Below are 65,000 nucleotides of genomic sequence, written 5' to 3'. Positions count from 1 at the left end.
TGATAATAATCTCGTTGATTGAAATGTGGCTTGGATCAGTCAACTCGCGAAACTGTAATATAATAATAAATCGATTAGAATTTTCGGAAACATTACTTCATACGATTCTTTCACACGATGACGGTTAATGTTAATTTTCGATTACCTTATTATTACGTTTCGCGTGTTCTATACTTGTCGTCATGACGAAACATCTGACCGAGACATTGCGCTTCTTGGCTATCTCAATATATCTCTTTCTCGAAGCTGGATCAGGATTGGTATTGTCTATAACTATACTTTTTCCTTGATTCAAGTATTGTTGGACTGCAGCAATGCACTTCTGCCAGCTGCCTAAAGTGTCTCTGTTGACGTATCCGTATTCCTTCAGATAATTCTTTGCAAAATGCGATTTTCCGGAGTCTGGACTGCCGACCATAAGTACCACCTGTTAATGGATATCTATAAGCACGAGGAAAGAGCGGGCCTCTGTTCACATTTGACGTTCACGATGATATTCGTGTTATGCACGATGCTTCTGTCGAAACCGAGGAATCACATGCCGGAAAAATTTTACTTAGGTATTTATCATTAAAAGAATACTTTGTATAATTCTCTTTTATGTTATTTCTCATTAGATCATGGTACGAGAGGAACAAACACATTTTTCCAGCGAGTAGATGGGAACCTTTTGATCCAACGAAAAGTTATGACAAGTATACAGTGTCGGATAAAAATAGGAAGAAAGATAAAATCTGATAAACTTAGATTCAACGAATTGTCCAATTTCGTTTAAAGGATTCAGATTCAAAGGACTGTAAATATTATAACCAGATAAATAACTTTGTTTTATCGTACAATTGATTCATTATACAACAGATTGTAATATATTACAATATATATACATATATATATATGTATATATATTATAATATATATATATATATATATGTATATATATTGTAGCTACATTGTATTTTTAAGGACTGTGATTTTAATTCATTCAGTTATGTGATAATATTTAATTCATTTACTCGATTATGTAGCTCTACTAAATTACAGTCCTTTGAATCTGAATCCTTTAATCGAAATTGGACAATTCGTTGAATCTAAGTTTATCAGATTTTATCTTTCTTCCTATTTTTATCCGACACTGTATACATGTCAAAACTTTTTGTTGGATCAAAAGGTTCCCATCTACTCGCTGGAAAAATGTGTTTGTTCCTCTCGTACCATGATCTAATGAGAAATAACATAAAAGAGAATTATACAAAGTATTCTTTTAATGATAAATACCTAAGTAAAATTTTTCCGGCATGTGATTCCTCGGTTTCGACAGAAGCATCGTGCATAACACGAATATCATCGTGAACGTCAAATGTGAACAGAGGTTCGCTTTTTCCTCGTGCCTAATTGCAATATTACATACATTAAAATAACATGCCAACATTGTGATATTGCTTCATAAGTTTTATTATTTAGTATCTTTACCTTAGTTACAATAAAATCGTAAAACGTATAATGGTGCGGTAATATAAGAAAGATCCTTCTTGACATACATTAACTGATCTGCCATTACTGTTTTAAGCTCGCTGAATTCACGCTTCAGAACTTCTAAACATCTCTGAAGAAGCTGATAGATAGAATTACCTGTATGTGAAAATTTAATTTATGCAGTAGAACATTATTATATATCACGCCAATGTTACTCCAAAAGTGACACTGGAGTATTTTAATAACTTAAAAATTCTCTAAATTACTGAGACATTCACCTTTCTTCATTATAACACTCCGACGATAGCCAGATCCATCCCAATAACTGAATGTGATCTCAATTTCTTCTTCCTTCAACGCGTTCTGCTTTCTAGCCCATTCTTGCCTCAATTCTTCCTTAAGTTTATTTTCCTCCTCCTCCCTTTCCCTATCTGGCAAGAAACTTGTATCTACATCTGGATTTTTCTTAATCTTCTTAATCGCGAGGCCATCAGATTGCTCATTTTCTGACTGCGGGGATTTTTCGGCATTGTCTTTGTCCAGATTAAAAGACAAAGCTTGAATCTGTCTCTTCTGTTTGTTCTTTTCTTTTCCCGCTCTTTTTCACGTTCCTTGTATCAAAGCATGATATGTATGACTAGATGACATTCAGAGCACTGGGGGAAAATCACATAACATTCAGAGCACTGGGCAGAAATCACACACACATATATATATATATATTCACGGCAAACCGCATATATATAACATCGTGTTATTTTTATTACATTTAGGAAAATTATTTCATATTAACTCAATAGACGTTAAACTTGCATACATAGGGAGCTTTCCAGCAAGTGACACAAGCCGACACAAACGTCGTTCTATCTTTCTTTTTTGGCAATGAGTAACAAACACAAAACGATACCTGTGTCGACTTGTGTCGCTTGCTGGAAAGCTCCCATAAGTGAATCTGGCGTTTTATGTAAAATTTTGTAAGAAATCGGTAATCTAACCTATACTACGTTTACGCGAACGTTACTTAATTCTGTAGTAACTTACGAAGAACGATACGATAATTCCTCCGCATAAACGGGAGATTTTATAGTAACTACGATGAGATATCGTTCGTATAAGTTACTACAGAAGTAAATACTCACGTAAACGTAAACTATTATAATTCCTGTCACATGCACTTAGTCGCGTAAAAGAGTCACGGTGCGGTTTCGCTTCGCGTCGTATAATAATAGGATAATTACATGTAAATAAAACAATTACCTTGAACAGAAAAAATATTAACGTCGCGTCGCGTAAAGAGTCACGATCGGTCTCGCTCCGCGCGTATTTGACGTGGGACACTACCGTGTTATAGGTTATTGAATTAATCGTCGCGTCGCGTAATAATAAAGAGTCACACGGTCGGTCTCGCTCCGACACTACCGTATCTCTCGATAGGTTAAGTGAACTGACTGTGACGTGGCAGCACGCTGAACGCACTAACTATCTGCACTGCGCGCAGTACATCTGCACTGCGCGCAGTACAAACACGTATATGAACGCACTATATCTGCACTGCGCGAAAGCGCCGCCAGTGGCGAAAAAGTGAAAGGGACATTTTCTCTGATCACGTGATCAAGATATCGCGGCGTTAGGAGGAGGAGTATCTTAAATAAAATTTTTCACATTTGGACTTTGCGTCGCAATATCTCCGCTCGTAGGGCACGTAGCGGAATATTATAAGAGAAACCCCCCCCTATTTCGACCCCAAGCTGTCGATCAAGCCTACTTAGAACTTGATCCGTTCACTCGTTTATCGAGATCTCAACATCTCGAGTACTCGCAACCCGTCGCGTCGCGTAAAAGAGTCACGGTCGGTCTCGCTCCGCGTGTACTTGGCGCGAGACACTACCGTGTCTCTTGATTTAAGTAAAATCTGTAATATAATTAATATCATGTGTTAATATAACTTGAAAAATAAAGTTAAAAGAACAAATATAAATGTAAAGTATAGTGTCAATTAATTAACATTTCTAATTTGTCAACAAGTAACACATAATGAATGAGTCAATTTAACTTAAAATTTAGAGTAAACTTTCTGGGACATAAAAAATGTTAAAATTACGTTTTATTTTTTACTGTGTATGTATATACATATGCATGTTCCAAATGATATTGAACTAAGAAAGTTATATACATATGTATTGTATAATTTATAACTTTTTTATTTGTTTTAATATCCTCAATTGTATACCATTCAAATAAATTTTAGTAAGGAATAATTTCCTCATATGAAAATTGTACTACAGTTAAACGCATTGTAATAGAAGAACCCCACTATTAAGAAATTAAAAGAAGCATTTTAAAGCTCACAGTTTAATAAGTAGGATAGGTAGTTTAACAAATGGGAAATCCACTCTTTGCCAGAAACGTGGACAGAAATATAAATCTGGAAAATATTAAACTTTCTTACTCGTCAATGTCACTACATAAAAATTATTAAAACACTTGTTTTAATTAAGACATTATTTTACATGCATAAAAGTAAACAACAAATGTCTGAAATATATACCACATCTGTTATTGACATGTTGTCGTAACAAAAAAAGCATTCGAGTCCACATTACTGCTCGATGGAAACCGCGGGAAGGTGGTGGTTTCTTCCATCAGCTGGAAATGTAAAAAAATTGTCAAATAAGTTACTTACGAAATATAACTATTTCACAATTTTCTACATTTCCAATGGATTGAGGGAATAAAAAAAATAAAGAAATAAAGAAACATATTTCATAAAGCTACTGTATGCAAGCGATAAACAAAACGTAAAGTACAATACGTAAATAAAAAGTATAATACATTTTTAAAAATACTTAAGAAACATACAAACACAATAAAAACTACTGTATTTACAGTTGCAATAATGCATGCATTTAAAAATTGTCCTTTGGAAAAGTGTTTCACGCAATGAAAAACGAGATTTTACGCGTCGATCTCTTTTTCGCTGGAAAAGTAACTCGTAGGTAAGGGATGCGAAATAATAACAAAACCCTGAACTATCTATACAATCGGAACGCGAAAACTCTTCACAAACCGTGGAGAATACGTATTCGGGAATTTCTCAGGTTTTCGCCAGACAACCTGTTGTTTTGCGTCATCCATTCTCAGTTTAGTCCTCTAGTGCTACCTCACGCGATACAACGCTCACGTTTCGACACAGACTGTATCTTACACCCGAAAATGTCTCCAGAATATTGTACGGTTTATCAGTACAACTGTGTAGTCCAAAAATTAATATTTTTTTTGATGCAAAATTACATCATCTTTCAACTCAAAACCACGCCTCACAATATAGCAAAACTGTCACCGCTCGTTTAAATTTAATATTAGTTGTATTCAGTTTTAATTAGAACAAAGGCTTTAAGAGTCCACACGTGTTCGTGTATTGACATTAATAATGATATAAAACTCACATTAAACACCTCTGCGTTGTTCACACATTTTTCAATCAGATTTACAGTGTGAGTTCGTGCCTTCTGACTTTCATTTATTGCATTTATGGCGTCGTCAACTGAAAAAATATACAATATCAATTTTTAACACTAAATAAATAAATATACTCTCAAAAATAAATGTAATAACTTACATTCGCTGAAGCCAAGGCTTTACTTTGAGAGTAATCGCTCCACTTTCTTCCACCGCTAAGACAGAAACGGAACTTGGTTCGTTCCGCCGTTTACATCTTCAATACGGAAATGTAAGTTAACGCTGATTCACTCCCACTTATTGTTAATAACCTGTAACAAAGATTTGTGGTCATATATGTATTATTATCTGTTAACACATTTTTTCTTGTATGTTAATAATAATTAATGTTGTAATATATACTTACAATAAGTTTAGCCAAGGCCTTTCTTGAGAAGTAGACATTCGTCTCACTTCTATTTGCACGACTCTGTATCGCCGTCAGTCATGATAATTCTGATCTTAGCAGGTCTTAGGATATAAGTGTATATCATTAATAAATTAAGAAACGCTTTTAATATAATTCATCGTGCCGATGAATTATATTAAAAGATAGCACTACGAATTATTTTAAAGTCCGCCGCTGTTATTGTCAAATGTACATTTCTTTGATCGTATACTTATCCAAATCTTTTACAAAAGTAAAAGGTCTTGGTATATTGATCACCCTAAACCGGAGCTATCTCACCCAATAAATGCTATTTATTGTGGATTGAGAAGAAACTCCGGTGACTTTTCTGTACATTTGACAATAACAGTGGCGGACTTTAAAAGAATTCATAGTGCTATCTTTTAATATAATTCATCGGCACGATAAATTATATTAAAAGCGTTTCTTAATTATTAATGATATACACTTATATCCTAAGACCTGCTAAGATCAGAATTATCATGACTGAAGGCGATACAGTGTCGTGCAAATAGAAGTGAGACGAATGTCTACTTCTCAAGAAAGGGCTTGGCTAAACTTATTGTAAGTATATATTACAACATTAATTATTATTAACATACAAGAAAAAATGTGTTAACAGATAATAATACATATTTGACCACAAATCTTTGTTACAGGTTATTAACAATAAGTGGGAGTGAATCAGCGTTAACTCACATTTCCGTATTGAAGATGTAAACGGCGGAACGAACCAAGTTTCGTTTCTGTCTTAGCGGTGGAAGAAAATGGGGCGATTACTCTCAAAGTAAAGCCTTGGCTTCAGCGAATGTAAGTTATTACATTTATTTTTGAGAGTATATTTATTTATTTAGTGTTAAAAATTGATATTGTATATTTTTTCAGTTGACGACGCCATAAATGCAATAAATGAAAGTCAGGAGGCACGAACTCACACTGTAAATCTGATTGAAAAATGTGTGAACAACGCAGAGGTGTTTAATGTGAGTTTTATATCATTATTAATGTCGATACACGAACACGTGTGGACTCTTAAAGCCTTTGTTCTAATTAAAACTGAATACAACTAATATTAAATTTAAACGAGCGGTGACAGTCTTGCTATATTGTGAGGCGTGGTTTTGAGTTGAAAGATGATGTAATTTTGCATCAAAAAAAATATTAATTTTTGGACTACACAGTTGTACTGATAAACCGTACAATATTCTGGAGAAATTTTCGGGTGTAAGATACAGTCTGTGTCGAAACGTGAGCGTTGTATCGCGTGAGGTAGCACTAGAGGACTAAACTGAGAATGGATGACGCAAAACAACAGGTTGTCTGGCGAAAACCTGAGAAATTCCCGAATACGTATTCTCCACGGTTTGTGAAGAGTTTTCGCGTTCCGATTGTATAGATAGTTCAGGGTTTTGTTATTATTTCGCATCCCTTACCTACGAGTTACTTTTCCAGCGAAAAAGAGATCGACGCGTAAAATCTCGTTTTTCATTGCGTGAAACACTTTTCCAAAGGACAATTTTTAAATGCATGCATTATTGCAACTGTAAATACAGTAGTTTTTATTGTGTTTGTATGTTTCTTAAGTATTTTTAAAAATGTATTATACTTTTTATTTACGTATTGTACTTTACGTTTTGTTTATCGCTTGCATACAGTAGCTTTATGAAATATGTTTCTTTATTTCTTTATTTTTTTATTCCCTCAATCCTTTGGAAATGTAGAAAATTGTGAAATAGTTATATTTCGTAAGTAACATATTTGACAATTTTTTTACATTTCCTCCTGATGGAAGAAACCACCACCTTCCCGCGGTTTCCATCGAGCAGTAATGTGGACTCGAATGCTTTTTTGTTACGACAACATGTCAATAACAGATGTGGTATATATTTCAGACATTTGTTATTTACTTTTATGCATGTATAATAATGTCTTAATTAAAACAAGTGTTTTAATAATTTTTATGTAGTGACATTGACGAGTAAGAAAGTTTAATATTTTCCAGATTTATATTTCTGTCCACGTTTCTGGCAAAGAGTGGATTTCCCATTTGTTAAACTACCTATCTTACTTATTAAACTGTGAGCTTTAAAATGCTTCTTTTAATTTCTCAATAGTGGGGTTCTTCTATTACAATACGTTTAACTGTAGTACAATTTTCATATGAGGAAATTATTCCTTACTAGAATTTATTTGAATGGTAAGGTAAATGTCCCTATGCCCGACACCTATAAGGCCGACCCAACAAAAGAATGGCGTTGTCAAGCGTGACGAAAATAAATTCGATAAAGAGTTTCATACTGGTGGATAGCTTCATCCATGCACTTTCCAAAAATCGTAGACTCAATCCATTCCGTCAAGTATTTTTCTAGATAGAGAAGAATAAAAGCGCACTAGTGCGTGCCCCCTCTACCGACCAGCTGTGCCCAATTCCGACCGGGCATGCCCCCATTACCGACCACCTTTTTTCAAAGCATGCGAGGCGGAGGTTTCAAACGAATAATAAACATAAAAATGAACATAAATCAATGATAAACATAAAAAATACACATAAATCATGAAAATAGGTATTTTATTTTAATTTGATGATATCAAACAATCAATATCAAAGAGATTATCGCTGACTTGAACGATAAAGAGAATTCATAGATGATCAGATATGTAAAGAATATATATTGAAATACGGTTATATAATCGTAACATAATATCTCGAAATGCTTTTCGTTCGTATACTATGCATATTACATTTATTTATAACACACGGTCTCCACAATACAAAGATATAATTAATGTATGCTATTTAATAGATATATCTTAAAAGTAGATGCATTGCAACCGGATGAATGTTACATAGTTATATTATCTAACTTTTTCTTTACTTTGACATCTTTTTTTCTTTAACTGCTCTTGCCTTTTCCTCGCCTTTTCTTCTCGTTCCAAGCGTTTCCTTTCTTTTCCTGACGTTTACGTATACGGTACTGGGGACATGCAGGCGTTTTGCTGTGTCTAACCTCGACCATCGAATAAATAAAAAAAATGATAGTTTTTGACTAATGTTTTTTTCCGAATATGGCAATCAAACTGTAACGAACCATTTAGCGCTCGAATTATTCCTTACAAAAGGATTTTGAACGAAATACGGACTATTTAGGCGACCGACAATTCTTAACCTCACTCTTAAGAATACGCGTGGATGGTGACGTGCGGCAAGAAATGCGAAAAAAAAATATCTAATTATTGTACTTACTCTGCACGTTATAATCCTTTTGTACTGCACGAATTTCCGAATTTTTTCACTCCACTAATCAACGTTTTGATGAATCGGCAGCCTTGTAAATAACGTTTTACGTCAAAGTGGTCGGTAGAGGGAACATGGTCGGCCATAGGGACATTTACCTTATACAATTGAGGATATTAAAACAAATAAAAAAGTTATAAATTATACAATACATATGTATATAACTTTCTTAGTTCAATATCATTTGGAACATGTATATGTAATGTATATACATACACAGTAAAAAATAAAACGTAATTTTAACATTTTTTATGTCCCAGAAAATCTACTCTAAATTTTAAGTTAAATTGACTCATTCATTATGTGTTACTTGTTGACAAATTAGAAATGTTAATTAATTGACACTATACTTTACATTTATATTTGTTCTTTTGACTTTATTTTTCAAGTTATATTGACACGTGATATTAATTATATTACAGATTTTACTTAAATTATGTGTAATAGAAACATTTAATTTTAGTAAATTTAATTATTTTGTATGTCAAAGTTTACGATTATTTGAAAATCTACGTTTAACTTTTGTTTATGTGTTAAAATAACTTTAAGACACGTTGATTTTTTAGAGTAATTGTGTTAAAAGAACTCAAAATAATATTTAATTTCAAAATGACATAACAAAGTGTTAAGTTATCACGTTGACATAAATGTAACACAAAAATGTTAAGAAAAAAATAACATAGCTGTTGTATGTTAACTTTACATTGAAATAATAATCAAATCTTGGTGACACAAGAAAATTTTAACATATGAACCGCTATGTACACACGATTTTTTTCTATGTATATATTAGGTTATTCGACATAAATAAATAATATATAAAATATAGTATTTATATAAATATATTTGTTAACGAAAATACCCCATATGTATATATAGAATTAAATATTTCCAAGATATTAATTAACTTAAAAGTAACAGTTACCGACAAATTCAATTTCTTACCAATATTACACTCGGAAATATTAATCGTAGGCCAAACAAAAAATACGTGTCTTCTTTTTTACGGAATTTTTGTCAAAAAAGAATTGTCAAAATAATAGGGGTATAGGTCAGGGTCAAAGCATGAAAATTTCTGCAAGAATTATCAACATACTTTTTTATTACAATTTTTTTATGTTTATTAATCATTTTTACATCATCTCTACATTATTCCAAAGATCGCTCTTTGGTTATCGTGCACCGGCAACTCAGATTCACGCCGAGATACCGAGAAAGCATTTCCAGCGTAAAAACATCGTCGATCGCGCGAGCTAAGTGAGAGCGACAAGGAGGGATATTCCCCCTCTCGTTCGGCACTGCCGAGCGCTGCCGACACACCGATAGACCGAGCGTCACTCTGTGTGCGTAGTGGAGGGGGAAATTCCTCGCGCATGCGCGAGAAAAAGCAGTCCGAGGAACAACACTGATATGATTCCGGAAATCGACGGAACTTCGCGCAGTCAAGTACAAAAATTCCTAAACGCAAGCACCTATGCGATGAACGAAATTAATCCCACCGACAAGGGAACCTCGCGAAGTGGAAAATTCTGATTTTAATATAACTTTCCACACATGTAGGGGGAGTAAAAAGATGAATTTAGATATTTTTTATAGCTGCCCAAAAACGGTTTTAAGGGGTGAAACCATTGCTCATAGTAGAGCGGTTTTTTGCTTTTCTCGATATATCTCGAAAAATATTTGAGATATCAAAAAATGTTTCTTATAAAAGTTTTACAGTAAAATCTCTTCTATTCGACAACATTAATAATATTTTTTAAAAATAATTTTTTAAACAAAATTTTGATTAAAAATTAAAAAAAATTTTTTTTTGATATTTTATTAATGTGGTTGAATAAAGATGTTTTTACCATAAAACTTTTATTTGAAACATTTTTTGATATCTTGAATACTTTCCGAAATATATCGAGAAAAACAAAAAGCCGCTCTACGTATGAAGGGTGATTTCACCCTTTAGAACCATTTTTTGGCATCAACAAAAAATTTCTAAATTCATCTTTTTACACCCGCCCCTCCTACATGTGTGCAAAGTTTTATAATAAGAACATTTATGTGTATTTAACCGCAACAAATAATTTTTTCAAAAATTTATTTATTTTTGCATCTCTTATTTAAAAAAATATCTGTTGCGTGCGTTATTTAATAAAATTGTAAAATGAAGATAATTTTATCCTGAATGTACTTATAATTCTTTAAACAATATCGTAACAATTTTCGCGCTAACTAAAAATTTCTAAATTTATTCATCTGTGTGTGCGTGCGTGTGTGTGTTTTATAAAATATTAGTTTTAGATCTCGCGATAGTAGATCTCGCGAGGCTCGCTCCAACGCGCGACGCTCGGCGACCAGACTTGATGGTGGGGCGAGCGCGCAGCGGTTCTTATGCCCGGTCTTCGTGCCCGAACGTCCGGACCCTATTGATGATATTCCCCATAAGACCATACGTGTTGACAGCGTTCCCTAGAATGTATAAGAATATTTATTACAAATATTAGTAATAAATATTATAATTATCTAGATAACAATATCTTTTACTTACGAACAATTCTTATATTTCATAGTATTTACAATCATGATATTCCTCAAAGAAATGATGGATACAAAAATATTTTTTGCACCAGGAACAACGTATTATGGCAGGTGCATCACATATGGAACAGCGTGGTATTTCTTGTATATCTTTTCCAGAGAAACAAAAATCTACTGGATTTTCAAACTGTGGTGGCCGTACGTCGATATAGCCACTTTTGAACCAAGCGTATTTAAAAAGATTATGGAATCGTGGAGGGGACAGCTGTATATGCGTTAAGGATTGTAATTTAATGATATTATTTTTTAAATGTAAATTGATATCATAATTTAACAATGTAACGCGATCACTAAATGTCCTCACAAAGTTCTTCCATACTCTAAACCCATAAACATCAAGAGGTTGAATCATTGCTGTGGTTTTTTTTGGTATTGTTAAAATCCGTACATCTTTATCTTTAGATGGCATAAACTCTTGTAAGTTCGCAGGACAATGTCCGCTCCAAGAGTCTAGTAATAACACACTGAAACTTCCAGTTGCGGGTAAAAAAACATTTGTGAACCAAGATTGAAAGTGTTGTGTAGTCAGTTTGCCTGATTTCGATGCTGCGATGAAAATATTTGCAGGCCTGAACAAAGTCGCTTCTACGCGTGGTCCAAAACTTCCACTGGCCTCTTTCAATACCAAATAAAGAGGTGATTGTAATTGTCCACTTGCAGAAATTGTAGGCATAATGGTGTAGCTGTGTGTCATTGCTGATAGTGATTGAACTACACTTTCGACTGTTTTAACACCTTGTGTCGTTAACGTTCTGCCTGAATGTACTTCCAAATTAAATCCACTTTCGTCTGCATTATATGTATTTTGTACATCAAAAACATCTATAAATGATTTTACAGAGCCTATGAAATCTTGGCACGCAATTTGTAATTGTTCTTGATTTTTCTTGGATGAATGGTTTACAAATTTTGTTATTTTCCTTGACACTATTGCGTGTTTTCTTTTAAAATTTAATATTCATGTTGCTCCTGCTTTAAAATGAGGAAGATTAATTTTCTCTTTTGCTTCCAGCGCCCATCGTCGCAGATCTATATCATGCATAATACTGTTTTTGTCGTTAGCGTCTTTGAATTTGTTCAAGACGTATTCAGAAATGTATAATAGTTTTTCTCTATGAGTACCACCTCTTTGTAGGGAGAGTTCCCATTTATACAGCTGCGGCAAGGACTTTACCTTTCTAATGCCCGATTTCTTCACACCTCCTAACAGCTATCTTCCAGATAAAGATATCCGTTAGATAACTTAAAATTAGTTTTCTTCATTGAAACCTCTGGTTACGTATCTAACGAATAGCTATTCTTTGAATGCTATACTTCCGGTCAATACGCAACACTTTCGACACAAAAGGTACTAGAATGTTACTATAAATTACACCGTATTGTCCGCGAATATACCGTTCTGTCAGCGAATAAGCGAGGTGAGGTTATAATTGTGTGTTTTGCGATTAATGCCCGGTTTCTTACGTTACGGTCTCTTGAAGAAAACAATTATCAAATGGCTCAAATGGAGAAAAGAGGAGCAAATTTTACAAAGACTGAGGTCGATTTGTTAATCGACATTACATTAAAATATAAACATATAGTCGAAAATAAAAGAACCGATGCAACAACGTGGAAAGATAAAAACGAAGCTTGGGAAAAAATTTGCAACGAATTTAATGCTGTTTCGGGAAATTTTCCTCGCTCCACAAAAACAATTCGTGCAAAATATGATACGGTAAAAAAAAATATCCGCAAAAAATGCTCGTTGCTCAAAAGCGAACAAACGAAAACTGGTGGTGGTCAGTGCCCAGTGCCTTTGACTCCCTGTGAGGAAAAAATATTATCATTGACACCAAACACCATGGTGGGTCTCCAGTCCAGATTTGATAAAGACTCACAGTATGCAGGTAATTACCACACTCTATAATAGCAGAAAAATGAAATAAGAAAAACATTTTCATATAACATATCACGTTATCAGTATCTCATTTTCTTTCAGAGCCAGGTCAAAGTGGTTCAACACAGTGGACGACACAACAGGATGCAGAAGAAGGTGGTTAATAATCTGTAATGCTATTAAATGTTTAATTGTAAGTGGTCAGATTTTTTTCGTAACAATATTACATTTTCTTTTAGAATCAGAACCTAATATCGCGGATGCAGATATTTTGTTTGTAGACGACGAAAATGATGGTTAGTTATTGAAAGTATTAACATTGATCTGGAAAACAATATGAATTTTATTTTAACACTTTATAAAGATATTTTTCAGTTTTTGAAAAGAACAAAAAATGTTGGCAAAGAAAATGTGGGAGTACCTAAAGCGCCATTAATAAGTTCAGGTAAAGATTTTGTTTTAATTTTGCATCATTTAAATATTAAGGTTCCTGACCCGTTCCAACATCTTGTGAGATCGTAACGTCAGTGGCGAGAAGTGACACGTTGAGAATTCTTGCATGCAATTTTCAAATAAAAAAATTTTTGCATAAAATAACACCACATTACTTCAGCATACTTCAAAAATACTCGGAGCATTATTCCTTTCCCTTCAAAGTTAATAAACCATAAAGCCATAAAATGAATATAATACAAATGCAGGTTTATGCGCGTGGCTAGGCTTGTATTACATTCATTTTACGGCTGTTTATTAACTGTCAAGGAAAGAGAATAGTGCTCGGAATATTTTTAAAGTATGCTGAAGTGATCTAAAGTGTTATTTTATGCAAATATTTTTTTATTTGAAAATAGCATTCAAGAATTCTCAGCCTGTCATTTTTCGCCTTTGACAATCTCACAAGATGTTAGAAAGAGTCCTTAAGAACCCCTTTCTTAAGGAATATTAAGAAAAGTATTAAACGTAATGTGTTTTTGTAGAAAAATCGGCGAATACCGAAAAACCCCACATGGAAAAGAAAATCGATGCTGTGGATTCTGTTCGCGAGATTAATAAACGAAAAGGTATAAAATATCACAGAATATCAAAAGAAATAATTTACAACCATAATTAATCATTGTAGGAACTGATGCTAAGTTTATTTTTAAAAACAAACGGACCAAGCCGTTTACTGAAAATCCTCAAATTACGGAACAGAACTTGCAGTTGAGAAACGAACTCTTGGTGTTACAAAAAAAATTATTAGTGCAAGAAATAGAAGATAAGTCAAAAATTACGAAACTGACAATCGAAAATTTAAAGTTGGATGCGCAGATTAAGAGACAAACACTACATAAATTCAACACAAAATCCGAAATTGACGAGAATGACGAGAATGACGAGAATGACGAGGTTATTGATGATGATTAGTAAGTATATTTCCATGATAATTTGTACAATATACAATTCGTGTAGTATAATAGATTTGTTAACATGATACTCTTTATTTGCAGTAATTAATAATGGACCATATGGCACCACTTGGAATAACCGTTAGGCAGGTTCTAGTTGCGTAATCTACAAAATAAGAGTGATACATTTCTGTAAAGTGCCAAAGAAGTTATGTGATATTCCGTAGAATAGATTATATATAAAGAAAAGATTATATATAAAGAAGCTTTGTAAGATATTACATAACAAAGATCAGATACAAAAAAGTTATTTTTAGTTTAAAACATGAATATTTTTAGTTTAAAACATGAATATTTTATACTTTCGTTAAATTTAGCATTAAATTTACCTTGAAAAATACTCATCAAAAAGTTATTTTTAGTTTAAAACATAAATATTTTTAGTTTAAAACATGAATATTTTATACTTTCGTTAAAAACATTAAATTTACCTTGAAAAATACTCATCGATGAGTGCTTGTCTGACATTATTATCTCCCACTTGAACTTCTCGTTGATTCCAGTTGCCATTTCCAATTTCCTCGTCAGGTAAATCTACATATGCAGGAGGTTCTTCTTCGTTTTTATTTCTGGCTATGTTGTGTAGAACTGCTGTAGCTACGATGATGTCTTGCACAGTCCTTATTTTAACTCTCATACCTAAACTTAAAACTGGAAATCGACGCTTCCAAACTCCAAATACCCGTTCAACAATATTCCTCGTTCGTATGTGAGCACTGTTGTAACTATTTTCTGCTGCAGTAGTTGGATGCAAAAGAGGAGTAAGAAGATATTTCTTGATTGGATATCCACTATCTCCAAGTAATATTCCCGGACGAAACTCGCCTTCTTCTAATCTTCGGCGTAGTCGACTGTGTTGAAAGATTGTAGCATCATGAACAGAACCCGGCCACCTAGCCACAACGTCAATAATTCTCATATTGTGATCGCAAACAACTTGGGTATTAAGAGAAAAGAATCCTTTTCGATTTCTAAACTCTTCTGCGTGTTCACCTCCTAAAAATATTTCTTATGAATGTCATTGCTTAAAAGGAGTAAATAAGAATTCAAAATTATTTTGTGAACTTAATGTAAGTACAGTAAATACAGTATTCTCAGTTTACATAGTTTATATATTTTGTTACAGTTCATAATTTATATTTCATAGTTTTATAAACTCACCGGGAGATTGTATTCTAATATGGGTTCCATCGATGCATCCAATTACCCTTGGAAATTTGTACATATCATAAAATGCCTGTTGCGTTGTACGAATTTCCACATTAGATTGAGGCATATTGATCATTGTTGCTGATAACGAAGCTATGGCCATGGATACTTTTGCGATGACTCGGGAAGCTGTACTAATGCTTACTCCACTAAAATCACCGCAGGCACGCAGAAAATTGCCCGTGGCATAAAATCTCAACGTTAACAACAACTGATTGATCGGTGTCAATGATCTTGACCTATAATTACATTAAAAAAATTTCAATCAACAACTACTCGTTAAGTAATAATACATCATTATCTCATAAATTAACTTTATTATTCGAACAGAATCATACTTGTTCCGGAGTATTATCAGTCGGTCTTCAATTGCATGCAACAATTCAAGTACTGTATCCTTTTTCAAACGAAATCGATCGAAAAATTCTTTGTCATCCCACACTTGAAAATTGTTCGGTTTATTTCTTATTACATAGGGTCTTCTTTCGACAAATTCATCATTATCATCAATATCATCATCAGATTCAAAAATAAGATCCACGAGCAAATCCATTATTATATGTTTGTCTTTTCACAAGCGTTCTCAAAACAGCAACTGTTTAGGTTACAACTGTAACTTTTTAGGTTACAATATCTGCCAGAAATTAATATCTGCCAGATATCCGCTACTTCGGGTAGAGGATAACTTTATCCGTCGGATACCAACTTTACAGAGGTGAAGAAAACCGATTCTGGGAGATATCTGTTGGATAAAGTTATCTAGAACTTATCTAGAGGTGAAGAAATCGGGCATAAACCGATGTTGGACTGATGATAAACTGTAACGTCCCTTTTTTCCACTTTTCCAGAATTCAACAGCTTTTCGTTTATAGTTATTATTTACAACTTCGTATTCTTCCACTGTACAACTATCTTCTCCCTCATCTTCATCAAGTTCTTCTACTTCTTCTATTTCGTCAGCTGCGACAAATTCTGCATCGTGTAAGTCCCAATAATTCTCAAATTCTAATGTAGTGTCGGTCTGCATAGCAAATGATATGTCATCCATTGAATTTTTTATAATATTCTTTATAGTATCATGCAATTCAATTTCTTTATCATTTGTAGGTGTTTGTGGAATATTTGAAATTTGGAATGAAACCATTAACATATTGAGAACATTCGCAGGATTTACACGTAACATTTTGGTTTGTTAAGCTAAAAATATGCACTTTTTCTGAATTAAAATTTTTGACAATCTTTTACACTTGTATGAATTGTTAAACTCGTGGGCACTTATACTAAAACTATGCGCAATATTTCCGACTTATATAGAGCCTTATCATCTTATTTATATCTTCTTTATATCAGAATCTTCCGAGTATGGAAAATTACTGCAAAATATTCTCACGTATAACGTGTGTGATTACATATTACATTGCGACACTAGACGTAAATGAGCGATATGCACGTGTACATTGCACGTTGTACAATATACACATTGCAATATGATCATATTGTTTATATATTACACGTACATCATATTGCATATTTTCACGTAAATGAACGATATACACGTGGTATAATATAATCGCTTCTGTTAGGTATCACAGTATATTGTATTAGGTGCATATCGCTCATTTATGTCTAATCGCAATGCAGATTAGTCACGTACGTTGTACGTGAAGATAATCACGTACGTTGTACGTGAAGATAGTCACATACGTTGTACGTAAAGATATTTTGCAGTAATTTTTCATATTTAAAATTGTTACAATATTGTTTAAAGAATTATAAGTACATTCAGGATAAAATTATCTTCATTTTACAATTTTATTAAATAACGCACGCAACAGATATTTTTTTAAATAAGAGATGTAAAAATAAATAAATTTTTAAAAAAATTTATTCGTTGCGGTTAAATACACATAAATGTTCTTATTATAAAACTTTGCACACATGTAGGAGGGGCGGGGGTAAAAAGATGAATTTAGAAATTTTTTGTTGATGCCAAAAAATGGTTCTAAAGGGTGAAATCACCCTTTATATGTAGAGCGGCTTTTTGTTTTTCTCGATATATTTTGGAAAGTATTTAAGATATCAAAAAATGTTTCAAATAAAAGTTTTATGGTAAAAACATCTTTATTCAACCACATTAATAAAATATCAAAAAAAAAATTTTTTTTTAATTTTTAATCAAAATTTTGTTTAAAAAATTATTTTAAAAAAATATTATTAATGTTGTCGAATAGAAGAGATTTTACTGTAAAACTTTTATAAGAAACATTTTTTGATATCTCAAATATTTTTCGAGATATATCGAGAAAAGCAAAAAACCGCTCTACTATGAGCAATGGTTTCACCCCTTAAAACCGTTTTTGGGCAGCTATAAAAAATATCTAAATTCATCTTTTTACTCCCCCTACATGTGTGGAAAGTTATATTAAAATCAGAATTTTCCACTTCGCGAGGTTCCCTTGTGAGAAAAAATCGTTGTTAAAAGCTATACTTTGCACGAAATTAACGGGAAAGGCAATGTACGATTTCCAAACGCGAGACATACACTCTTTTGCTCAATTGAAGCAGGAAATAGAAATGTGCTATTTAGCAAAGCGAAGCACCACGCACATTCAGAGAGAATTTAATATGCTTCAGCAAAAGCAAGGCGAAAGCGCGAGAGAATACGGACTCCATGTAGACAAATTATCAATGGAACTCTATCAGTCTATGATCGAAGGCCGTGGACATTCCTCGGATAAAAAAAAAAGCGATATTAGATACGATACAGTAACTAGCGCTAGAAAATTTTCAGTTAGGACTCCGAGAAGACATTCAAACTATCGTGCGATCACGAAATTACGCTAACCTCACAGCGGCAATTTTGGGCGCCACGTCCGAGGAGAAATTGAAAGGACCTCCTCAGCGCTCGACATATAATACCGACCGAAGCAAAAACGGTCAAGAGCAAACCCGACAAGCTCGAAGCGTCGGAGTTAAATGCCATAAATGCGGAAAGCTCGGACAAGAATGCCGCACTAGCCAATACGCCGATAGATATTCTCTCCCGAGAGCAGAAAAACCCAGCGGAATAAATACCGTTGAGAAATATTGCTCCCACTGCAAGAAAGCAGGACACAAAAAGGAATACTGCTGGTCACTGAACGGACGATCCGAAAAGGAACGGACTCGCCAATCTAAATATAATGCACGGGACAAGAAAACGATAAATGCGACAGAAAAGAGTCGAGGAAATAAGACCCTGGAGCCGGATGATGAAACGTCATATAGCGACAGCAGCAGCAGCAGCAGCCGCAGCAGCAGTAGCGACCAACAAGAGAAACCGAGAAAGCATAAGACGCGACGCGCGCTCGAGTACCGAGTAGCTCAAGTGACAGGTAAAGCGGATAAGAATTCTAATCTAGACCTCGTCACTCTTCCGATGCGAGAAGCAACTAAGGGAAAACTGAATTTTTTGCTTGATTCCGGAGCCGCCATTGCAGCCGCTCACTTCGGGTAAGCAGCCGAGAGCGGGTGACACTCTGCGGGAAACGTGTAAGAAGGCGGAGGTAACGACCGAGCCGACATCCGGCATACGAGAGTCCAGGCAACGGCATGGGCGCACAAACTCGCGTATCCTATTATGTCCCGTTTAGGAAAAAACGACGCATGCGCGACGGCGAACGCATCAGGTGCAAAATGAGATCAAATCTCCCGGCGAGCACAAAAGAGAGACTCGTCGTGAGGAGTAGGCGTCAAATCCAGGCAACCATTCGGATTATCCATTTGCGCATTGCCCATATGGCTATTTCTTCTCTGATTAGCATCTAAGTTTAGCGTCGTGCCCATATGGCTGTGTTTTATTTGTAGGGATAGCCGATAAGGCATGAATAGATTAAGTTATGATCAATAGGTCGCTGACCATATAACGGACGTTTATTTTCTTTATTTTATGTCGGTTTACTATCGCAATAAGGTGTATTTTGGCGCACAAGAGATCAGCGCGGTTATTCGTGCGCATATTAAGTGAACCGCGACAATCTCCAGGAATAAAGGTTCGGAGGAGCACTAGCCGGACCTGGGATACGCGACTGCAAGGTCGGCGTCGTCGGCGGAACACCAGTTTCAAAAGGGGACCTCTTCCCCAGGAACAGAGGTCTAAATTGCCGTCGAGGGGACCTGGTAAGCACGCCCATAAGGTCGGCGTCGTCGGCAGGCCGCTAGTTCGTGTGCGGAACATCCGCCACAGGAACGGAGACCCAGGGACACATTAAGAGGACCTGGTAGACGCGATTATAGGGTCGGCGTCGTCGGCAGCCCACGGGTACGGTTTATTGTATGTAAGACATTGGCCACAGGAACGAAGACCCAAAACCATCTCCGGAGGACCTGCTAATAGCGTCCAGAGGGTTGGCGTCAACGGCCGCCAGTGAGTGATGCACCCGGACATCTTCCACAGGGAATTGACCCGGATTCGTCATCGGGGGCATCTCCAACGAGGTGCGCACGGGTCGGCGTCAACGGCCGACAACAACGAGTGCACCCGGACATCTTCCACGGGGAAGCGACCCGGAATCGTCATCGGGGGCATCTCCAGGGAGGTGCGCACGGGTCGGCGTCGACGGCAAACGAAGTCGGCAGACCGACGATACCTGATGCAGCGGCGCCAGCGTAGGAAAGTTCCTACGTCGCAATAAGCGCGGAAATTTCCACCGGGAAGTTCGACAACATCCCCACGCGGGGACGGCGTGATCAAGTGCGCAGTTAGGAACATTCGGGGATGAAAATCGCGTAGTGGGGGAACGTGCGCCATGGTGGGGTGCCAAAGTGAAAGCGGCAGCTCGAGGCAGTCTCTCGAGTATCGGCTTAGCGAACGGACGTGTCTCAAAGTAGTTCCGCGTAACGCGAAGATAGAGTACGACGATAGCGGTAGTAGATACTTAACAATCGGGAACTTCCGCGTGATTGCGCGTTAAACGCTCGCTCGACAATAGCGAGAGGTACAAAGTTATCAATTAACAATAATATCCGGTGTGAACGGATAGAACGGCGACGACCATAAGTGCGTGTCGAGCATACTACCATCGCGGACATTGAGTCTCGCGACTACGAGATATTGTACGAACGGCGTTGTCTGTTATATTTAAACAACCGAGATCAACAAATTCAGCGATTGTTAATCCACAAAGCGCGATCCACACCGAAGCGTGGCGACACCGTGGTGAAACCACTTTATGTAATTGTGAAGCGATTTGTAGAATAGAAACGGCGATCTGGAATTAAAGAATAGTAATTCTGAAACAAAGTCTCAAGATTAATTATAAAATTATCCGTACTTACCTTCCACTTACCTTGTCCGTCGGCGATGATCCATCGTGGTCCAGCGGCGATCCGGTATGCGGTGAAGCGAGGATCCGGGGAAGTCCAGCAGCAGCGATGATCCATCCGGGGCAGGAGCTGAAACAAAAGAAGAGTATTAGTACACTAATAATATTAATTAACGAGACATCTGGTGACCTGGTATGCGATTAGGCGAAGATCCGGGGAAACAGAGCAGCGGTAATGATCCATCCTGGGACGTCATTCTGAAATAAATAAAATTATATTAGCGCCCGGTTAATTATCGGGGCGATAAGCGAAATTACCTTCTCGGTAAGTAGAGTTCAAACCGAGTGGCGACCGTTAGATGGGAAGATAGCCGCGCCAATCGGGCTCAACTCGTACCGTCCGGTCACACCATCACCTTCATCAAGGTAGGAAAATTAAAAGATAAGACTAAAATAAGAGAAAAGAAAATAGCGCTAACCGGCGTAACTAGACATCAAATATACACCCTCGGAAAAATACGAGCATCAATACTAATAGGTAAGGAAACACTACGGCATACCATGTACGTAGTACGAGACGATTTCCCGATGGCCTACGAAGGCATTCTGGGAATCGATTTTCTGAAAAAACATCAAGCCGTTCCCAATCACGCCGAAAATCGATTAAAAATCGTTTAAACTACAGCCGTATCAAAAGTTTACTTTACCGCCGCGCAGCGAAACAATAATATCCGCGATAACCAACACGAATAAAGTAGGTATCGTAAGGGGTGAAGAAATAATTCCGGGAGTATTTATCGGTAACTGTATGGTAAAACCGATAGACTTTATCTATCCAATAAGCATAGTAAACGTTATTGAAAAGCCTGTCAAAATTATCACACCGCATGTAACTCTAGAAGAGGTACCGGTAACTGACACGGCCGACATACTCACGTTACAGCCGACAGAAGAGCGCGAATCCATCACGGAGAGACGCGAAAAATTACGTCGTAAATTAAGAATGGATCATTTAAATAACGAGGAAAGAAACACGTTGGAACAAATATGCGATAATTTTTGCGATGTATTCCATTTAGAGAACGATAAGTTGACGTGCACCCTGGCGGTGAAACATGAGATCCCGACGCGAGCAGATAGCGCGCCGGTGAACGTCCGACCTTATCGTTTGCCAGAGAAGTATAAGGAGGAAATAAATCGGCAAATTAACAAGATGCTAGAGGATGGAATTATCCGCCCTAGTACGAGTCCGTGGAACTCCCCAATATTAGTGGTACCTAAAAAACCTGATGCTTCAGGAAAAATAAAATTTCGAATCGTTATAGATTTCCGCAAGCTCAACTACCTTACAATAGGAGATTCATTTCCGTTGCCAAACATTGCAGAAATACATGATAAATTAGGAAAGGCCAAATATTTTACAACATTAGATCTCGCGTCCGGTTACCATCAGATACCGATGCATGAGAAAGATAAAAAGAAGACAACATTTTCCACACCCAATGGACACTACGAATTTAACCGAATGCCTTTCGGACTAAAGAACGCGCCAAAAACTTTTCAGCGAGCAATAACAATAGCACTAATGGGATTAGAAGGTATCAAATGTCTCGTTTATCTCGACGATATTGTAATATACGGAGCAACCTTGGCCGAACACAACAGGCGTCTAATTGAAGTACTACAGCAATTACGAAAATATCGTTTCAAACTTCAACCCGATAAGTGCGAATTCTTGCACAAAGAAGTAATATATTTTGGGCAAATTATTTCAGAAAACGGAATACTACCAGACCCTGCCAACATACAAGCAGTGATAAGGTGTAAAACGCCTAAACGAGCAAAAGATGTACAGACTTTTCTTGGATTTGCTGGATACTATCGGAAATTTATCGAAAATTTTTCTAAAATCGCAAAACCTCTAACAAAACTATTGAGAAAGGGGGAAAAATTGATTTGGACAACCGAACAACAAATGGCGTTCGAAACATTAAAGGAAAAACAAACTACGGCACCCATATTAAATTACCCAGATTTTAGTCAGGAGTTCTTAGTAACTACAGACGCATCCGACTATGCAATTGGAGCCGTGTTATCACAAGGAACAGTAGGACAGGACAGACCGACAGCATACGCCAGTAGAGTATTAAATAAGGCGGAGCAAAATTATAATACGACAGAAAAAGAATTATTAGCCATCGTATGGGCCGTAAAACATTTCAGACCTTATGTGTATGGAACGAAATTTAAAATAATTACTGATCATAGACCATTAATATGGTTATTTAACGTAAAAGACCCCGGCTCGAGATTAATTAGATGGAGACTTAAGCTAGAAGAGCACGATTACGAGATCATCCACAAGGCAGGCAAAATGAAATTTAGTAAAGCAATTCCCGTAGAAAATCAAGAAGCAGCTACAGTCGCGAAAGCTTTTGTTATTAAAATCGTGTTAGAACACGGAATACCGGAGAAAGTACTCACGGATCAGGGTACAAATTTTACTAGCAAAATGTTCAAAAACGTGTGTAAATTATTAAAAATTGAAAAAATACAAACGACAGCTTATCACCCAGAAAGTAACGGAGCATTGGAGCGGTCGCACCGCACATTAGCCGAATATTTAAGAAACTACATAAATGAAGATCAAACGAATTGGTATGAATGGCTGCCCTATTCGATGTTTACATATTATGGGCGTTACTACTTTTATTTATGCGGTTATCTACCTTATTCTAACTTATCCGTTATTGCGTGAGTAGGAGTTAGCCCAAGAATCGTGAATCGCAAGGAGGTTAGAAATGGAGGCGACACAATTTATAGATCTGGTATAAACAGAGTATATTTACATTATTTACATATGGTAAAGTGTCAGTGTAGTTTAGAAACGACGATATTTCACGCGAAAGTCACCTCGCTGCTTGGTTTGTGTGGCGACGTCTCTCGTTGGCTTCCTCGGACTCGTCTGGGTGGCCACAGCAACAGGGACTCGTGCTTTGGGCTTTAAGTCCTCAGGATCCATAGAAGGAGCTACGTCGGGTGTTCGCTTCCTTTTCTTGATAGCTGACCTGATAGCTGGACGAATCCGGGGACGTTTAGGCGACGGAGTGCGAGGCTGCTCGCTTGGAGTGTCCGAACGCTGTGATTGGCTGAAAGGCGACTCGCGCCGTATAAGCGTCCAAGCGCTGTGATTGGCTTGGCGTCTCGCGCCTTGTAAGCGGCTAGCGCGCTGTTGGCTGGTAGGCGACTCGCGCCGTGTAAGCGGCTAGCGCTGTGTTGGCTGATTAGGCGGCTCGCGCCGTGTAAGCGGCTAGCGCTGTGATTGGTCGACGGGCGACTCGCGCCGTGTAAGCGTCTAGCGCTGTGATTGGTCGACGGGCGACTCGCGCCGGGTAAGCGACCGAGCGCGGTTCTAGGCGACTCGCGCCGGGTAAACGACCAAGCGCTGTTTTAGGCGACTCGCGCCGGGTAAGCGACCAAGCGCTTGTCTAGGCGATTAACGCCGTTTGAGTCTTCTGAGCGTCTAGGCGCTTCGACTCGAGGCGACTGGCGCCTAAGAATATCCGCCTCGGTCCCGTAGGGGGTCTCTCTTTATACCCGTCGGTGCGGAATCTTGAACTCGCGAAAATGCGCGGGCGATGCGACGCCTAGCGGCGTTGCCGCGAACTGCCGGTATTACAGGCGCCGCGCGGGCGTGTACTAATGGTGGCGCATGCCGCCACACATATAATACAACCCCCCACACCACGACAGGGTTTACACCGTTCGAATTAGTTTACGGTCTTCAAGAGCCATATTACCGACAGCTTTAACGAAACCTCCAAAACTTACATATACCTACGATAATTACGCACAAGAACTTCGAGAAAGAATACGCGCAACGAACGAAATAGCTAGAGAACACACCAAGCAAGAAAAGATTAAGGCGAAGCAACAGTATGATAAAAAAATGAATATAGAAACATTTAAAGCAGGAGATCAAGTACTATTATATGACGAAATGGTTCGACGAGGAAGATCAAAGAAGCTAGAATCGCAGTGGATAGGACCGTACACAGTAACGGAAAAAATTAATGACGTAAATTACACAATTAAAAAAGGACGAAAAACGTTACGCGTACACGCAAACAGACTAAAGACCTTTATTGAAAATTAAAAAGATACATAGAAAAAGCATAAGCGAGAGCAAGAATACCTAAAAGTACCCACCGAAAGCAAATAATAGCATTATAACAAACTAGCAAGAGTAATACTCGAAATCTCACGTTAATTACGACAGGGAGCACCGTGCCTTTGACCTACTGCTCGTGGTCCCTCAGCCTGTCGTCGCGCTATAGCGTCCAACAGCACGAGACGTCCAACGCGACGAACCGGAGCGTCCATGATAATTGGGGGCCCGGGTGGACCCGGCCGCCGAAGGGCCCTTTCGGCTTCACGTATGCTCCGTCCGCGCCGGTAGAGAAAATTGACAAATGCCTTGACAGCCCCCGGAACACCTGGATAGTTCGCTCGAGATGATATACCCAAGTACGTGCGAGGCTTCCTCGCCAAATTTTATCTCCAAATCAGGCAACCTTGATTGGCTGGGCATAACGAAATCACGACACCAAGACTAGTCACAAATTAAAGTGTACTCTGCTCAGAGATCAGAAGCAGACTAAATAAAACTCGCCAGAGAAATTATAAGAGAGCGATTTGCCGACATCCGTTGTCAGCAAAAGTTAAGATAAGTATTCCTATTACAGGATAATGATGCTCATCCTCTGTCAGCACCCCGCAACAGGAGCGCCGCCCATACCACCGTACGAGGTAACGCAATTTATCAACGAACCAGGTATCTATTTCGAGAGAATCGGACACCTGCAGCAAACGAAGGCAACGTGGAAATTAGCAATACGCACAGACGTAACCGCATTAAAAGTCAGACATCAACAGCTTCAAAGATATCTAGGGCATACCGAAGAACTTTGCAGTTATGCCACTGGAGACATCAAAAATACATGTCAGATTGCTCTCCGAACCACTAAGAGAGAAAACGATAGAATGACACGCGCCCTAGAACATCTACAAACGATGTACAAATCACCCGTCATTAAACGAGGCGTAATCGATGCCATCGTCCAGATAAGTAAAACTTTATTTGGTACCATGGATGCTGAGGATGCAAAAATAATAAACAAACAAATACAAATACTGAATAATCAGCAACAAACGCTACAGCACGCAGCGAAGAACCAGCTGAAGATCATCAACTCCACATTAGGCCACATGGAAATTTAGAACAAACGCTTTCATATAACGAAAATTTACTGGCTAACGTTACAAGGAAACTGCAAGACCAATTCATACACCGAGAGGAAATAGATGAACAAATACTATTAATAACCGCTATCCTAGCTAACCTCACGACAGACATAAACGATATTACAGACTATTTAACATATGCAAAAAATAACATTTTACTTACACGCGTACTTCCAATAGAGAATATAATCGTAGAATTAAAAGAAGCAACCGCACACTTAACCAGAGGATTAAACTTTCCATTTAAAATTCAGACAGAAAACTGGAACACTATTCAAAAATACGTAGACGTAAGCGCGTACTACGACAATTCAAACGTATATACTATCCTCGCGTTTCCAATAGTAGCCTACCCGATATACGAAATTATAAAAATCACACCCGTACCAATACACAACGACCATAATGTATTCACATTACTAGAACCTTCACACACACTATTAGGAATAAACCGAGAAAATCATAATTATATAATATTAAAAGAAAGCGACTTAAATAAATGTACGCGAGAAACTACTAAAGTTATATGCGAGCAAAATTTCCCTGTGTATTTTATAACTGCGAATGCACCAAGCAAAGTGCAACTTTTTGTAAAAGCGCCTAGATACATAGAAAACCGTAGACAACGTCACATTCTTTCAAATGTAACATTCTGGATAACATTAGCCGAACCTCAAACATGGTTATATATTCCACTCCAAAAATATCAGAAATAATAACACAGGCACACAAAAAAAAAGTGTCTTGGCCGAGACACTACACTAGTGTATTCCCATGTACTTTTTCCCGCTGAATCCGAATCCGAAGTCAGAATTGTCAGATTGGCTAAAATTTATGAGATAACCACAATAAAACAATTTTTTTTTGCCTTTAATTCGTGTTTTTGAGCATTTTTTTGTGGTTATCTCATAAATTTTAGCCAATCTGTCTTCGGATTCGGATTCAGCGGGAAAAAGTACATGGGAATACACTAGTGTGGTGTCTCGGCCAAGACACTACACTAGTGTATTCCCATGTACTTTTTCCCGCTGAATCCGAATCCGAAGTCAGAATTGTCAGATTGGCTAAAATTTATGAGATAACCACAAAAAAAACAATTTTTTTTCCCTTTAATTCGTGTTTTTGAGCATTTTTTTGTGGTTATCTCATAAATTTTAGCCAATCTGACAATTCTGACTTCGGATTCGGATTCAGCGGGAAAAAGTACATGGGAATACACTAGTGTAGTGTCTCGGCCAAGACACTTTTTTTTTGTGTGCCTGTGTAATTCAATGTAATGAACTTCCAGAAAATAAAATTAAAATTGAAAAAACCGGAAAAATAACATTGCGCGATAATTGTAAATTAACTACACCAGATATATTCTTAGAAACAAAAAACCGAATTTATACTAAATATGTACAAATGTATTTACCGGAATTCAATGTAACAAATACCATAGAGAAAAGTATAACTTTAGACAACAAATTAGATTCCGAAAAAGAAATAAAGTTAGAACCAGTAATCAGAAATCCGTCAGAATTAATAAAATTAAGTTTAAGTCTAGATGAAATTAAAAAGGAAGTGGAAAATAACTAGCCAAGCGTTTTTACAAATAAGAATATTGTATATCTGATAGGTTCCGCGACCGTAATTGTAACCGTAGTAAGCATTATAGTTGTAATCATTTATATAATAAAGAAAAAAAGAAACCACTAAGAATTTAAAGGGTGAAAACAATAACGTACATATTAGCATATAAGAAAATTAGATTGTAACCTCTCAAGGAAAAGACAAACACACAAATAAATAACAAAAAACTTCGTGTACTCAGTTTTTCTTTTTCCGCGGGGGAAGGGATGTTGTGAGCGCACAACGTATTAAGGAGTAATTAATGTACTTGGCAACACCGAGTTGCCTCCTAACTAAATCCGACCCTAGCGACAAAAGTAAAATCTAACATCCGCCTAAAAAACTGACGATTGCATCGGACGATCGATCATCCGATGCAATCCGACACGGGAACCAGGAGCTCCGTTCAACTTCTGGACAACCAAAAACGCTGACGCGAAGATCAGCGCAAGGCACTGACCGCGTAAGGTTAGCGCTACCTCGGGAGCGCCCGAGTTAGCAACGGCACGCGACTCGGACATGATAAATACCGCCGAATCTACGATCGGGCGGGCAGTCGCTAGTTAACACCAACGCGTATACGTGCGTCTCACACTGTCGCAATAACTATCACACTAATTATAAATCGCTAAACGCTTTCAGTTACGCGAATATCGGGATTTAAATAAATAGGACTATTGTTAAATTGTACAAGGGAAATATATTTTACTTACACTTGTTCTACACATTGTGACGAGCTTTACTCTCTGACCCGAAATCCCCGAATTTTGTGCCGGCCCCGAGCACAACTCCCGGTTACGGCACAACAATATATAAAATGAGATACTAGCCGTCTAGGGAAAACATTGAAGAACAATATCGTGCAATTACAACTACGATAGAAGTCTAGAAAAAAGTGTTATGCTTTTAACTTTTAAGAATTAAAAAAATTAAAAAAATCAGTTTCCAGAAAATCGGTAACGAAAAACTACACACTCTATAGCACTTTCCGGAAAATTCTACCCCTATTTTATATACTTGTGGTAAAAATTCGGTCCAATAGTTTTTAAGTTAAAAACGCACAAACATACACCATCCGTAAGGATTTTATGGTATTTATATAGAATAGCTACTGCACCTCAAAAATTAATAAAAATAGGCTCATTCGACGAATTTTGGCACGAAACGAAAGAATCTGGCGGAAAAATGCAGCGGTCTGCCCTGCGAAGCAAGATATTTAGCGTTAAAGTTGACGATTCTTAGGTTAGAAATCCTGCCATACCGACGTGATGTAGCGATCATGAACATGCCCCGCGGCCACACGCGCATACTCTGTCAGCTCTGTGGCCACAAGCGCAGCGACGTTCAAATTATTATTTACAACCTCCAAATGTATTCAGTCGAGCAAATATATAATAATCCGTGGCTCTTGGTACAAGATGTTGTTGGCGATGCGAAAACATGGCCCAAATTTATTCAGAAGATGTTTTGGGAGAAAAATTTTAAAGATCATAATAGAATGATCATTGTAAATTTTGCAATTTTAAATCACGTTTCGGAAGATTTTTTGCACGATATCCTAAGTTTTACATTGAGAAACGCATACACACAGGAGAGGAAACGTAATATTAAGGATAGATTCCGTTATTTAAATCACGAGGTAACTTAATTTTAATTGATAATTATATGATCAAATAAGTATTATTGTTTTTTATACTTTGTAGGAATTCGGGCAAATTCGTCGCAGCAATGTATACAGCTACAGCGTTTATGAGAAAAAAATGTTGGATTTAAATTTCAACCCAATGCATAAATAATAAAAATTAATTTATTTAAACGTCTAATATATATATATATATATAACATGTGTTAATAGAATATATTAATTGAAATATGAAATTGACTGACTTCACAACGGGATACATCAAACATTAATTGTGAGAAATGCGGATGTTGCAACACAGTTTTTTATTATTGTTCCGATGTCGAAATGTGTCTCCAAATGTTAATTAATCTGCTTGCCCGGCCTCGACAGTAGACAATGGAGGATACATCTGAGCGATGACGTCGAAGAAGATTTCTATTCTCTCAGCCCTAGGATGAGCGTGTTTGAATAAAAATTCAAACAAATATCCCTCGACATGGTACGATCGAGTCCCGTATTTTGGAATATGTGCTCGAACTTCTCTCCAAACACGTTCAATGTGCTGAGTATGGGCGCCTGTAAATTAAGAAGTATTTATTTTAACATATAGGTACTTGTAACTATCACATGTTTTGTCGTTACTTACCAGTATCTGGATCGACGAAGTTGTACGTGTGATTGACTGTCAGATGTTGGAAGCCCTCATTGTTAAGACAATTATAGGACTTTCAACAATCTGAAACAATCGTTGTTCCTGGCAGAATCCACTCCTTAATGCATGCCAGGAGCGTTTGTTCCGTACGATCCTCTACTGGCACAATAAAAATTTTCTTCGACTCTCGCTCGTATCCTCCAAATATCCAAGTGCCTTTCAAAAGGCGACCACGATTGTATTTACGATGGCCAATTTTTGCCTCGTCGATTTCAACGGTGCGTCCTGGACCTCCAAGTTTCTCACTGCACTTATCAGCCCAGTACGCACAGACCTGTAAATATAAAAAAATAATAATAATATATGTAGATATTTAAAATTAGTGCATAAAATTAAAGTATATTACCTCGCGACAAAAACTGAACCAGTCGACAACCGTGTTAGGAGAAACACCAAGTTCTTCCTCGAGATCTTCTTGTCGAGGAGGGCGTAGCATTAGGAAACTCGCTATAATCTTACAAATTGTAGCGAGTTCCAAATTGCTGTTTCCGAACCAAGTGCCTACTTTAGCACTTTTAAAAAAATTACAGCATTTGGAGACACGTTTCTTTTTTGAAGAAGTTGCTGCAGCATATCTTCTTTGACATCGGAACAATAATGTCTCTTTATTAATCGTTAATTCTACACCGCAATTCCCACAATTAATTTTTGATGGCAACACACCGTGTTGAATTAAAAAATCCACTAATTTTTCATGACTTGCCATTAACTGTATAAATTCGAAAAACAGCATTTTTTCTAGATTATTTTTATTACGATATTATTTTGCGTACGGGTGCATACGACCCATATTAGACATATTGTATTGGCGCGCTTCATTTGTTTAAAATTTCGCGATTGTGTTGCTACATTTCGTCGGTATGACAGAGATTTCATAACTTGTCAAGTCGACAAACATGTACTTTTCATATACCAACTATTCTCTGCTTTAACAAATTATTTCTGCTACAGATATTAAGCGTTGAAGTTAATGAAACAGAAATAATTTGTTAAAGCAGAGAATAGTTGGTATATGAAAAGCACATATTTATATAGAAAATCACAACTTCTATAAAGCAGGACATACACACGTGTATGTGTGTGCCCTGGTTTAACAAAAATCACAACTTCTATAAAGCAGGACATACACAACGTGTGTGTGTGTGCCCTGCTTTATTAACGAAAATCACAACTTCTATAAAGCAGGACATACACAACGTGTGTGTGTGCTCTGCTTTATTAACGAAAATCACAACTTCTATAAAGCAGGACATACACACGTGTGTGTGTGTGCCCTGCTTTAACGAAAATCATTAAACAGTTAAATACTTTTAAAGCGCGTTACTAATCTACATAGGTTAGTTGACGCGCTTTAAACACTTAAATACTTTTAAAGCGTCACTAATCTATACGCCGAAAGAATATCATTTCGAATTATGTTACACTTCTGACTTACCAATCAAACAGTTGTCACGTGATCTGCTGCATGCGCGTGCAGCCACTGAGCATGCGCATATGGCTGTAGGGCATGTTCGTAGTCGCTACATGTCGTCGGTATGACAGGAATCATAACCTGATTTCTGTCAACTTTAACGTTTAATATCTCGCGTCGCGGGGCAGACCGCCGCATTTTTCTGCCAGATTCTTTTGTTTCGTGCCAAAATGCGTCGAATGAGCCTATTTTTATTAATTTTTGAGGTGCAGTAGCTATTCTATATAAATACCGATTTTATATATTAGTATACAATAGATAGACCGAATTTGTATTAAAACCATATAAAATAGGGGTAGAATTTTCCGGGGAGTGCTATAGAGTGTATAGTTTTTCGTTATATATTTTCTGGAAACTGATTTTTTTAATTTTTTTAATTTCACCACCCGTAAGAATTAAAAAAATCGTTTTCCAGAAAATAGATAACGAAAAACTACACACTCTATAGCACTTTCCGGAAAATTCTACCCCTATTTTATATACTTGTGGTAAAAATTCGGTCCAATAGTTTTTAAGTTAAAAACCCACAAACATACACCACCCGTAAGGATTTTATATAATAGTATAGAGTATAGATAGATAGTATAGAAAAGCACACATGCAGGTTGATAGAATAAGCAGTATTGCGTGTAGCGAGAGATGGCACAGCAATCGGACAAGGACAGATACCTATAGTTAGACAAGGACAGATATAGACATATAACATAGAAAACAGGACTAGAAATGTTGACATTATCGACATCGAGGAAGTTCGGCTTCGCTATAGGATCCCCTTAACCATGATTGGTTCAGAAGCAACAGTTTGTTAATTCAAGTTCAATTTTGATTTAATAACGATATATTTATTTAATTTACTCTGAAGCATGTATTTCCACCAATAAGGTTCATTCAATAAGTTTTCAAGCCTTTTCTATAGATTAATCATTAAACAGTAAGGATTTATAAGTTTCGCGATGGCGACAGCCAATAGGAGCGTTTTGCGATATTCCTGGTCAAAGAACGAAATCTCAGCCAATAAGAAGCAAGTTCCTTATAAAAGAATGAAATTGAGTTAAAATACGTTTAGACCAGCGCGAATTATTATTTTAACATGTTTTCCATCTAGAAATGTAATTCAGCGTTTGATTTTGTAATTGCGATTAGATTAAGAGCATTTTATAATTTATACTTACCTTACGATACTTACCTGCACGGTGATTGGCCGGGCGATCCCACGATGATCCGGTTACCTGAAAGAAAAGAGAAAGATTAGTAAATTAATTAAAAATAGATTAATACTTACCTGTTGAGTCGTGGGATATCAAATGACTATTTTGTAGTCACTCGGAATAATTCCGAGTGATATTAATTATTTCTACGCGAAGTCGCAGATTTTCAGCGACGACGTCATTGGTTCACGCACGAGGAGTTCGAGTGATAGCCAGATTGACGTCGTCCAATGGGTTATCAGCAAATTAATTCTTTGCTGCTGAGTCCTTACATCGACTCAGCGTGATGTGATTGGAGATTCAAAGTCGGGATCGTGTCGCTGATCACCGAGCGATGCGATTGGTCAAGGGACTTAGACTCTAATGCTAGGTCTACAATGCGAGTCGCAAAGTCGTGAGTCACAAGAATTGACCAATCACAATCGAGTTTGAGGAGAATAATCGACTGTGATTGGTCAATTCTTGCGACTCACGACTTTGCGACTCCCATTGTAGAACCAGCATAAGTCTTAGAGTATAAGGAGCGAGCTTTGAGTGCGTTCGGGGAGCTCGCTATCGCGCTATGAACGTGTACGGTTTTTTTGTTAAGATCCAGTATCTTCACGGTGTCCATGTCCATGTCCGAGCAGTTAGAACGTTTAGCTGCCGTGTTCGAGTCTTTGAATAATTCGTGTCAAACAAGTATATGTGTAACAATATTTCCTTAAACTTCAGATATGAGAAAGATAATTGTTCGCAAGACCAATAGCATTATTATCCATTACATGATCAATTAAATTTAAGTTAAATTATTTTTTTTATAATTATTCATTGATTACAAACACAAAAACAGAGGTCATTGTATAATAGAAGTTACAGATGCAAATTCTATGTAGCCAGAAAGTAAATGATATTCACCTTCTACACAATGAGGAATTTAATGATCTTATAACTTTATGATATGGAGGCGTAAAAATCAGAATGGTGTAGTCAAATTTTTTAAAATATTTTCTCGTGTGCATAGATGCAATTTATATATTGTACAGATTGCATCTATGCACACGAGAAAATATTTAAAAAAATTTGACTTACACCACTCTGGTTTTTACCTCTCCATATATATTAACATCTGCGCAAGAAATAAAAGAGGACTAAAAGTTGTGATGCACATCTTTACATATTTTCATCTTCATCTGCTTGTCTCTTGACTGACGTTCTATTCGGTTTACCTTCCAGATTAGAGGAATGTCCAGAAGGAAAGCTGGTGGAGGGATCCATCCTGTCTAGTAGCATTCCCAAGAACAGAGCAGAAGCTCAGACAAAAAGGTACCCACGACACCACGCATGCAGTCAGCAGCTATTCAAAAGATCTTCACTAAAGTTTTAAAGGATAACCTTATAGTTAGCTATACCGGAGTATATCCCATCGCAGCTTGTCCCTCTATATAGCAAAACTTTTAAGAAAGGACTAAGAAGAAATTTTGTGAGCACGAACAATGGGGGACATGGATGAAAAGAACCTTGATCTAGCTAATATTGACCCACCACAGAGTGCAATTTGGAATGGGATTGCAACAATATTAATAGAACTTGTCGATTTAACTTCATCATCAGAAAGTGAAGATGAACTGAAACATGTTATGCACCTAATTGAAAAGAGGGAGAAGTTGCCAAGGTTGAAAAACTATGTGGAGAATGTTGTGCCTGCTTATAATAATCAACAATTCAAGTCACATTTTAAGTGGGTTGAAAGTTGTGATGTGCACATCATATATTTTCTATCGTGTGAGTTATATGCACCTGAAATATCTAACTTTAGCTGTTTTTTTACATGCATTTATGCATTTACTTACTAAAAAGGTTCATTTGTGCTTCTTGTGTTTTATGGCATAGAATATCTAGAGAGGTACATTCGAGTTTATACTTGCTATTATCGCCCCGAGATTGAAGAGAACACATGCGGGACTGTCTATGATTTCTCCTGAGAAGCAATTTCTTCTTGCAATATGGCGTATGGCAACTCCTGATTCCTACAGGTGAGTGTTGCTTGTGAGTGAAATTGATATTCTTGGGTGTCATAACTGTAGTAGTTCTTGCTTATGATCGCCAACTGGTCTTTTTTTCAGGTCTATATATATGAGAAGCAGGGGCGTCATTACGTTTTTTCGCGAGCCCTGGTCAGCCTGGTGAGGGGGAGGGGGAAGGGGAGGAGGGGCAGATTGAATGTAAACTAATTAAGTAAAAGGTAAAATTGAACAAACAATAAATAAAAATAATTATAATTTATTTCTTATAAATCATTGCAAATGTTTGCATTCTTACGTTATGCCTGCTAATAAAAACATCTAATAATGTATCAATATCTAAATCATCAATTACATCACGGTATATATTGATAATACTACAATCATTTAATCTTTTCTGGAGCATTGTAGAACGCAAGTAACTTTTTAATCGTCGGAGAGTTGAAAAAGAACGCTCATTTGTGCAGGAGGAACCGGGTATCGTCAACAATAGTTTAACTAATTTTGTGTAGGGGAGACCGGGGCAAATCGTGACATTTTTTGGTTTTTAATTTTTTCTGAGATAAGTATTTGAGATAAAAATACGTTTTAGCCGGTTTTTTCATCGTGCAACCTTCTAGTTTTAAAAAAATATTTATTTGTGTCTTTTCATCACATTACTTTTAAAGTAGAACACGAAATGCCTCACTCTGTCTTGTGTCACGAATTGCCCCAATACCGGGGTAAATCGTGACAAGGCACGGGGCAATTCGTGACAATTCTTCTTTCAACGGGTTTCAATATCCGAATTCGTCCTATTTTCATGATTTATATCAAAACGTACACTTACTCACTCAAAAAAGGTTTTTATTAATCAAATTGTACATTAAATGGAATAGGAAGGGCAAAAAATCGTTAGGCTTTGCTTTCGTCGTCTTCCGAACTGCGAGTAACGACCTTTCTCGGGCGTCCACGTCCTCTGCAAGCTGGCTGTTTCTTGGGGGGCTTAATCCTTATATTCTTTTTTTTATTTTGTACTCTTTCGTCATTTTCGTCAACAAGTGCATCGAGTTCATTAGCGTCAGTCAAAATTGCATTTCTCTTTCGTTTTCGTCCTCTTATCGTGACTTTCCTTTCGCCCGCTTTTGGAAACGATCGAAGGGATTGAAGGACCTGAGCGAGGGGGATGTCATCGTCGCTTTCATTTGTGTTTGAGGCCCTTGACACATCATTTTCAGTTGAGGTACCTGGCTGTGGTTGGTCATCTGCATTCCATGCTCGATCAGTGACTTGACCGGGTAAAAAATCGATTTCACCAAAAACGTCAGGATTGAAAGGAAAGATTCCTGCTGCTTTGAATCCGGCCCTGATGTTTGTACTTGTTGTGGCTAAAGGCAAAGAATCGGTGACGATCGAAGGGATGTCATATACCGTCATCGTTTTCCCAGGATTGTTCACGCAATGTGTCACGAATTACCCCAGGCGGTCATGTCACGAAATGCCCCAGCGTCACTTTTTATCTTTCGTGGTCCGAAAAACCCAGACAAGAAATAAATGCATGCAACCTGCGTTACACATGTGTGTGTAAATGCCAGGTGAACAAGTAAAACTTACCGTTTCAAATCTGGAAGCAATTGCTTCGTATTGAATACAAAATATCCGTAGATTCAAAAATTTACTTTTACACGAGGTAAACACTTTTTCCGCCACTGACAACGAAACATAGTAGATACGCACACCGAATTTTGTTGTAATATAGAGGACCATTAGACCCATCTGTGGTCTGTAATACAGGTTTCTACCAACAAATGCATAAAAGTTATCCGCGCGGGAAATTTTTCGTATTGTCACGAATTGCCCCGGTCTCCCCTACTCTGAAAAAATACCACGAACTTCTGGTTTCTCCTGCAGATACATTATTATGTGTTTTAGTTGAAAGCTTGTTATCTCAACAGGTTCTGATACTACTTCTTTTCTCATTTTCGACATTTTTTTATTCGACTTTTGGTTTTTTTAATTCTTTAATCTTTCTCAAATTGTTAAATTTTCTTTTGAACGATTCATCTTTATTTATGCAGCGTAAAAATAATTCACGTTCATTTAAAAGTCTTCCGCCATCTAATTCTACGTTTTTCGCATCAGTATTATAGAACTGTATAATTTCCTGAACATTTATATCGCCAGTACCTGTAACGAAGTTTTCAAAATTATTTAACAATTTCATTGTTTCATTTTCAAACCTACTATTCAACGACATCAAAGCCTAATCAATAATTTCGTAATAAGTTTTTTTTGTAATAATCCTGTGCACTTGAAAATATGTGACTTTGGCTACCAGAATCTATGCGTTTTGGAACGTTTCGTAGACGCTTTAAGACAGGCTCTTCTATACCATGGACCTTAGCAGCTTGTGTCGTTTCACTCCAAATCTTATTAAATTTTTTCTCATCTCTCATTTGTTGAATATTATCTTTTACAAAGTGAACACTTGCGTGAGATTCGTTAACGCACAGCTCTTTTTTCTGAAGTTCAGCATTTAAAATTTCGATTTGTTCAAAAACTTCAATTATGACTGTTAATATAAAATAAAATTCAAATGAGAGCAATCTTCGCAAAAATCCCTGAGCTTTGGATGATATAGAAGAATCAAGTTCTCGGTCGGTAGACTTAGTATCAAAATAATTTATAGTAGTTACGTAATTTTCGAAAATTGATTTCAAAGATTTGATTCGTACAGTCCACCTAAAATATTAAAAAAAATTGAATCAGTTAAGCAAAATTTAAGAAATAAAATTGGTACTAATGCAGAGTATCTGTTTAAATTGTGTTAGAAATACACGAACACGTACCTCGTTGGACAAAATGCAGATAGAAGAGGAGTATCTTCAGCTTTAATCTCTTTGAATTCAGCAAAATTTGATAATTATATCGCCAGTAAGTGAAGAAATTCGCTTGGGTATACTTAATTCGACCCAACTGGCCAACTTTATTCAAAAAAACGCTACGTTTCGACCTCGGGTTTAGGTCCTTTTCAAGCGTCACATATACAAAATTGTTAATTAGTTAGGCATAATGCCTGCTACACCACATCTAAAAACTAATAAATAAAACATTACGACATGTAACATGTATAGTCAACAATTAATTAATATAAATTGAGCGCTTACACAATTTTTTCGTTGAGAGTTACAATGTATAAAAGGACGTTGACGAGCCATATTCGGTCGTTCAATCGTCAAATAAACTTGTCATCTTTAACTGATAAATCTTCGTTAACGATTCGCATGCAGATAGAGACTTGCTCCAATCTTGTAATGTCTGAAGTTTCATATATCATCAACGAATAATATTTAGCTGACATTATTTCATCTAAATTTTTTTTTCTGATTTCATCTGCAAATAAACTAATAATTTCGTTCACAATAGTGTTATGCAGCCATTTATGGCCATCTCGGTTCATCCAAGACTTCAGTTCTGGAATATCTTCACATCGTAGCATTAAAAATTGTTGTAAATTAGAGTTTTTATCTTCATGCCCTCGCAAAGCCAGTCCTTGCTTTGCTAAAAGCATTATAGTTGTAAATATTTTATGAAGAGCAACACGATTGTCTATCATTTTTTTTTGTTTTCTTCTTGATAAGTGTTCTAATACATTTGGTTTTTTAGTTTCTAATGTTAATATTACATCGCTTTTATGTAGTTCACTAGACTGATGACTGCTGAAAGTTGAAGTAGCGTTTTGCCACTTATGAAAACCGTCTTCTACAAAAGCTTTCTTAGAAACATTACAATTTCTGGAGGTAGGAAGAGGCAATTTGTTTCTTACAGCTTCGCAACAGATAAAACAAAAAATGGAACGTTTTGTCTCGTCATAAACTATCCAAGTATAATCTTTCTTCCAATTTGCAAATGATTTAGCGCTAACTGTAAAATAAAAAAGTACATGTATTAAATGTGCTACATTCCGAAAATATAAATACCTTTGAATTTAAACATATTGTATGTAAATATAGTATCAAACATATGTATATATTTACGAAATAAGCGGATCTATTTTTCATAATATAATAATATAAAAGTATAGGTTAGTTCTGCTTCTGAATTTTCTTGATTCGGGTTAGATAATAACTTACAGAAGGCATTCTTTGTTGTTAGTTTTGTAAGTTGAGGTCGTTGAAGATCGCTATTTAAGCTATTTTCTTGACTAGATGCACCTGTTTTCTCCGACACTTTTAGAGCTCGACTAGAAGATGTATTGTCTTGAATAGGTTCAGGTATAATAGCTTGCGACTGGCATTCTGGTACCCTCGAGTTCGAAGGGTCTTTCGGGGCTTTCCCCTTTATAACGTATTTGTCCATTGTATCATAGCTCGCTTACTCAATACTCACACATAGACACGCTCATAGACATGCACATAGACACGCTCATGATGTATTCTTACATCATGGATACGCTCGCGGCTCGAGTCGTGCAGTGATCTGCACACGCACGCGCAGACCGGCCGCAGCTATAATTTCAACGGCGCGAATTTGAAAAAACTTTTTGTAAATAAAATTAAAAACATTTTTTTTCCGGGAAAAATTATTTTACTTGTAAATTCGAGACATGGAATTCCATGCTTAGACTACAGTGAGGCCTGGTTTTGACCATGGCCACCAGGGCGGTAATGACGCGCCTGAGAGAAGTTTGACGTCAGTCGAGCTACTGCTCTCACTACCACACGAAGAGTGATAAAGACTCTGTATAATTTGGCACCAGCTGTTATCAAATGGCCATCAGGCAACAATGTCAACGAAGTTTCGACTGGATTCAAAGTTAGTAGTGGTTTCCCGAAAGTTATTGGTGCTATAGACGGTACTCATATAAACATTCCAGCTCCTCGTGTTCAACCAGCATCATATGTGAATCGTAAAGGACACTATTCCATTCAACTGCAGGTATGTCATATTTATTCGGACATGCAAGTATGACAGCTCATTGCGCGTGCTTATACTAATGTAAGTTCTATCTGTACCAATGTAATACATTGTTTCTGATTTTTAGGCAGTGTGTAACCATAAAGCACATTTTATCCATTGCTTTGCAGGATATCCAGGGTCTGTGCATGAGAAATTTCCTAATGACTGTCACATCCTCGGAGACGCTGCATATAAACTACACCAAAATGTCATTGTTCCTTGTAGTGACAATGGACATCTTACTCCTAGACAGAAAAACTTCAACTTCTGTCATTCCTCAGCCAGAATAGCAATTGAAAGGGCTTTTGGACTCATAAAGACAAGATTCCGGAGTATAAGGACTGTTCTTGCAATGGATAGAACTGATTTAATCCCAATGTTTATAATCGCATGTTGTGTGATGCACAATATTTGCCTATCAAGAGGGGATGAGATGGACCTTGAAGCAATTGATGAGGCAGGAGACAATTTTGTTCAAGATGCTGCACCACCTGAACGGACAGGTATTACTAAAAGGGACTTAATTTGTGAGACACTTCCTATGCGGAATATTTAGTGCACATAGCTTTTTTTGTTTTCCTAAGACATGTATTCCAATTCTCGTTATCTTCTATCTAAATATTTGTAATAATTAATGCCTTTTTGAGGGTTTTAATTAATAGCATGATTTAATTGTCGAGATATTCTTACTGTATAGCGTTTTATGTCAGATGTAAAGGGATTAGTTAAGAGATAACATTGTATGTTTGAAAGTTGTTTCACGTCATTGTCTATAATTTACACAACATATAATATTGTATTTTTACACACTGTATATAAATAAAGTTTTGAGCTTCAATACGTGTATTTTTATTGCGTCTTGCTTATCAACGTCTCAATAAAATTTTTTTATTACAATACTTATAATGACAAAATGTTTAATCACAACTGTTATATATTATGTATATAACACTTATCTTTGGAAACAAATATAACTTAAATACTGATTATAAATACTAATTTTGAGTATCATTACAGTATCACAAAAATGACTCCTGAGCAGTATCATCACAGAAATAAGTTTTTCACAGTATCATCACAGAAATTACTCCTGCGCAGATCATCACAGGAATAACAGGAATAGCATGGTTTCATCTTACTTAGACTGTAACAAAAAATCAAATTTATTATATAAAATCTAACTTTAGAAGTCTGAAAATAGGAATTAAAGGTTAATAAAACTTATAATCATGAGAATATTACTTGTAATTTATCAACGAGCTTATCTAAAGCATTTAAAACTTTAGTCCGCTGATCCAGTGCTGCTGATAGCGCTTAATTTTGTTTTCTTCTGCTATCCTTCGACTTTCCAGAATGGCTTCTCCAATGCTCTTTCTCCTGCGTGAACTTAAAGAGCCAGAATCAACAGAGATGTCATACTTGTCAAGTGAAGATATGTCACTATTCTCACTATCTATGTAAACTGAACTGGAGGAGGCCAAAGCAACTGGATTCATGAAAGGTTTATCTCCTAACAGAGATTCCATCAACTCAGTGTACAGCCAGGATCGGGGATTATTTCCTGATTTAGAATTGTGACCTGTGATGGATTTGAATGTCCTCTTCATTCCATTAAATTTGCTTTGGCACTGTGGGCCAGTGACATCGTGTCCATGGCGACATAGAGCACTACTGATCGACTCCCACACTCGCTTTTGTGACATTTTGCCTATAAAATCAAATAAAATCTGTAAGAAAGCTATAATGAGGATCATGTACTGATCATTGTAATGAATAACATATCATTCTTACCTGATACGACATCTTCCTCTCGCTTCCGATATTCCTCAATGAGGAGAAGAACGGCTTGATGTGACCATTTAAAGATTGAATCTTGTTCCAATACAGGAGTTTCCAATACAGTAGTCTCCAATATAGGAGTCTCTAATACAAAAGTTTCGGTATCAAAAGTTGATTCCGTTGACACTATGGAGCTTGATAAATCTGGCTCTCCTTGGCACTTCTTTAACGAAGCCAAAAGTTTAGAAGCAAAAACTTTATCTGAAAAGTACAAAGAAACAAGGAGTATTAATAAAAGAATGGAAACGTAACGTATTTATCAAGAAGCTGATATTACTGCACTAGCATCATTCATTTGGCGCGCAACATAACCTCCCATTACTTACTGATTTGTACTTTGCGCGCATCCGTGCGTGAGAGACACGTCGTATATTTCTCACCGCCTTCAGAATCTTCTATGGTTACTAGCACATACCCAGTAAGAAGGCTAATGTCAATTCGATGTCAAAACGACGTCAATATCCTCGATATCATGTCAACGGGTGCTTTACATCTAACAGAGATCGAAATTGTCGACTTTTCGATATATAATGGAAATGATAAATTATAAGTAGAGGATAGTTTATTTCTCTCTAAAATCAAACAAATGCTTTTTTAATCTTGTAATTTTCGATTTTTGTTTAAAGTCAAAATAAGGTCGAAATATTGAAATTTTCGACTTTTCGCGTCATCGATAAAGAAGTTAATCGACAACAGCGCCATCATTGTATCATGTTACGTCATCCGACCGGCGATTGTCGAGCCGCTCGACTCGAGCGCTATATCGCACGCGCTGTCTTGGGTCATTTTGCCTAATGACGAGAACATTTCACGTGCGATTCGAAGAGAATTTCCTGTAATTCTGTACAGACTTTTTTGTTCGTTTGACTCGTCTATAATTATATTTGTGTTTGTGTGCACTTCTATGACGGAAGTTATAATAGAGAAGACAAAATAATACAAGATTTTGCATTAATTGGCCATCATGGACCATACGGAACGTCCTGTAAGTATACTCGATCATAATATGAGAAAGATGTTGCCTTTTTCTAATAACTCAATCTAAAGGAAAGTATAATCGCGTAGATCACTTTTGTATATTTAGCAGACAAATTCAATATTTCTTATTTTTTATTATTGCAATCTCGTTTGGGCAAATTCTATTCTTACAGGTTAGGAAATAATAGTTTATTTATAAATAATGAAAATTAATAATTGAGTATATAATTATTTTTTAAATTATAAAAATATATATTCCTAAATTTAATCAAACGATTCCCAAACAATTGCAATAATAGAAAGTAAGAAATATTGTTGTGCCGCCGCCTTGAATTGGAGATCAGGGCCGGCACCTAGTTCTTTGGATCCGCCGATTAGAGGGAGAGAGGACACTGGCGATATTTAGTTAGCAGTCACGTTTAATAAAAGATAGTTTTATTAATACACTTGTGGATATTCACTACCCTGACTTGCGGGTTACAATTAACGTTTCGTTGACTCGCGGTACGCGCTCTGTTCTTAGATTGCCCGCCGTTCCTTGGAAGGGCGGGCTTTTTATCACCTCGGTATTTGCTGACCTAGCAGTCAGCGGATTTTGACTTCGCGACGGCCTAACGGGTAGGTGATGTCCGACCTGCCCATATTTGGTCATTCCCGAGGCTTGTGCAGGTCTTCGCGTCAGCGGTCTTCGTCGCTAGGGTCATATTTCCGATAGGAGGAAACTCGGAGTTGCCAAGTGCATTACTTAATCTCTAATACGTTGTGCGCTCACAATAATATTAAATTTGCTAAGTATACAGAGATTGCGTAGATTATTTTTTCACTATGAACAATCACAGAGTGAATGAAAAATAGATTTTAGAGCAGCATTGAAATGGTAAGTTAGTAAATTAGATTAGGATAATGCTAAAATATGAATGAGAATATATGGAAATATATATGTTGCAGTGCGTAAACAGATTAAACATTACACATGCTTGAAATCATTTGCTGACAGTAAATCTTTCTGATAAAAATATTTCCATGGTATTATTATCCCTTAGGCTCTTTATTGAAATTTAAAAAACATTAACTTTTAATTGGTTTTATATATTCCTTACATTTTATTCTTTTTAACATCACTGGCAATTTTAGTTCAATATATATATCTATGCATTTTTGGTCTGGTTAGTTGTGTAATGACTTTTCCTCCTATTTACTATAATTAAAACAAAACATTTTTTACTTCACGATCCTTTGTATATAATGGACTAACTTTTTTTTAGATTGATCAGAAAGCGTTGAAGCGTAAGCTCAACCGACAGCTTCAAAAAACTGAAGCTCGTAAAATTAAATTAGAGAATTATTTACGAATACTCAACCAGCCATATCCTTATAATAGTAATAACAGCATGTCTTCAGATGATTCTGTAGGTGGCTGTAACTTTGAGCAAATGTTTATAGAGGAAACAGAGCAAGAAGTTGGAGATAATAATGATCCAGTAAATATAATTAATGTTAGTGAGGAAGAAGGCAATGAATTTCAGCAGAATAATAGTAATAAAGATGAAGATAGAAGTGATGATGATGAGGAGGAGGAGGAGGAGGAGGAGGAGGAGGAGAAGGAGAAGGAGGAGGAGGAAGAGGAGGAGGAAGAGGAAGAGGAGGAGGAGGAGGAGGACGACGACGACGACGACGACGACGACAATGACGACGACAATGACGACGACGACGACGACAATGACGACGACGACGACGACGACGACGACGACGACGACGACGACGACGACGACGACGACGATGACAACGACGACGACGACGATGACGACGACGACGACGACGATGACGACAACGACGACGACGACGTCATTGCATTTGCTAATAATCATGAAAGAGGTTTATATATTCGCGAAACAATTCGACAGTGGGCTTTAGAAGGAGAAGGTTTATCGATGATAAAATTAGATGCTCTCCTAGCTCGACTTCATCCTATTTTTCCTGAGGTACCACTTAGTTATAAGACTCTCCTGTCAACTCCAAAACATTTAGATGTGATTGAGTTTGAAGATAATACCCAAATGTGGTATAAAAGTATCCAAGCTAATTTAGATAGTATGAATCTTCGAGAATATTTACAAAAATTTAATAAAATAACCATCGATGTCAATGTAGATGGGCTACCTCTCTCAAAGAGCTCCAAGCAAAAATTTTGGCCAATTTTAGGCAAACTAGTTGGTAGCAAAAATGAGCCATTTATTATTGCAGTACATCATGGCAACAGTAATCCTGAGCCTGATGAATATCTCATGGATTTTGTTTTAGAAATTCAAGATCTGTCAGAAAATGGGTACACTTATGATGGCCAACTATATTAATTTGTTTTGAGGCATTACATTTGCGATGCTCCTGCTAGGGCCATGATGAAAGGTATCGTTGAACATGGTGGATATTACGCTTGTGAGAAATGTACTGTGGTTGGTGAATGGATTCAGAATAGGATGGTATATTTGGAGTTAGATCAGGTTTTGAGAACTGATGAATCATTCATGAATAGAGAACAGCCCTCTCATCATCGAGCTGAATCTCTTCTTGAAATCATTCCAACAGGTATGGTCACTCAGTTTCGATTGGATGTGCTTCATCTTGTTCATTTTGGAGTGTTTAAAAGATTATTGCTTGCATGGATGAAATGGAATGGTTTTTGGAAGCTACATCACACGGCAGTAGATGCAATCACATGTGCCTTGAAAACCATTGAAAGTTCATGTCCCTCAGATTTTAACAGATTATAAGGCTACAGAATTTCGTAGAATTCTTTTGTATGATGGAATTGTTATTTTCAAAGATAATGTACTTAACAATGTATACAAACATTTTCTTCTTTTGCACTGTGGCTTGTATATTCTTAGCAGCCCTGTTCTAGTGCAGACCTATGTCGCTTATGCAGACGAACTGCTTAAACTATTTATCACGCATTCTGCAGTTATATTTGGTGACAAATTTGTCGTCTATAATGTTCATTCTCTGTGCCATTTAGTGCAGGAGTGTACTGCACATGGGAATGTGGAATCCTTTAGCGCATATCCCTTTGAGAACAAACTAAAATCGATTAAATCAATTTTGCAATCTGGCTATAAACCATTGCATCAAGTAGCATACAGAGATCATGAAAGAAACCACAACGTTGAGATTGTTTTAGAGGATAATAATTATATTCAGCTTAGCATGAAGCACTTTTTGCTTGAAGATAATGTTCAAGGCTCACAGTTTAGATGTGTCTCTGTTAATGGTGTTGTGCTGAAAATCAACAAAAGGGATTCTTGTTTTAGAACCAAAACAGGCGAAGTTGTATGTCTGCAAAATATCATTTTGCAAGATAGACAAGTAATTTTAGTGGGATTTTTGTTTCAAAATCATGCTGATGTATATGAATATCCTCTACGTTCTTCAATCCTGGGTATTGTTAAAGTATCAAACTTGGAAAAGCGAAGAGTTTTCTTTCGTCTTGAACAAGTTGAGGCTAAATGCTGGCTTATACCAGATAGAAATTCATATGTATGTGTGCCTTTGCTTCACACAATGCCAATGTTTCTATGATCTTTATTTCCAACAACGCTCGGTTTCCATCATTATCTAGCTAAATATGTAATTATTTATATATTAATATAATAGCTAAACTTTGCTTATTTCTTTATATTCAAGTCACAGTAGTGGTGGTGGCGAATTATATTGTTGAACTCCTTATTATGTTGTTGTAAATCATGTTTTTGATAATATTTTATTTATTTTTCCAGTTTGTCGTGTTTAAGTTTCTAAATCAAGAAGATTCTGATAATGAATTCTATGATGTTGGCTTGGCTCAATGGTTGGAGACCGAAATTGATGCAAACATGAAAACTAAAATAAAATGGCCTAGCGACTCTAAAGTAGCTGGGGATTTTGTCCGTAAAGAGAAGCCAGTCCATGTATCCCGGTCATTATCAGATGTTCTGGTGAAGAGATTTTATGGTAAGCTTTTATTTTTTAAAATTCTCATGTCATAATAAAGCTGATTTATAGCATATTCGATTTGTCGACTCTACCCGACTCTGAGTCGAGTCAGAGTCCAACTTGGGTCCATTCCGCCATGATAATTTAATTACAAATTGAACATGCGACTCGAGTCGACTCAGAGTCGGGTAGAGTCGTCAAATCGAATACGCTATTATTGTGGAATTAAAACACTTGTGGGAGGCTTTATTAAGCTACTTAGAATTGCCTAAGAAGAGTATTATTTAATTTACTATATATTTCAATAATATTTCTTTTTGAACGAATGAATGAATAACTTCTAATGTTATGCGTAGTATGGTTTTCCTTGAGCATGTTGTTAATCATAACTTGTTTTTTGTGGCCCATGTATTTGTCCAGAATTATATATTATTCACATTGTTTCCATGTATTTACATTTTTATTTTCAGATACGTACGTTAATGCAGGCATGCAAACAATTTCTTTGCGACTCCAATTATGAAACTTCTAAGGAGATGGGACGGGGACACAGAATTAAGAGAAAATCTAATCGCCTTGACAGCTCTTCAGAAGAAGAACAAAATCAAGCAAATGTGAAATGCGGCAGTAATTCTAAAATTTCCTCTCTGCCTTGTTTAAAACTAAGCGGCAATACTCCAAGGTCTTCAAAACATGAGAATTTTAAAAGAAATGCTTCACCTAGAATTGAAATTGTTGACTCTAAAAAAGCCAAGACAGCAAAAAATATTCTTCAGCACGTAAGGAAGAGTAATGGTTCATCTCGATCATCTGTCCAAAATAAATTTCTGGAGACATTAAAGAACAAATCTGGCGGTGAAGTCCGAATAGTTGTTGAGCCAGAAACATTGAAAGAATCCAGTAAAATGAAACAGAAGACAATTCATTCCACATTATTGACGGAAGCATTACAAAAAGAGACACTGAAAGAAAATCGTAAAAAGAAATCAAAAAAAGCAACCCAAACATTTGTGTCTCATTCTGACACTATTGATGAAACTCTGTCTTCCACATCTTCCAATAAAGAGGGAAGGAATGATGCAAATTCACCAACTTTATTTACTGATACTGCAAAGTACATTTCTCGGAAAAATAATTGTAATATGGAGGAAATACCGAAATCTGATTTGTGTTCTCCATCTGCTACTACTGCGAATCTTTCTGACAGTTTTTGTGATTCCGTATCAAATTTATCACATGACGAAAATACCGAAATTCATGATATTGTAGAAGAAAATGTATCAGAAGACAATAATATATCTCATCAGATTTCAAATAGAGCAATGGAGAGTCGTAAGTCTAAATTTTCATTTTAAAGATTATGTTGTTGATGTTGTTAAATGACTATGGTCTAATTTTCAATGATTTCTAAAGCAATGCCATTTTTGTTTAAAAGAATTTGATGTTAAAAGTCAAGTGAGTCTGTCCTCCCTCAAAAAAGAGGTGAGAGAGGTTAGCAGTAAACTAGATATTGTAATTATGAATCAGGAACGACTCAATCGATTTATAATGCCTACTGAGAAAGTAGTAAAGAGACCAAGCACACTTCCTTCTCTTCCCATAAAGACCGAGGGAAAATTGGCAAAAATGGAGCAGTTTCTGTCTGAAGAAAACAATCTGTCTGCCACTGTAAGTATGCATATTTACAATGTTTAAAATAAAATAATATGGCGATAATTGTAGAGACTTGTTAAAAATAAAAATAAATAAATTAGAAAAATGGCATTTGCAAGCTAGCGTAAAACTTTGAACGCGTAGTTTTATTTTAATTATAATATAATGCATTAAAATTTCAACGCAAAGTAAATAACTTGAATATTTTAAGCTTTTTTGGGTCTTTCTTAACATAATAAATAAATAAAATCTTTGGAATTTAATTTAATTAATTTTTTTAGAGTTTAATAATACTTTTCATTGTATACATTTGTCAAAAACTCTTGACTTATTAAATCTTTTTTATTTTTGCAAATTTATATATTCTAATACAATAATCTTTAATTCGACTAAAACTAGCAATTTTATTAAATTAAGTAGGGGAGAATGGGGGAATTGCAGTCAGTAAGAATTATTTCTTATTTTCTAAAAAAGAAATGTCTTTAGAACTAAAATGGAATAGTTGACGGATACTTAATCAATCATTCTTCGAAAGTAGAAGCATAAAAGTCAAGTAAGCTAATAAATAATTAAACCTGCATTGATTATAAAAATCTCTGAATTGACCGCAATTGTCCGACGTGTGGGGTAATTACGGTCGCCTCTTGGATAACCGCGGTCAGCGGAATTCCAGCTTTTACTGCCCCGATAGCTGCTCTGAGCTCGTCTGAGGACCATTTTCCTCTTTCGGTTTTTCTTGGTCTACAACGAGGCATCTTAAATTGAAAATATAATTACAATTAATGATTAACAGAAAAATTGAAATTTTAACCTAAAATTCCGGGTTACGCTGTCACTCGACGTTTGCAGGCATGTGCTCGATGGTTAACAAGTGCGCCACGACTGCAATTTCCCCGTGCGAACGACTACCGTTACCCCAAAAACCGAGTGAATTTGTTATATTAATAATAATATATTTATACGATGCCATCGTTTTAATATGGGCGAAATGGAAGCTAAAGAACCAAAAAAGTCATAAATAACGGTTAGATGTAATTTTAACTACTAAAAATTTCGCAAAACCCTTATTAAATGTACATCAATTCTTATAAGAAAAAGGGCGTAAAATAAGAATCACCAGATTTTTATTAATTTATGTTGGTTTAATAGGCACGGCATAATAAATTACTCGATAATCATGTATGTAAACGGATAGAGACAAAAAAAGTTTGATATAACTGTTGGATTATGTAAAATACAGGTGACCGGCATTGCCTGATGACTGTAATTCCCCCATTCTCCCCTACACGACGTTTCGACCATTATTTTTTGGTCCTTATCAAGTGAGTCTATATAAACAAAAAAAAAGAGAAAAAAGACAATATAAATTAAATATTACATGGATAACTAAAGTAGAGGATAAAAAAATATATAATTTTTTGAACATACTTGCATATACGTTGTGAGAAATTAGGGATTCGTCACATTTTTAAAAAACCGTGAGAGTAAAACAATCTAGTCGACGTGTAGGCAGAGAGAGAACGTCTTGTCAAGTAAACGGTTAAAACACTTATACGACCTTTATTATTGTTTATATTAGTGAATATTATGTTTATGCGATATCTCGCCTTTGCCTTCATGTTTGTGTTTCGCGGTCTTGTTAGCGGCGCTGCTGGTACGTAGCGTGTAGGGACCCTAGTAGCGTGTGATGGCGTGTGATGAGTGGTGGCGTGGCGAGCGTATGCATTGGCGCGCAGCGCGGAAGTAGTCAGTATTGAGAAAGCGCCAGTACCGTACGCAAGCAAGCAAGCGAGCTCTGTACCAAAGGCAATAAAGTAATGCTGCGTACGGAGAATCATCCTAAAGAGTATCCTACTATTCAAGTCCCAATACACCACAGTAAACTACGAAAATAGACATGGTCCTTCGAGCCGGATCCCAGACATAAAACTGGGAATGGAAAGCACAGCAGGTTAACGGATACTAGCGAGAAGAAAGGGACGAGAAACAAAGGATTTTACGAAGTCGTAAGAGCCTATCTACAATAACCGAGAGAAATCAGCAGCAGTGTAACTGCAATTAGCGACTTGTCGCTGAGATAACGAAGCGGACGAGTTAATGCAAAGACGAAGACGAGGACGAGCCCATTATCAACGACGAGAACGAGTTCACAACGAGGACGAGTCCATTCTTCAAAGACGCAAACGAGGGCATCTATCTTGTCAACGAAGTGAACAAAGCCATTACGAGGAAGAGTCCATCGTGCACAACAGCACGAACGCAAGCCTACAGCGGAAGAGGAGGTTAGGTTGTGACCGGAACAACGAATGGAACTGTTAAAATTGTAAAATATAGCCACTTACTACTTGGGCTGAATATACGGTCGCCACTGTATTTTCTGGATAGAATACAGAAACCTTGCGTTACTGCGTTGCCCCGTCCTTCCTTCTCGGCAATATGGCTGTCGATTCACGTTGCGGGCGCGTTCAAGGCCGTCGGCCACGCCCTTGTTAAGCAAACGTATTTACGAGGATAGGATATTCACTGGGGTCGCGTAATAAAGCTTTTTGTTTATTATAAACAAATAATAGTTTATTCTAAAACTAGATTGTACAGCAATCTCTTCTAACGCACGTGTTCGCTCGATCGCGTGATGCTACGTCGAGTTTTTATCGAAACGCCGTTATTTCGGTTAAAGCGGATCTTAACGATCAATATAAGCGCAATAGGATATCCCGTATCACGCACTCACTGCTTCTAATTAATATTCAATCACGCTACTGACGCTAGCGGATAACGGGATAAGACCGCCTTTGTTCGATTTGTATGACGAAACCGTTGTACGTGTTATCGTCTCGAAACTTCGCGACGGACTCTCCGGGAGGAACGGGTCGAGTTCTCCCACCTTAGACTCACGCATGCGCTGAGTCCTCATTTTAGGCGCGCAGCCTTCGCACTCGCGGAACGCACCTTCGGGTGTAGATGGTACGATTCCATCTGCACTTCGCTTGCCGAGTCGTTGTTGGGACTCGGCACCTTTTCGTGAGATGCTACACTAAAGTGCAACGGCGCGACTTGGCTTTCGCACCCGCGTGAACCAAACGCGTCGCTGCACGCAAACTTCGCGCAAGCGAACTCAAAGTCACTCGATTATTATCGAGTGACTCCCAACGTCACAATCAGACGAATCCAATGTAAACCAGGTAAGTATTAATTTCTCTTTTCTTTCAGGTACCCAGGATCGCTATGGAATCGTCTCATCTAATCACCGGAGTCGGTGTAATAAAGGTAAGTATCAAAAGGTAAGTATAACGCGGCTTAAAATTACCGCACGCATAATCGCATAATAATGAAAGTTTAAATTGACAGGGAATAATGTTTAAATATCAAATTAATGAATATAATGTCAAATTGGCTCAATGCCGTCTAAAGTGTAGAAAGTACATAAAAGTGTAAAAAAGTGTAACTGAATATAATGAAAATCACTGCTATTTGCAATGTTAAATAAATCTTTGCCTGGAACAACTCCATTTGGCTCGTTTCTCTTCCTCGAGAAGTAACTGTAAATAATATGTTAGAAATTCAATGAATTTAATGTATCTGCACTCAGAGTGCTAAAAAGTGTATCAAAAGTGTAACTGCCGTCGTTGGCTCATCTCGCACGCTTATCCTAAGACGTCGAGTGTAAAAAGTGTAAAAGTGTAGCACCTTTCGGTGACTCGGTCTCGCACGCTGAAATCTAACATGCAGGTGTAGAAAGTGTAATAGGTGTAATTGAGAAGTGTAGAGCCTTCGCTGGCCCGTCTCGCACGCTGAATCTAGAAACAGGTGTAGAAAGTGTTGAAAGTGTATTTTAAAGTGTAGAGCCTTCGCTGGCTCGTCTCGCACGCTGAATCTCAGAAACAGGTGTAGAAAGTGTAGTAGGTGTAATAAAAAAGTGTAAATCTTCAAAAATGCTTTAAAATGTAGCAAATGCTTGTAATTGATTAAATGTTGCCCCATGGGGTCGTTTCCGTAATAAATCTTTTAGGTATCTCGAATAAAGTGTGTATTGAATTATATATGTGCACCTCGTGCATCTCGTCGGCTGAAGGCCTTAATATTATTGTTTAAACGTTTGAAATGTTATTAGAACTTTATAAAATTGTTGACTCTATCAAACTGGAATTTCTTCCATGCGCAGATCGTCTCTGCTCTCTCTAACGGCTTATGGCCTGGGAAGTGTAATTAGTGTAGCGGGGTGTAATTTTTAAACGTTGCTTGAAAAATAAAATAAATATATGTTAATTCAGGAATATGTCCTGCTCGCTGTTGGTATATAAAGTGTAACTTAATTATGGTGTTTAATAAGACCGTCACTCGCGGATCGGTCGTGGATCTATCTCCGCTCCTAAAATTATTATGTAAAGTGTAAATATCGCGTAGAGTGTAAGTATGATATCCGTGTTAGGGAAACTTGTGAACAGTGGGAAAATATTATTAATGAAACAATTATGTATTCTTTAAACTTCATGGTAAGCAATGTGGTTCTGACTCTACTTTATAAGAATATACCAGTAACAGTATACTAACTACTGCTATGGCAAAAAGAATAAAAATGAATGTGAGTATAATTATTTTGAATTTATCTGAATCCATCTGAATGAATGTTATCTTTAATATTATGTATCTTATGTGTTCGTCCTATTGACGATTATATGGGATTGGAGGAATGTTTATGGGTAAGTATTTTGTATTTGTTTATGTGTAAATGTCTTTTCTTTATTATTAATATATTTCGTCGGCTCGCTGCCGTATCTTTATCTCTAAAATCTTAATTATATTTTCTTTAATAAAACCATATAGTATAAAACTCACGCGTGAAAAATAAAATTGACTCGAATAACTTTTTCGTTGATTCGCACAGGTACATTTGTAAAAGGGGATCTTTCGTTCTACAGCTGGGTGTAGCTGCCCTCGGTCATCGGTTCTGTCCCCTCTGGTTGCGGCTCCTGCCGTACCTCCTCCTCTGCTGCGAATAACTGGCTCCCCGGCGACGCTGTTTCCGCGATACGGTTGATGCCCCTCGCCATGAGCCTCTCCACCTCCTCGTCGGCAAGTTCCACGAATTGTGGAGACTCGCATACGTCTTTTTCGTCCGTCGGGTTCCTCTGAGTCAGGCTTATGTTACCTTCGTCGTCCCGGTGCACCTCTGTCGTCTGCACCTCCTGCCCCTTCTGCACCTCGTCCTTGCTCTGCCGCACCCTGGGTTCCCCTTTGCCGTGGGACATGTCGGGTGTGTCGGCGATGACGTCCCGGCTCTTTACCGAAACGAAGGGTTTATCCTTCGATTTCAAGGTTGTGTTGCGGCGCGCACAAGTCACACGATAAGACACTTAGAGGTTACGAACAGTATAAGGTTAAGGTATCGAAGTGTATTCATAAGTTTATAAGTTACATTCAAAAGGAAAGGCATCAGAATGGCGCAAAACGTTAATTTAATGAAAATTAAGCCAAAAAAAAAGGATAGCAAAGGCTGGTTTCACGCGAGTAGAAAATTTCTTAAAGGGAATAGAACCCGACGAAGTTGAAGTTGAAGAAGTAAGATTGCGATTAAATAAATTAGAGGATTTGTGAAAATCATTAGAAGAGAGTTTAATGGAATTAGTAATTTACGACGATGAAGTAACAGATGAGCAAGTTGATCAAGAACTAATTAGTCACGAAGAAAAATACATTAATTTGAAGTTGTTAGGAGAAAGAATAATCGATCAACGCGTTAGACCAGCCCCTGCTGCAAATAATATAGGACAAGCATTAGTAGCTCCCGGGGGCGCGGTAGTGCACGCGAACGAAAGTCACGGTAGATTACCCAAGATCGACTTGCCATCCTTTTCCGGAGCATACGAGGATTGGAACCCATTTTATAATACATTTAATTCGCTAATACACTCGAATACTTCTCTAAACGATATTCAAAAGTTTCATTATTTGAAATCTTCTCTAAAGGGTGAGGCCGCTGAAATGATAGCTTCACATGAAATTTCAGAGGTTCACTATAATGATGCTTGGACTAGATTAAAGGAAAGGTATGACAACGAGCGTCTAGCGGTACAAAATCATATTAAGGCGATTTTTGAATTACCCACGTTAAGGAAAGAAAATAGTGTAACTCTGAGAAGTATATTAGACGGTACGTTGAAACACACTAGAGCGTTAGCAGCACTACGGCGTCCCACAAATCACTGGGACGATTTATTAATACACATAATAACTAGTAAGTTAGACTTTATAACGATTAAAGAATGGGAAACTACTGTGGGGGCACGAGAGTTGCCTACGTTTAATCAACTAATCGATTTTCTTACTCAAAGATGCCAAATGCTGGAAGCGGTAGCTAGAAGGAGCTTATCCACCTCAGCGAATAATAACTCACGTCCAACGGGTCCTGGAAAGGTGACAGCGTCTCACGCGGCACTAACGAGCGTTAAGTGCATGCACTGTAAGGGTGACCATCAAATTTACCAGTGTAAATCTAAGAACTTTCCGTCGCGGAACGGTTAAACAAGGTAAAGTCTATGAAGTTATGTTTAAACTGTTTGAAGGGCAAACATATAGCAAGAGATTGTTCATCTAGTGGTTGTAAAAAATGTTCGAAAAGGCATAGTACTTTGTTGCATGAGGATCGCGAATCGTCAAAGGAAAATAAGAGGAAACAAACAGTCAAACTGTAGTTCAAGAAAATAATCCAAATAAAGCAGTTAATACTATATGTACATTTTCTCAATCAAAGGAAATTGTAAATCCTAATCAGGTGCTATTGTCTACGGCCCTAGTCAGAGTAATGGACAACAAGGGTCATTATATTATGGGAAGGGCGTTACTGGACAACGGCTCACAATCTAATTTTGTCACCGATGAGTTTGTTAGAAAATTAAACTTGAAAGCAGTCGATGATCAAATAGAAATTAAGGGCATCAATCAGCACATTTCCCGTGCTATGAAATCAATAGACTTGAAGATAACTTCTCGTTTTGGTACGTTCGGAATGGACTTATCGTGCATAGTTCTTCCAAAGATCACTCAAAAATTGCCGACAATGTTAGTAGATACGGCTAGTTTAGAGTTACCTCAAAACATTAGGTTAGCTGACCCCCAGTTTAATGTACCAAGCAACATCGATTTACTAATAGGGGCTGAAAGTTTTTGGGACTTAATCTCTGTTGGTCAAATAAGGTTAGGAAAACAAAAGCCGATATTACAGAAATCTCTATTAGGTTGGCTCGTATCGGGACCGATTGGCGGTTCTAAGTCAAAGAAAATAAAACAAACAAGTTGCAATTTGAGCATAATGGAAGAGTTAAGCAACACAATGAATAGATTTTGGGAAATAGAAGGCTATCAAGTAACAAAAAACATGGATCCCGAAGAAGAATATTGTGAAAAACACTTTAAAGAGACTCATAGCCGCCAATCGGATGGTAGATTTGTTGTTAAATTACCGGTTAAGGAGGAAATACTGAAATTGTTAACCGGTTCAAGAGAGGTAGCTTTAAAAAGATTCCTAGCGCTAAAACGAAAGTTTGCTAAAAATCCTGAGTTTAAGACTGAATACGTAAAATTTATGCAGCAATATTTTCAACTAGGACACATGAGGCGAGTAACTGCGCATAATGGCGATAAATTGCGAGTTTTCCTTCCACATCACGCGGTAATAAAGGAAAGTAACACGACTACGAAAATTAGAGTAGTATTTAATCATCCTGTCAGTACTCACAAGGAAAATCATTGAATGATGCTTTATATAAAGGTCCGGTGATTCAAAAAGACTTGTTTACAATAATTTTACGTTTTCGCTGTCACGTATACGTTTTGTGCGCTGACATCGCAAAGATGTACAGACAAATATTAGTAGACGAAGAGCAAGTTTCATTACAGAGCATTCTTTGGCGACCAGATTCGGAGTCAGAAATAGAAGAAGTCGAACTACTCACAATAACTTACGGAACAAAGCCCGCCTCATTCTTAGCGACTGAATGTTTAGAAGAGCTAGCTGAAGCTGAAAAGATAAATTATCCCGAAGCCGCGGAAGTAATTGAAAATGATACCTACATGGATGACATACTAAGTGCGCAACTAAGTTTCCGGGTTTTTTGATCAATAAAAAATGGAAAATTTCAAGAGAAATACAAAAAATGGTTTATTCAAAGTATCGTCCCTCGCTAGCTATACATTTTCGCCATCTCTCTGGCAATACATGAATACCGCGACAATAAAACGACGCGTCTTTGGACCGAAACCATTCATCCAACCAATTTTGCACTTCTTCGAAATTGGTCAAGTGTAGCCCAGCCAAGCCATGCGCCATCGACCGGAACAAGTGATAATCGGAAGGCGCCAGGTCTGGCGAATACGGCGGGTGCGGTAGCAGATCCCATTTCAGCGTTTTGATGGTGTCCTGGACGATGGAACTGCGATGGCACGGAGCGTTGTCGTGCTGCAATATCACTCGTTCGTGTCTCGTGTCCCATTCTGGCCATTTTTCGAGCAATGTATGGTTTAAATTGATCAGTTGTTGTCGGTAGCGATGCCCATTGACAGTTTCGCCCGGTTTCAGCAGCTCATAGTACACGATTCCTTTCTGGTCCCACCAAACGCAGAGCATTGTCTTCTTTCCAAAACGATTTGGCCGTGCCGTCGATGTTGATTCTTCACCAGGTGAAAGCCACGATTTTTTGCGTTTGGGACTCTCTAAATATATCCACTTCTCATCGCCAGTAACAATTCGATGAAGAAAACTCTTTCTTTCATGCTGCAAAAGCAAAATTTCGGAAGTGGCTCTTCGATTTTCCATCTGTCTCTCAGTCAACTCATGCGGCACCCATTTTCCTTCCTTTTTAATTTTTCCCATGGCATGTAAACGTTTGGAAATACCTTGGTGAGTCATGTTTAATGCCTCCGCAAGTTGATCTTGTGTTTGCGTATCATCTTCATCCAATAACGCTTGCAGATCGGCGTCCTCAATTGTTTTTGGTCTTCCGGAGCGCTCCTTGTCCTCAGTGTCGAAATCGCCACTTCTGAAGCGTTTAAACCAATCTTCACAGGTAGTTTTCGATGGTGCATGTTCGCCGTAGGCCTCCTCAAGCAAACGACGTGCTTCAGCTGCATTTTTTTTTCAAGTTAAAGCAGAAAAGCAAAGCTTCCCGCAAATGCTGTTTATTTGGCACAAAACTCGACATCTCCGTTGTTAGAAAAAATATTTTTGCGTTGCGATATGTGTTTATATAACGACTGGTTATTGTTAACAGATGTCCAAGCTATAACTTCAGACAACTTCAGACATGTAAGTCGAGTACATGTGTATTGGTGCCATCTATGTGTGAAAACCGGAAACTTAGTTGCGCACCTAGTAGTATTCAGGGCTAAAACTAAAGCTAAAGTTATGAAACTTAAGAAAGACTTAACAGAAGTATTGGCAAAAGGAGGTTTTCAATTGCACAAATGGAACACTAACATAGCAACGTCTGACAAAGATATGTACGATCAGAGTGAGGCCGTAGACATTAGTAAAGAAGCAGAGTCTAAATTGTTAGGAATATTGTGGAATCCGAGCAGAGATACCTTTCATTATAAGGTATCCTTGAGCGATTGCGAGACTCGTGTAACAAAGAGAGCCGTTTTATCGCAAATCTGCAGATTATTTGATCCTTTGGGTCTAGTAGGGCCGGTTATAACGTCAGCAAAAATATTGATGCAAGAGCTGTGGAGTTTGGGTATAGAGTGGGACGAATCTGTCTCTATGCATATTCATCGAGCATGGGATCAAATAAAATCACAATTGCGTTTACTTAACAAGTTAAAAATACCTAGATTGGTAGTTTCAGGAGATGACGATTCTTAAATACAAATTCACGGTTTTTGTGACGCCAGTGAAAAGGCATACGGTGCCTGCGTATATTTGCGAGAACAAGATAGTCAGGGTAAAATATCAGTTTATTTGTTTTGTTCGAAGTCACGCGTAGCACCCATGAAAATGCTAACCTTGCCACGATTAGAGTTGAGTGGTGCAATGCTACTGGTAGATTTGATGGACAAAGCTAGTTTAAGAATAAAAGTGCAAAAACAATGTTACTGGACCGATTCAGAGATAGTACTCGCTTGGATAAGGTCTTCCTCTAGAAAGTGGCAAGTATTTGTTGCAAATAGGATTAGCGCGATTCATGATAAATCTTCACCTTCCGAATGGCGACATGTAGGGTCCAAAGACAACCCTGCGGATTTAATATCTAGAAGCACGACTCCCCAACAATTGATACAAACTAATATTTGGTGGGAGGGACCACATTGGTTAAATGAAACTAGGGAGTCATGGCCAAGGGAAGCTGAGGAGTTATCACCAAATGATATACCTGAAAGGCGAAAACAAGTTGTAATAGCGGCGGCTGTGAAGCAAGAAGCGATAATAAATTATAATAGGTTTTCTTCGTTAAACAAGTTACTGCGAGTAATTGCCTATGTATTAAGGTTTATTCATAATGCAAGAAGCGAAAAAGAAAAGCGTGAAATAAGGACAATAGTTGTAGCGGAAATCGACAATGCGAAATTAGCGATAATTAAGTTAGTGCAAAGGGAGGAGTTCAAAGATGACCTAAAGGCATTGAGGAACAACAATAAGGTACCCCGAGGATCAAGATTGATGGCACTTCATCCGTACCTGGATGACAGTGGTATATTACGAGTAGGAGGGAGATTGAAACACGCGGTACTATCCGAAGAGTTTAAGCATCCTATCTTACTACCAGCATCACATTACTTTACCAAATTGATAATTGTACATCACCACGAGAAGCTCTTCCACGCAGGTGTTCAAACCACGTTAAACTCCATCAGAGAAGAATTCTGGCCAATATTTGCAAAGAGTAGGGTAAAGAAGATTATACGGAATTGTGTGAAATGCTGCAAGGCTATTCCTAGGCCTAGTTGGCAATTAATGGGAGAGTTGCCTTCAGTTCGAGTCACCATCAGCAGACCGTTTGAGAACTCTGGGGTGGACTATTGCGGACCTTTCTACGTTCGGGATCGAGTCCGTCGAAACAGTAAGAAATACAAGTCTTACGTGGCTATATTTATCTGCATGGCTACGAAGGCGGTGCATATCGAATTGGTGGAAGATTTAACTACCGAATCCTTTTTGGCTGCATTAAAAAGGTTTATCGCTCGAAGAGGTAAAGTGAAGAACATGTACTCGGATAATGGAAGAAACTTCGTAGGCGCAGACCGGGTACTACAACAACTACTCGAAGATAAAGATTTCAAAGAATCTGTACAAGATTTTGCCACAAACGAGCGAATAAGTTGGCACTTTATACTTCCTAGATCACCACACTATGGCGGTCTCTTGGAATCAGCAGTGCGTTCGATGAAACTACACCTTAAACGCACTCTGGGTGAAGTTTGTCTTACTGTCGGAGAAATGTCAACTGTACTGACTCAAGTAGAGGCCATACTAAACTCAAGACCTCTCACTCCGATGTCAAAAGATCCTAGTGATTTAAAAGCCTTAACTCCCGCCCATTTTTTAATTGGAGAAAGTTTACAAGCTTACCCGGAAGAAAATCTACAAGAAGTGGCAGTTAACAGACTCTCAAGGTGGCAACACGTAGAAAAGCTCAAACAGCAGTTATGGTTCAGATGGCAGAAGGAATACCTCGTAACATGTCAGCAGAGGAACAAGTGGAAAACGGGCAGCAACGCAAGATTTGAAGTAGGGCAGCTAGTTATGTTGAAGGAAACTGAGACTATGCCATTGAAATGGGTGCTTGCAAGAATTGTAGAAGTGCATCCGGGTTTAGACGGGTTACTCCGAGCCGTCACGGTGCGAACTGAGAAAGGCGTTTATAAAAGAGCAATTGTCAATATTGCTCCTATATCCGATTAATTAATCCTATTATTACTAGTACGAAAGTTACCTTTATTTTAAGTTAAGGTCGAGTAAGACACTTTAGTTTGTTCCCCTAGAATATAAGAAAAGTAAGAGTTCCTTTTGTTTCCTTTTTGAAAATATGTTATATTTGTCAAGGCAGGCGGCGTGTTTAGATTAGTGAATATTATGTTTATGCGATATCTCGCCTTTGCCTTCATGTTTGTGTTTCGCGGTCTTGTTAGCGGCGCTGCTGGTACGTAGCGTGTAGGGACCCTAGTAGCGTGTGATGGCGTGTGATGAGTGGTGGCGTGGCGAGCGTATGCATTGGCGCGCAGCGCGGAAGTAGTCAGTATTGAGAAAGCGCCAGTACCGTACGCAAGCAAGCAAGCGAGCTCTGTAACAAAGGCAATAAAGTAATGCTGCGTACGGAGAATCATCCTAAAGAGTATCCTACTATTCAAGTCCCAATACACCACAGTAAACTACGAAAATAAACAATTATTTTGTCATAGATATTCGTTAAATTTTCTGTGTCCTTATGTAAATTGATCGTATTGTTGTGTTTCTTTATAAGAAACATTTCAGCGATCTCTCTCTTTCTCACGTGTTTTTCGTTGTGTACAATGCTAGGAGATTTCCAATTAAAATCGTGTCCAAATTCGTATTTGTGTTTGCTACTGACTGAATGGCACGAAGTATGTAGCCTAATGTTATTACAATGTTCTTTAATACGAGTACGCAAATGTCTTTTTGTTTGGCCGATGTAGGTTGCCGTGCAATCATTGTAATCAATTTTATAAACTACATTAGTTTGTGAGTCAATAGGTAATTGGTCTTTGCCTCGTTTAATCACAGTATTCAATTTTTTCGGTAAACTATATGCAACATTAATGTCAAAATTTTTAAGAACACGACCAATATCCTCGCTCACACCATAAACGTATGGAAGAGAGATGACAAGGGGCTTGTCGCGCCTCTGTCCCGAATCCACGACATCATTAGCGTTATTTTTTATTAAATTGATCCGTTTATTAACATATTTTGTAATTATATGTTTGGGGAAGCAATTGTTGCTTAGGATGTTTTTAACAGTTTCGATGTTTGTGTGATGAAACCGGTCATCAGATATTAATATCGCGTGGTCAACTAGGTTGTATATGGTGTTAATTTTGTATTTAAGTGGGTGGTTGGAGAAAAAGTTAATATATCTGCCCGACCATGTTGGTTTTTTGTACCAATTAGTGATTAATTTATTTTTATCGCGAATGACCGTGGTGTTTAAAAAATTGATAGACGAATCATTTTCAACTTCGTGTGTAAATTTCAGACGTTCATGGTAACCGTTAAAAATTGTTAGAATTGTGTCTATTTTTGAGCGAGGTACAACAGCAAAAATGTCGTCCACGTATCTGTGGTATATGGGAACATTAAAATTTAGCGAGTTTAAACAGGCAGTCTCTAGATCGTCCATGACCATGTCGGCTAGAATGGGTGACAATGGGGACCCCATGGGGCTGCCATAAATTTGTTCATAAATTTGTCCATTAAATTGGTAGCTGGTCGAATTTAGTATGGTTTCAATTGCATATAAAAATTGTGGGAGATTAAATTTCGCTTTTTTGCGAATATTGTTTCATCGTTTATTGATGGCATCTAAAACTAGTTTTTGGAGGATGTTAGTGAACAAAGAGCTGACATCCAGAGAAATCATTATGTTATCATTGTTGATAGTTTTCTCTTTGATACTCTTGGCAAAGGTCCATCCGTCTTTGATATGAGAATTTGGTTTCTTGATTGAGTTATGTAGTATCCCGTGGATATACACTATGATTTTCAAAGGGTGACCATTTTTATGGATTTTAGGTAACCCGTAACACCGCGGTAAGTTCCCATTAGTACAATTTAAAAAATTATACAATACAATTTAAAAACTTAAAATTGAACACTGTGATAAAACGAGGCAAAGACCAATTACCTATTGACTCACGAACTAATGTAGTTTATAAAATTGATTGCAATGATTGCACGGCAACCTACATCGGCCAAACAAAAAGAAATTTGCGTACTCGTATTAAAAAACATCAAGAGACACGGTAGTGTCTCGCGCCAAGTATACGCGGAGCGAGACCGACCGTGACTCTTTTACGCGACGCGACGGGTTGCGATATACTCGAGATGTTGAGATCTCGATAACGAGTGAAAGGATCAAGTTCTAAGTAGGCTTGATCGATAGCTTGGGGTCGAAATAGGGGGGGGTTTCTCTTATAATTTTTCCGTTTCGTGCCCTACGAGCGGAGATATTGCGACGCAAAGTCGAAATGTGAAGATTTTATTTTAAGATACGTCGTCGTCGTCGTTGTCTACGTCGACGCTCTTTCTATGACATATATATATATCAGTGAATGTAACTTTCACTTTTTCGACACTGGCGGCTGGCGGTGCTAGTATCGCCAGTTTCGATATGTATCGATATGTACACATATGCATACGTGTGTGTACTGCGCGCAGTGCAGACAGTGCGTTCAGTTCAGTGCGCTGTCACAGTCAGTTAACCTAACACGGTAGTGTCTCGCGTCAAGTACGCGCGGAGCGATACTGACCGTGACTCTTTACGCGACGCGACGATTAATATTTTTTCTGATTCAAGGTAATTGTTTTATTTACATGTAATTATCCTATTATTATACGACGCGAAGCGAGACCGCACCGTGACTCTTTTATTACGCGACTAACAAGGGAACGGTCGGAAGTGTCCCTACCCGATTTGGATGCGCTTTGGATATGTTGTTGAGCATAAAAAAACAGACTCGTATTTTTTTTGCGGCGTATCTCGACGTTTAGGGGTTGAAAAAACCCCTAAGAAATTTTTGGTTTTTTCAACCCCTAAACGTCGAGATACGCCGCAAAAAAAATACAAGTCTGTTTTTTTTTTATGCTCAACAACATATCCAAAGCGCATCCAAATCGGGTAGGGACACTTCCGACCGTTCCCTTGTAAGTACATGTGACAGGAATTACAATAGTTTACGTTTACGTGAGTATTACTTCTGTAGTAACTTATACGAACGATATCATCGTAGTTACTATAAAATCTCCCGTTTATGCGGAGGAATTATCGTATCGTTCGTAAGTTACTACAGAATTAAGTAACGATCGCGTAAACGTAGTATAGGTTAGATTACCGATTTCTTACAAATTTTTTACATAAAACGCGAGATTTACTTATGGGAGCTTTCCAGCAAGCGACACAAGTCGACACAGGTATCGTTTTGTCTTTGTTACTCATTGCCAAAAAAGAAAGATAGAACGACGTTTGTGTCGGCTTGTGGCACTTGCTGGAAAGTTCTCTATGTATGCAAGTTTAACGCCTATTGAGTTAATATGAAATAATTTTCCTAAATGTAAAAATAACACGATGTTATATATGCAGTTTGGCGTGAATATATATGTATATATATGTGTGATTTGTGCCCAGTGCTCTGAATGTTATGTGATTTTTGCCCAATGTTTTATGCTTTGATAGAAGGAACGTGAAAAAGAGCAGGAAAAGGAAAGAAACGCTAGCGGCGAAGCAGACAGAAAAGAACAAACAGAAGAGACAGATTCAAGCTTTGTCTTTTAATCTGGACGAAGACGAAGATTAAGCTGAGATGTCTTCTGACGAAGACAATGCCGAAAAATCGCCGCAGTCAGAAAATGTGCAATCTGATGGCTCCGCGATTAAGAAGATTAAGAAAAATCCAGATGTAAATCCAAATTTCTTGCCAGATAGGGAAAGGGAGGAGGAGGAGGAGGAAAATAAACTTAAGGAAGAATTGAGGCAAGAATGGGCTAGAATGCAGAACGCATTGAAGGAAGAAGAAATTGAGATCACATTCAGTTATTAGGATGGATCTGGCCATTGTCGGAGTGTTATAATGAAGAAAGGTGAATGTCTTAGTGATTTAGAGAATTTTTAAGTTATTAAAATACTCCAGTGTCACTTTTGGAGTAACATTGGCGTGATATATAATGTTCTACTGCATAAATTAAATTTTCACATACTTTTATCTATCAGCTTCTTCAGAGATGTTTAGAAGTTCTGAGGCGTGAATTCAGCGAGCTTAAAACAGTAATGGCAGATCAGTTAATGTATGTTAAAAGAAGGATCTTTCTTATATTACCGCACCATTATACGTTTTATGATTTTATTGTAACTAAGGTAAAGATACTAAATGATAAAACTTATGAAGCAATATCACAATGTTAGCATGTTATTTTAATGTATGTAATATTGCGATTAGGCACAAGGAAAAAGCGAACCTCTATTCACATTTGACGTTCACGATGATATTCGTGTTATGCACGATGCTTCTGTCGAAACCGAGGAATTACATGCCGGAAAAATTTTACTTAGGTATTTATCATTAAAAGAATACTTTGTATAATTCTCTTTTATGTTATTTCTCATTAGATCATGGTACGAGAGGAACAAACACATTTTTCCAGCGAGTAGATGGGGACCTTTTGATCCAACGAAAAGTTACGACAAGTATACAGTGTCGGATAAAAATAGGAAAAAAGATAAAATCTGATAAACTTAGATTCAACGAATTGTCCAATTTTGTTTAAAGAATTTAGATTCAAAGGACTGTAATTTAGTAGAGCTACATAATCGAGTAAATGAATTAAATATTATCACATAACTAAATGAATTAAAATCACAG

General features: G+C 37.2%; 7 protein-coding genes and 1 pseudogene across 8 annotated transcripts in view; 5 read left to right on the top strand and 3 right to left on the bottom strand.

Moving 5' to 3' along the window:
• The window catches only part of LOC139783014 (uncharacterized protein F21D5.5-like), a 3,777-nt gene extending 1,637 nt beyond the window's left edge, over nt 1–2,140 (bottom strand). The window contains exons 1-4 of one of the 2 annotated variants that reach the window (XM_071722137.1): nt 1,752–2,140; nt 1,471–1,629; nt 146–441; nt 1–52 (exon numbers count right to left, since the gene is read on the bottom strand). The exon at nt 1–52 is cut by the window's left edge and continues 10 nt beyond it. In XM_071722137.1, coding sequence (XP_071578238.1) covers nt 1–52; nt 146–418 — 325 coding nt within the window. In that variant the 5' untranslated portion in view covers nt 419–441; nt 1,471–1,629; nt 1,752–2,140. The remainder of the gene's footprint in view (nt 53–145; nt 442–1,470; nt 1,630–1,751) is intronic. The other variant, XM_071722136.1, reaches the window with a different exon arrangement.
• Nucleotides 2,141–11,052: 8,912 nt separating this feature from the next.
• On the bottom strand, nt 11,053–17,049 carry LOC139783024 (uncharacterized; annotated as a pseudogene).
• Nucleotides 12,654–15,015, top strand: LOC139783025 (uncharacterized). Its single transcript, XM_071722148.1, has 7 exons — nt 12,654–13,153; nt 13,246–13,299; nt 13,383–13,439; nt 13,508–13,588; nt 14,121–14,204; nt 14,264–14,549; nt 14,634–15,015. The coding sequence occupies exons 1-7, from the start codon at nt 12,760–12,762 to the stop codon at nt 14,638–14,640; spliced, it is 963 nt and encodes a 320-aa protein (XP_071578249.1). The 5' UTR covers nt 12,654–12,759; the 3' UTR covers nt 14,641–15,015.
• LOC139783026 (putative nuclease HARBI1) lies at nt 14,534–16,353 on the bottom strand. Its single transcript, XM_071722149.1, has 4 exons — nt 16,139–16,353; nt 15,753–16,039; nt 15,023–15,587; nt 14,534–14,697 (listed from the first exon to the last, which is right to left on the bottom strand). Exons 1-4 carry the CDS (start codon nt 16,351–16,353, stop codon nt 14,685–14,687), a joined length of 1,080 nt encoding a protein of 359 aa, XP_071578250.1. The 3' UTR covers nt 14,534–14,684.
• A 17,934-nt stretch (nt 17,050–34,983) lies between the features above and the next one.
• Nucleotides 34,984–40,530, top strand: LOC139783011 (uncharacterized). The gene is made up of 4 exons (XM_071722135.1): nt 34,984–35,048; nt 36,786–36,796; nt 39,697–39,953; nt 40,060–40,530. The coding sequence occupies exons 1-4, from the start codon at nt 34,984–34,986 to the stop codon at nt 40,528–40,530; spliced, it is 804 nt and encodes a 267-aa protein (XP_071578236.1).
• Nucleotides 40,531–54,029: 13,499 nt separating this feature from the next.
• Nucleotides 54,030–54,935, top strand: LOC139783022 (uncharacterized). Its single transcript, XM_071722146.1, has one exon. It carries the CDS (start codon nt 54,030–54,032, stop codon nt 54,933–54,935), a length of 906 nt encoding a protein of 301 aa, XP_071578247.1.
• Nucleotides 54,936–55,215: 280 nt separating this feature from the next.
• Nucleotides 55,216–56,163, top strand: LOC139783021 (uncharacterized). Its single transcript, XM_071722145.1, has one exon. The coding sequence runs from the start codon at nt 55,216–55,218 to the stop codon at nt 56,161–56,163; it is 948 nt and encodes a 315-aa protein (XP_071578246.1).
• Nucleotides 56,164–56,264: 101 nt separating this feature from the next.
• LOC139783020 (uncharacterized) lies at nt 56,265–58,272 on the top strand. The gene is made up of 2 exons (XM_071722144.1): nt 56,265–56,499; nt 57,770–58,272. The coding sequence occupies exons 1-2, from the start codon at nt 56,265–56,267 to the stop codon at nt 58,270–58,272; spliced, it is 738 nt and encodes a 245-aa protein (XP_071578245.1).
• Nucleotides 58,273–65,000: the final 6,728 nt, after the last annotated feature.

This window comes from Temnothorax nylanderi, unplaced genomic scaffold (genome assembly GCF_030848795.1).
Source record: "Temnothorax nylanderi isolate EJ_2023f unplaced genomic scaffold, tnyl_v1.0 TNYL_tig0462_pilon, whole genome shotgun sequence".
In the NCBI taxonomy this organism is placed as follows: domain Eukaryota; kingdom Metazoa; phylum Arthropoda; class Insecta; order Hymenoptera; family Formicidae; genus Temnothorax; species Temnothorax nylanderi.
Note: the sequence above shows the minus strand (reverse complement) of the source record. Positions and strands in the feature narration are given on the sequence as shown.

Excerpts from the sequence above, each read along its gene's own strand:
- LOC139783026 (XM_071722149.1), bottom strand. The coding sequence starts at position 16,353 with ATGGATTTGCTCGTGGATCTTATTTTTGAATCTGATGATGATATTGAT. Across the intron at positions 16,040-16,138 it reads CTGATAATACTCCGGAACAA|GTCAAGATCATTGACACCGA; the intron begins GTATGATTCTGT and ends ATGTAATTATAG. Across the intron at positions 15,588-15,752 it reads TATTAGAATACAATCTCCCG|GAGGTGAACACGCAGAAGAG; the intron begins GTGAGTTTATAA and ends AAATATTTTTAG.
- LOC139783020 (XM_071722144.1), top strand. The coding sequence starts at position 56,265 with ATGTACAGACAAATATTAGTAGACGAAGAGCAAGTTTCATTACAGAGC. Across the intron at positions 56,500-57,769 it reads CTACATGGATGACATACTAA|TTGCGCACCTAGTAGTATTC; the intron begins GTGCGCAACTAA and ends CCGGAAACTTAG.
- LOC139783025 (XM_071722148.1), top strand. The coding sequence starts at position 12,760 with ATGGCTCAAATGGAGAAAAGAGGAGCAAATTTTACAAAGACTGAGGTC. Across the intron at positions 13,300-13,382 it reads ACAACAGGATGCAGAAGAAG|AATCAGAACCTAATATCGCG; the intron begins GTGGTTAATAAT and ends ATTTTCTTTTAG. Across the intron at positions 13,589-14,120 it reads AGCGCCATTAATAAGTTCAG|AAAAATCGGCGAATACCGAA; the intron begins GTAAAGATTTTG and ends GTGTTTTTGTAG.
- LOC139783022 (XM_071722146.1), top strand. The coding sequence starts at position 54,030 with ATGGAATTAGTAATTTACGACGATGAAGTAACAGATGAGCAAGTTGAT.
- LOC139783011 (XM_071722135.1), top strand. The coding sequence starts at position 34,984 with ATGATTTCTCCTGAGAAGCAATTTCTTCTTGCAATATGGCGTATGGCA. Across the intron at positions 39,954-40,059 it reads ACTATTCCATTCAACTGCAG|GCAGTGTGTAACCATAAAGC; the intron begins GTATGTCATATT and ends TCTGATTTTTAG.
- LOC139783021 (XM_071722145.1), top strand. The coding sequence starts at position 55,216 with ATGGACAACAAGGGTCATTATATTATGGGAAGGGCGTTACTGGACAAC.